General features: G+C 41.4%; 3 protein-coding genes across 3 annotated transcripts; all 3 read left to right on the top strand.

Annotated features, from left to right (window-relative positions):
- The first annotated feature begins 5,818 nt into the window (after window positions 1-5,818).
- Window positions 5,819-9,943, top strand: fgf19 (fibroblast growth factor 19). The gene is made up of 3 exons (XM_069657380.1): window positions 5,819-6,032; window positions 6,107-6,210; window positions 9,623-9,943. The coding sequence occupies exons 1-3, from the start codon at window positions 5,819-5,821 to the stop codon at window positions 9,941-9,943; spliced, it is 639 nt and encodes a 212-aa protein (XP_069513481.1).
- Window positions 9,944-36,756: 26,813 nt separating this feature from the next.
- Window positions 36,757-64,286, top strand: LOC138590656 (CD81 antigen-like). Its single transcript, XM_069661092.1, has 8 exons — window positions 36,757-36,942; window positions 47,308-47,422; window positions 58,165-58,262; window positions 58,961-59,035; window positions 60,379-60,498; window positions 60,612-60,710; window positions 61,480-61,563; window positions 62,151-64,286. The coding sequence occupies exons 1-8, from the start codon at window positions 36,877-36,879 to the stop codon at window positions 62,211-62,213; spliced, it is 720 nt and encodes a 239-aa protein (XP_069517193.1). The 5' UTR covers window positions 36,757-36,876; the 3' UTR covers window positions 62,214-64,286.
- A 368-nt stretch (window positions 64,287-64,654) lies between these two features.
- mthfs (5,10-methenyltetrahydrofolate synthetase (5-formyltetrahydrofolate cyclo-ligase)) lies at window positions 64,655-69,272 on the top strand. Its single transcript, XM_069662127.1, has 3 exons — window positions 64,655-64,965; window positions 65,771-66,035; window positions 68,267-69,272. Exons 1-3 carry the CDS (start codon window positions 64,855-64,857, stop codon window positions 68,491-68,493), a joined length of 603 nt encoding a protein of 200 aa, XP_069518228.1. The 5' UTR covers window positions 64,655-64,854; the 3' UTR covers window positions 68,494-69,272.
- The last annotated feature ends 2,817 nt before the right edge of the window (window positions 69,273-72,089 follow it).

Here is a 72,089-nt window from a genome sequence, read left to right as displayed (position 1 = left end):
ACCTGACAACAACTTCTAAGAGCTGTGGTTCTTTTGGAACATTAACACTGGATTTTATACCTTCATGTTTTTGGTCCCATTTAGACATATTTTTACCACCTCAAAAAAGCATCCTTCTCTTTAACAAAAGGGACTATCTCTGTAGGGATCCTTTCTGTCATGTTTTCAGACACTTACAAGATGCAATGATGTGTGCAAAACCAATAACCAGAGACACATCGAAATGATCACCATCATTAAAACTAACAACAAAAAACAACTTTCTAGGTTTTTTTGTACCAAAAGACGTAAAGTATTTGTTTAAGAAACCATGAATTTTTAGGAAGACAGTGCTATAATGTTAATACAGATAATCAGCCATGAATTAAAATCATGAATTAAAATGGTTTTTCTGGAGACTTGTTCATCGCCTTATTATTGAAAGATTTAAAGTAACAATCTGATGACCTTAAGAAGTATCACATTCACTTTTGTCAACAATTGGTAAGAGTCTGGAGGACATGGAGGGGAAAACATGTTAAGGTTGGGGGTGGAAAACATATATTTTAGATACATAATAAAAAAGGTCAATGTAGCCTACTACTTCTGCTACAATTTTAGCATATATTAAGCAAAGATATAAGGATTACACAGTGTTTCTAAGTGATGCGATTCGACCATTGAAGGTCTGCAAACCAAAGGTGGATTATGAGAACAAATGATTTGACAGAAATATAGCCTAACTATATTATTTAGAAATTATTTGGCAGAAATAAATAAAATAAGCTATGACTTGAGGTAACTGCTAAAATATGCTTATAAATAAATGTTTATTTGTGCACTTTTATATATTTTTTTTTATAATGTGACAAATTAAATCTCTTCAAATGGTGTTATTAAAATTCCAAATATGTGCATTTAACAAAGACCTACTTTATTCTGCAATCATTATTTTAGGCCTCATTTTTAAATCGCATTTTTCCTAATTCAGCTTATGGACCGAACACCCCACAGAAATGACTAACCACAGCAAATCAGGGGGCCACAAAGAGGCTTCATCATTCACAGTTATTATTTTCACAGTAGTTGCATAACAGAATCTCCATGCACTCTGTGAGTGCTCCTTTACCACTCAGACCTAACCTAATCCTGAGAAAACACACTAAAAGACCAAACACATGAAAATATCTATATCACACAACCAAATACAGAAAACATAACCAAACACAACCAAATACAACACACCTTGTCTTCCTCTTCTGTCTTCTGTACTTGTGTCCATACTGTGGGAGAGAGGCTTTGGGTGTGTGCTGGGCTTTTTTGCCTTTTTAGCTTGTGTGCTAGATTATTCACTTCTTTTCCACAAAGATGTTTGGATCAGTATGTTGTATTTGAGAAACAGAGAGTTGGTCCTGTTTGAAAGGATAATTGCTATTCTAGACTGCCATCTAGTGAGAGAAGCTGGAAACTATGTTAGACAAAAGAGGTGGAAATCAGTTGTCAGAGTGCCATAACTAACATTGGCAGTAACACCACCTTCCTTCAGAGAGAATCAGTTGACAAATCTGAAAAATAACCAAAAGATAAGCTTTAAATGTTGCCCTCAGGTTGAGCTTTGGTGATGTTTGCTCTCCATTACAGTTTAACCTGCTTGTATGTATTTACAAGGCTGAGCAGCGGAAACACAGGCCAGACTGCGATAAGACCGGAAAGAAGTCTGTTTTATTAGTGTGCAGTGACCCAGTCTCACAGCTCTGCTTGGATTCAGACCAATCTGTAGACTTTACCCTGTGCACAAATAAAACATGTGCAATTTGACTAAGTGTATTTGGTAGGACTTTATGTAACGTGATGATCAATATAAGACACATGCAGTCCATGGACCTGAGCCAAGGCTGCTCTTTTTCCATCCTGCGCTCCACTTACAATAACACTCAGCATTACTACTGTTACTACAACCGCTACTACATCTATTAGCACTACCGCTACTACATCTATACTACTGCTACTACAACATTAGTACCATGGCTACCAAATAAGCACTACTGCTACTACATCTATTAGCACTACTGCTATTACATTTATACTACTGCTACTACAACATTGCTCGGTCATGTCGATTTGCCCTGTACAACGTCAGGAAGATCAGACCCTACCTGTCAGAGCATGCAACACAACTGCTGTTACAGGCTCTCGTAATATCACACATCAACTACTGCAACTCCCTGGCAGGCCTTCCTGCAGGCACATTCAAACCTCTGCAGATGATCCAGAATGCAACAGCTCGACTGGTCTTCAATCAACCGAAAACAGCACATGTCACTCCACTGTTCATGTCACTCCACTGTTCATATCCCTCCACTGCTCATATCCCTCCACTGTTCATATCCCTCCACTGTTCATATCCCTCCACTGCTCATATCCCTCCACTGCTCATATCACTCCACTTTTCATATCCCTCCACTGGCTCCCAGTCGCCGCTCACATCAAATTTAAACCCTGTTGCTCGCTTACAAAACACCAACAGAAACGGCTCTTGCCTACCTGAACGTCCTCGACCAGGTCTACACTCCCTCTCGCCCACTACACTCTGCCAATGAAAGGCACCTGGTACTCCCATCACAACAGGGCCCTAAGTCTCTAACTAGACTCTTCTCCTCTGTCGCCCCCCGGTGGTGGAACGAGCTACCAAACTCCATTCGGTCCGCAGAGTCCCTTTCACCTTTAAGAAGAAGCTAAAGACCCAGCTCTTTATGAACACCTCTGACTTTAATGATATTGAACCTAATGATGACAACATTGAGGACGTTGTTAATGTTGATTAGGATATTCTTGATGATGATGAAGATATTGACCTTGTTGATGTTGTTGATTTTGATTAACAAAAAGAAAACAAAAAAATACACCCTGTGCTCTGCCTGTCAGTGCCTGTGTCTGATCGCACCTGAAGCTGTTTGTTGGCTCTCACTGACTTCGTTCCCTCCTGTCTCGATCGTTGATTGTGTTGTATTAACTCTCAGATGTACGTCGCTTTGGACTGAAGCGTCTGCTAAATGAAATTGTAACATTGTAACATTGTTTTAGTACTACTGCTACTACATCATTAGTACCACTGCTACTATATCTATTAGTAGCACTGCTACTACATCTATTACTACTACTACATTAATTACTGGTACAGCTACTACATCTAGCACTACTGCCATTACATCTATCATCTATTACTACTACTGCTACTACATTAATTACTACTACAGCTACTACATCTATTACTACTGCTACTAAATCTATTAGTACGACTGCTACTACATTAATTACTACTATGCCATCCCAGCAAGGGTGCTTAAGACCTGTTCACAGGAGCTCTCACCCATCTTCCACTCAGTACTCACCCAAATCTACCTGACTGCCACGATACCGACCATCTGGAAAACTGCCACTCTAAACCCGGTTCCTAAAAAGCCCCGGCCCACAGAACACAATCACTATTGTCCTGTTGCCCTCACCCCTATCATAATGAAATGCCTGGAGAAGTTGCTGCTCAACATCATCCTACCTATTGTCACACCACAACTGGACCCCCTCCAATTTGCTTAGAAGGCTCAAAGGGGCACGGAGGACGCTGTAGCCTGCCTGTTGCACCTCCTCCTTCAGCACTTGGGCTCCCCAGGCCACTTCATCAGGATACTCTTCGTGGACTTCAGCTCTGCCTTTAATACCATCCAGAGACATCTGATGATCCAAAAACTGCACCATCTCAACACCCCCCCTCGACTGATCCACCTCATCCATAAGTTCCTGAGCAACAGACTACAAACTGTACGGGTAGGCTCAACTACATCACCAGCATTCACCACCAACACTGGAGCCCCACAAGGCTGTGTGCTGAGTCCTTTCCTGTACACACTCTACACTAACGACTGCATCAGCCCATCTGCCAGGACCACCTACATCAAATACTCCGACGATACAGCCATCCTCGCTTTCCTCACAGACGACAACTCCATCCTGGACTACCACAACACCATCATACACTTCACTCAATGGTGTGACAGCAACCTCAACGTCACCAAAACAAAAGAATTAATAATCAGCCCTCCCACCCCCCAGCACCCCATCACCATCAATAACCAAACAGTGGAAACAGTAGACAGTTTTAAATACCTTGGAGGGACACTGGACCATAAACTTACCTTTGACCACCACATCACAGACACTTACAAACATGGTCACCAGAGACTTTCAGTCATCCGCAAACTCAGAGGACTCTATGTTGCTCCACATCTCCTTCTGCTGCTGCACAAAACCATCATCCAACCCATTTAACTGTACTGCTCCACCTGCTTTTACAACATGCTCTCTGTTAGAAACCGGACTAAATTAATAACAAACACTGCTGCAAAAATCATTGGTCTACCCACACCCAACCTCACAGACGCGATAACAGGGTCATTACACGCATTGCAAACACAATAGAACAGGACCTTACACATCCACTGCATGACCACCTCACCCCGCTGCCCTCAAGGACCAGGTACCGGACTGTTTTTTTTTTTTTTGGAGTCTATGTTTGTACAGTCTGTGAAAAAGAATTGTGTTTACTACAGCTACTACATCTATCACTACAACAGCTACTACATCTATTACTACTACATTTATTAGTACGGTTACTACATCTATACGACTGCTACTTCATCTATTAGTACTACTGCTACTTCATCTATACTACTGCTACATCTTTTAGTACTACTGCTACTTCATCTATTAGTACTACTGCTACTTCATCTATACTACTGCTACATCTTTTAGTACTACTGCTACTTCATCTATTAGTACTACTGCTACTTCATCTATACTACTGCTACATCTATTAATACTACTGCTACTTCATCTATACTACTGCTACATCTTTTAGTACTACTGCTACTTCATCTATACTACTGCTACATCTATTAATACTACTGCTACTTCATCTATACTACTGCTACATCTTTTAGTACTACTGCTACTTCATCTATACTACTGCTACATCTTTTAGTACTACTGCTACTTCATCTATACTACTGCTACATCTATTAATACTACTGCTACTTCATCTATTAATACTACTGCTACTACATCTGTAAGTACTACTGCTACTTCACGTATCTAAAAAGATTACAACTAAAAAAATGTATGTATCAAAAAAATAAATCTAAGACAAAAATGAGAATTGCAGAAGAAAAAATAGAGAAATAAGTAAATTAAATATTCAAAGGTGGGAAATGGGTAAGAAATTGAATTGAAACTAAAGTTTGAAAGCATTTTTCCCACGTGGCCCCGATTCTCTTCCGTGGGTGGTGCAGAAGGGTAATAGCTTTTGTAAATTCTTGTTTTACTTAATAAAGTGGAGGAGTGAGCCTAAGACCCTAAATGTGATGAGTGCATGTACTGGCATCCACAAAAAAGGAATAAATACACAAAATAAAAATCGCACCTATATATACACCTCATGACTTTGACTTAATTGTTACTGCCCTCTGGTTCATTCGGCATATAGGCTCAATTATTGACTGAGCACTGATTCTTATTAATTAACTTCCTGATTTTATGAATAGTAAGTGTGTGGTTCGGTGCTTTTACAGGCAGCCCGCGAGAGGCCAGCGGGTATCTCTGATTCAGTTGGATGTCGTGCAGGGGTGTGTTGTGGTGTGTTTCTCGGAACTGGGTTTGGGAAGGAGGGTTATCTGCAGCTGATAAGAGCCACATTTAAAGGGCTCGATAACGATCGGACAACCTTACTTCACACCGTCAACTGCAGGGAGTAGCAACTCAAAGCTTTCAAAGGATTTAAACAACCATGCTCCTACTCCTCGTGCTCACCGTGTGCGTTGCTAATGCCTTTTTTGCTGTTGGAGTTGTTTGCATGCCCGCATCGCTGCAGGGGCCCCATGTCGCCCACGGCTGGGGGCAGGTGGTCCGACTCAGGCACCTGTACGCCGCCAGACAGGGTCTACACCTGCTGATCGGAGGAGACGGACAGATCCAGGGCTCCGCGGACCAAACCCTGTACAGTAAGTTTCGTATTTTAGTAGCTACAGACTGTGATGTGCTGTGACAGTAGATCACACTGAGGTCTGATCCGCAGGTCTGCTGGAGATCCGTCCGGTGGATCCGGGGTGCGTGGTCATCAGAGGGGTAGCGACAGCTCGCTTTCTCTGCATAGAAGGAGACGGAAGACTCTTCTCATCGGTGAGGATTTCATCAGTTTATATTGGCGAGACAATAGTGGAAAAGTGAAAGGTTTTTTTTGACTGTCACATTGAGCTAAAAGACAGATTAATTAGTCAGTTACCGATAGGAATGATGAACAAACAGGCAAACTGAATCACATTAGGCCTATAATAATGTAATAATGTACTCAGGTAATTTTATTGTGATCTCCTTAGGTTACTCTAAAGAAACATCTCACAACAGCAAAAAAACACATTTTCAGCTAAACTAAATGTTGTAAATCAAAGCAGTAGAGTTTATTATTTTAATTCAGACAGAACCCAACAGATTGAACACACTCAGAGGAAAAGTGGGATCATAAAGAACAAAAAATGGCCACTAAGACAAATATGTTAACATGCAATAATATGTTCTAAATAGTGTAAAAACTAAGTGAAACATAAAATTGAATAATAGTTAAATAACTTAATATGTAATGATTGAATTAATAACTTATCATTTATGTGACTTAAGTATTCTGACTGTTCTGAGGGCTCTTTTCATTAAAGAAGTGCTGTACCAGATGTTTATGATAATAGATTTGGTAGGTTTAATGATAAGCTAAATATTTCTTATTTATCTAATTGTCTATTGATTTTGATATTAGCAGAGTATACTTCATACCAATGTCATGATTCATAGTTGCATTTTAATTTCAGTCACTTTTTATGGCAGAATAGTCACTCATCTCAGCCGCCTCACCTTTCAACCAATCAAATGTCCTGAACCTCTCAGTAGATTCAGTAACTTTCTGGTTCTCCTGTTCATAATCATAAAAGACGAAGAGAAAGGCTTACTGTTTTTTCTTTTTACTCATTATCACTCTTTTCCTTTTTTGATGAATGTCTTTACTGTAGAGCTCTCTCTGAAAAGAACAGGTGCTGCTGTTAGCACACGCTGTAAACATGCTAACCTATGCTAAGCTATTCTTCTTGCTAATTAGCTGACTTAACTAACTTGTAGCATCTGTGGATGTAAAGCTTTTGCACTGTATTCACATAGCACATCAGTATTTTTGCAATTTTATTGCACTACAGGTAACAGGAGCAAGATGGCAAAGTTAAACCAGCTGTTCATTCCAACCTTAGACTGTGTATAAGAAGTGGACGTCACATGTTGGTGGAGCTGTAGAGGAAAAACCCTTAGTGATCAGTTAATGCTAACAGTTGTTTGGTTAGCAAGATGCATCCTTAATTCACAGTTACTGTGATATTATTTGGAAAGCTAATTTTTGCTAGCTTAAACAGATTTTAAACATAATGTACTTACTGAAAAACAGACATTTAAGGTGCTGTGGAAGCACCTGGTTAATCACAGGTAGCCCCGCCTCAAACCCTCCCATGCTTTATGGTCTCTGTGACTCTAAATGGGAGCATCAGTGACTAAATGAACATCATGCTGTGTTGAAGAAGACTTAGAACTAGAGATTGACACCATAAACTCATTAGGGAAATGTTTACTGAGGGAATGAATCAGGAGAGAAGGAGGACCATGTTCTCATAGACTTCTATACAATCAGACTTAAGGCAGAAGCAACTTCAGCATTGACTCCTAGTTGGATCCAACAGGCTACGTCCACTTCTTTTATACAGCCTGAGTGCTTCCAGAACTTTTGTTTAGCTCATACTTGACTGTGTACACTAAGCTAAATATTTTTCACATCATTCAGTGTAAAAGTTCTGAACTTTTACCACTTCAAAGGCTGTTAGTGGGAATGAAGCCACAGGCCAACATTGATTTGTAGCGCTTTATACATAGTTTTTGAGTTGATTTCTTTACTCTTGGCTGTTTTGAGTTCTATGCGATCAAACATAAATTGATAAATTCAGTATCGGAGTATGAGTTCAGTTTGTACATTTGTTTGGCGACTGTCGCTTAAAATCCAGCATCCAGCAGGTACTTGATCAAGGCCCCAAACCCTCAAAAGCTGAAGGCGCTGTGCTGTGCAGCAGCCTTGTGCAGTTAATCCAATAATAACAACAGTGTGAATAATAACAAATACAGTACTTACATTTGTCACGCCTGGACTGATACAGTTATGTTGATGATGATTAAAGCTCCTGTGAGGTACTCTCAGTTAGATTTTGGCGCCCCCTGTGGACAAAGCTGTGCCTCTCATCTCTTTGCTGTTTTGTCCTGTACATGCTGAAGTGGTGGATCACTCAAAGGCAGCGTGCAGTTAATCGCTTCTTCTGACACCTACCCCCCCAGGCATTAAAAATAACTATAAAGAAATAATCAATGTTGTCACTGATGGTCTGTTTGCTTTTGTAGGTCATATAGAGTAATTAGAATTAATTTCAGTCTGTTTCATAACCAGAGAAGAACTCCTCACAGAAGATTCAAGCACTGTTAAAAACAGTCTATATAATGTTGTGGTGCTGTTGTCACACAATGCATCTATGAATCAAAGTTCGTGCACAAGGAGAAACATAAATTCCATAAAGAAATTGCAGACAGAGTTGTGTTGACCTCTATGTTGGTAATGTTCAGAAAACACGGCTGCCTGTCAGGCTTTCATTCAAACAGATGCTGGTTCATCAACCTTTGTCCGCTGTGTGTGTTTGCAAAGAGAAAAAGCTGAATGAAAAGAGCCAGCAGCAGCAACAACAACCTTGGCCTCTGGCTGCCTCTCTGTGGCCAAAGCAAACAGCTGTCCAAGAACCCGCAGCACCATTTACGTCTGTTTTTTTATTTGATAAAAGGGCTAAATCACCATTCATGCATTTCCCATGGAAACTGTTTGTACACTGATTGTTTCTTATATATTTAAAATAAAACGATGGTGACACCTAAGAGAACAGAAAAATGTAATCCATAAAACATTATAAAAGGGTAAAAAATAATGTCTATGTCAATTTCCTGAAGCCCAAAGCGATGTCTTGTTTGGTTCAAGAATCTGCCCAGAGACACAAAATAGTGGCCAATTAACTTTCCCATTCAGTGTAGTGCTGCTGTGGCTGTACTTACTAAAAGAACGGTGGTTCGACTTCCAGCATCAACTTGTGCAAAATACTTAACCCCACATTGCTCCAAAAGTCCTAACCAGTGTGTGTTTGTGTGTGTGTGTGTGTGTGTGTGTGTTTGTGTGTGTGTGTGTGTGTGTGTGTGTGTGTGTGTGTGTGTGTGTGTGTGTGTGTGTGAAACAGTAGGGTGTGTTAAAGGAGTGAATAATCAGCAGCAGACCAACTTCTCTTGTACATTTCTGGTGGCTTTGGACTGAGTGATGTAACAGCTGTTTCTGGTTAGACTAAAACAAACAAAAAGAAAGGACATCTACTGGAGCAATACTTTTTTTACTTTTCTTCAACTAAACCCCAAATATGTAATTCCCCTTTCATTTCCACCTCATCTCACTTTTTTACATGGGAACGTCTTCTATTGTTTGCAGCTCACCTACAGCAGAGACAACTGCACCTTCAGAGAGCATATCCTGCCGGACGGGTACAACATCTACGTGTCGGACAGACACGGAGCCCTGCTGAGTCTGGGAAACCACCAGCAGAGGCTGCAGGGTCGAGACCGGGGCGTTCCGGCTCTGGCCCAGTTCCTCCCCAGGATCAGCAGCCTGGACCTGGCCTCACCCCCTGGACCGGACGTCCCTGAGCAGCCGGGACGGAGTGTCGATCTAACAGAGGAGCCTGTGGACACGATGGACGCATTTGGAAAGCTGTCTCAGATCATCCACAGTCCCAGCTTCCATAAGAGATGAGACAGACGCTCACACACCTGGCAAAGGAAGTGACCTGGGGTGAAACTGTACACTCCAGCTGCCTGCACCCTGAAAGAAAGCATGCTGGGACATCCCTCCAGCACAGAATACTTGTGTCCTACAGAGTGGAGGGTTACACCTGGACTGAGCCAATGTTGGCCTTTAAGTTTACTGTACAGAGAGGACTCATCCCTCCTCCCAGACAAACAGCTATGGCTCACAGGGAGGGAAGTGTTTAACACTTTGGCTGACAGAAGGTGACAGAGCAGCAGCCTTAGAAGAACGCAGAGAGACTGTAAGAAGGAAAAGAGAGGCACATTATGAGACACAGCACCTTAAGTCTGATTGTATAGAAGTTCATGAGAAAATGTTCCTCCCTCTCTCCTGATTCATTCCCTCAGTAAACATTTCCCTAATGAGTTTATGGTCTCAGTCTCTAGTTCCAAGTCTTCTTCAACACAGCATGATGTTCATTTAGTCAGTTATGCTCCCATTTAGGGTCATAGAGACGATAATGCAGGGGAGGATTAAGGGCAGGGCTATAAATCGCTACCATGGCAACCTAAAAAAATGTCTCTTTCAGCGTTGGTTGTACTAAAAGACCCTCTGTTTTTTTTTTTACATTTTGTTTAAAGACTTTTTATATAAAAAAACTAGCATCTCAGTTTATATCACAGTGGATCAATAAAGCACCTAACTTAGCCAGCAATAGGGTTAACTGATAACTTAGCTATGCTAACGCTTTGGTCCTCCAGCTTGTCAAACTCCAGGCTCTAAACAAAAGTCCACAAACCTGTGAGTGATGTTACAACAGCTACGTCCTCTTGTTGTACGAAGCTTATGGATATAACTGTCTGCCTCCTTCTGAAGAAGTTTCGTTAGGTAATGACAACACGCCTTTACCCGTGTTTCAGAGCTGAGGAAGAGGAAAAGCTGGTTCTGTCTGTGATGAGGATCACGATGGAGGAGAGGGTTGCTTACCTGCAGCAGCAATTGTGTTTATTTGGTTATTTTAATGTGAACATGCTGTAGGCTTATTGAATGCTCTTCTGCTTGGTACTGTATGTGTGGATGTTTGATGTTACATGGTGGAATAAAGTGACAGAATAAAGCATCAGACTCTGTTATTTATGCTCGTAATTAAGATCAATGTCAGATTTAAAAACATTTCTTTCAGATCATATACATATGTTTTTCTCATACATTTTTGGAGCTTTATAACCACACTTGTATATGGAGGACGGAAGTTGCCAAAATTTTAAATATATAACAACTTGATTAAAAATCTAAGCGATTAAATATTCAAAATAAACATTGATATCTTGTGGTTAATAAAGTGTTACATGAATTGACGTAAAGATTTCAGTTTCTCCTTTATTTATTTACCTTCGTATAAATTCCCCCAGTTATTTAACTTACTATTTGTTTTCCCCTTTAATGTTTAATATTTTTTTTATTTATTTATTTATTTATTTTTACATACATTTTACATAAATTTGTTTTTAAACGCATTCTTATATAACTTTTAAAATATGATTAGTAGTTATTCATTCATTGGCAAATATATTTATTTATGTTTTGTATTCATTTATTTGTTATTTCCCCTTATAAACTGATGTTGTACTCCATCCAGGACTCAAGCAGTGATGACTCGGACTTGGACTCTGACTCGTGCATGGACAGCATTTGGACTCGGAAGACTGAGTGGAGGACTCAGACTTAATAATTGATCAGGACTGATTTATTGTTTTGAATAATCAATTGAGTTTTGAGCGAGGGCTGTCACGTGCGTTCATCTGCATGCACGTTCACTCGCCGTCTTGTTCAGCAGCTGTTCCGGCTCCACCAATTGTGCGTTTTGCTTTCAAAAATCTTACACCAAATGTCAGAAAGCTACCTGCATATTTTGAATCTCTGCATACTTGGATGATGTGTGATGTTAGTTAAACCAAAGTTTAATGTACCACCACGTTACTGTCACACTGTATATTTGTAGATGCAGCCTTGATGTGTCGTGGTGATGCGTGGATTACAATCATATCTCTGTGAATTAATGGGGTCTTAAAAATGTCCTGCAGTGACCCCACCACAGCAGAAACGATGAGTGCATCTCCCCAGAGGGTTGCGCAGTTACAGTACGACCGACACATGACAGGATTAGTCAGAATCTAATTCGGTTTAAATAAAGTGTATTTTCTGCACATACAGAAGGTCCTACAGTCAGTCCAGGTTCATACAGTGAAAGTACAGGTTCAGGTTCAGGTTACTTTATTGATAGGGTAAATATAGATAGGTAAACTAGTTTTGCAGTCGAGAGTCGAAACATCCAACACAGTTTGACAATCTAGACAAGACATAAACAAGAAACATAAAGTTTGGAGTGTAACAGCGGTCCTCCTTATAAATCCTGAGCTCCATCAGAGCTGTCTTCAGAATCTGATTTAAGATGCTTTTAAGATGATTAAGTTTATTCAGTTCTCTCTGCAGAGTTTCCTCTGTCCTGTCAACTCAACAGTTTAAATCAGTTTTTTGCCACACAGCAGCATATTTGCTGAGTGACATCACTGCACACGTGGAAACTTTTACTGTAAACAGCTTCTCTAACCTTTTAAAGTAAGTAGTTGAAGAAGACATGCATACACCAATACAACACAATAAAGAAATCACCTGTAAAGCTGCACTGCTGATTTATGATAATAATTGATCATTTTGTGCCGTGTTTAAACAGATCACACCCTCTAAGACCACAGTACAAACATTTTTTGGTACATCAAGTGATTTGGTTAAAAGCTCAGCACTAATCAAACCCCACAAACAAACATGGCTGACAGAAAAGCAGAGCTCTATGACTATTTAATGTAAATGAGAAGATTAAATAAAACTATTTCATGTTATAAGAAACAAGGACAAAGTATAAATAAATATAAATGCTACAGGAGAGCTCAGTGAGCAGAGGAGCCATCACACCCTGTCAGCATCATTCTACACATCATCATCATCATCATCTTGTTATTTCAGTTACACAGAGTTTTAGGCAAAATACCTGTCCACACTTCCCCTGCAGGGCTGACACCCTCACAGCCCTCTGACAGTGTGGAAAACATTACTGCCAGTTACAGCATGAAATACCAGTTAACCTCCAGTTTGTTACTGGTTTTGCTGCTTTTCACTGACTGAACAGCTGCAGACGACACAGCAGCCAGCAGACAGCTGCCCCTCAGGACGAGCTGCACTCTCCCTTTAATTGTTCTCATATAAAATCAAAGTGTAGAAACTACGGTGATGGTGATTCTTTCAGGGGACCATTTTAACAGTGATTTTGTTTGATTGTATTTAAAAGGATTTAACTCATGGGTGTACGCATGTTTAACTGAGTCTGCAGCGATGGAGAATATAAGTTGTTTTCATGAAGTGATGTACTTTAGTCTCTTTTACATATTCAAGTATCTGGATACAGTTTCTCCTTAGATGCACGAGTGACTGGACCCTACGCTCTTCAGTTAGTGGGTCAAAAAGACCCGTATTAGAATAAATGTGTTTTTAAGCCGTTTTGGTTGAGATGTATTATTTGCATTATATTGTATATTACATTTTGGTCCACATAGAGTGATTGCATGTTTGCAATATTTTTATTTTTAACATTTTGATCATTTTGATAATTGAAAAAGAAGAAAATGAAAAATGTCAACATTGTCCATTGTGTGTCTGTGTCTGTGTATGTGTGTGTGTGTGTGTGTGTGTGTGTATTTGTGTATGCGTGTAAATCTGTATTTGTGTATGCGTGTGTATGTGTGTGTGTGTGTGTGTGTGTGCATGATTGTCTGTAACTGTCCAGTCATTGAAAGTTCAAATATTTCATTATCAGACAGATTTCAGATTCTAAATCCAGCCCTGTCACTGCCTCTCCATCCTTCTACATCTGTAGGAACATTTCAACTGTATAGCGTGCAGCAATGACAGCCTTGATGAGGGAACACAAAAGGAAGAGAATGTTTTGAATGACTAGAAAACCTATCAATCAACACATAGCTATATAAATAAATGAACACATTCATGCCTACCACATGCAATACATACAGTAATGTTAGTAAGTAAGTAAAGGTTAGCTGGCTAGTGTTAGCTAACTTAAAAGTAGGCTAGTAAGTAAGTAAGTAAGTAATGTTAGCTAGCTTAGTTAGCTAGCTAGTCTTAGCTAACTATAAAAGTAAGCTAATTTGTTGTTAATGATAATACAACATGATAATAACACATACTCTTTCACACAATTGTCATAAATGACATACATGAATGTGCAAGTATATTGTTGAAATATGAATTAAATGTTCAATTGAATTTAGTGCCATAAAATATTTTCTGAGGTACAAATGAAGATAAGACTTACATGTATCAGATCTTGCCGTGTAAATGATCTTCAGGAGAGCTGACACTTCTGAAATAGTGTGTGTGGTCCACAGTAAATATATTCCTGACAGCCACAGTTGATAAGAATCAAAGGTTCCCATGAGACTCCATAGGAAATGCATGCGGGTCATTTTTGACCCACTTATGGAAGCTTGGGGTAGTTGGGGTAAACTACAATTTCTTAAATTGTATAAAAGGTAAGTTCAAAATTTAAATTGCAGGATATCAAAAACATGTTTTTTGAGGAATACCTGGAATATGAAATGTTAACTTTTCATTGCCAAGATATTGTAAGAAGACGACCTTACTGTGTCATTTTTGACCCACTTATGTATCTAAGGGTTAAGTTGGTTTTGGCATTTTTTAATGAGGACATCCACAAGCTGTATAAATGTCCTGCATTGTAAACAGTTTGCCCCGCTCCAATATGTCTGTGACAGAGAAACAGCTCACAAAAGTGGTGGATGTGCTCTCTATGACAAATGTGTCCTAGACCTCCTCCGAATTAAATCGGATCTCAATGCATACTCAATCTGTCCTTGGTGCAACTACGCCTGTACTTAAAGCTGCAGTAGGTAAGATGGAGAAGAGAGTGGACTCCACGACGCTCAGTCCTGCCTCCGAAGCCCTCCCTACTGAGTAGGTTGACATGTGCACGCAGGCTATTAACCACAGCAACTGAAGGAGCCAGATAAACAGTATGGCGGACACACCGCTAAAAACGTGAAATGACAACAACCGCAGCCGTTGTATTTCACCACCAACACTATTGAAGGAGATGCACATCAAACCAGTGTTTTTTTCTGTGAACGGTAATCTACAGCTAATTCTATTTAGCAAAACCACCAGCACTTAGTTTGCTAACAGAAACGGTGGGAAAAACAACAGAGCCAATTAAGCAATAACACACTGATGTTGTGAACATTTAGCCGTGAGAGCACAGGCACACAGAACTATCAGGAGAAAGTCTGAAACGGTCACACTGCCTGGACACTTCACAGAGATATTTTCAGCCACACTGTCATGAAACAACGCTGAACAGCAGCCACATTGAGAACAAGCTAACGTTAGCCCAAATGCAACACCAACGTAACACAGCGTCACAGTAACCGCAGACATCTTAGCAATGCAATTTTTTTCACAAATTATCTCTCTCATGTACGACTGCATGTTTAAAGTGACAGTTTGAGCAAATATGACAAAAAGTTAGTTTTAATAATGTTACCTACTGCAGCTTTAAGTCTGTGCACTTGTGATCAGATCTCACAGAACACAAGTCGATACCAAGTGTGAACGGGGTCTTTTTGTATAAATATGGGGGGAAACCTCAGGGGCCAGCCTCATGGTGACTAGAGGACTTTTATTTTTATGTATGTGAGCATGTAAAACAAACAATATTTTAGTGAGCTTTTGAGGTGCTAGTTTACAGATTTTGTTGCCTTTTGATTGATAAGGAACTCATACAACCCTACTTGAAACAAACCAAACTATCCCTTTACCTTCAAACCAGGGGCCGGCTTCACAAACATATTCTTAAGATGAAACTTAGGAAGATTCCCGAGAAAAATAATGTAGGAATTCCTTAAGAATGTTCTTAAGTGTAATTCACGATTATTTTCTCAAGAAAAGTCTTATTTCGTACAAACTTCTTTATTTTCTCACTTATGAACTTCTTAGATGAGATGAGAGATGTATGTAAATTAGGCATCATTATTGACATCAAGGAACCGAAGTGTTATTTCAATTTATTGAATCGAGCATGGGTGTCAACAATATATTACACATTATAAAAAATAATAATAATAACAATATTTATCTGTCTGTTTTATAATAGAAAAAAAAAACGTATGACCTGTAGTTTATTGATTTGATTAAATAGGTAACTTCAAGTACAGGAAAATATTTAAACATTAGTTATTGGCTTTGGTTAGGTCCTTTAAATGTTAACTGTCACATTTGCTAGCTTTTAAATGAGATGTACACCATAAACAATAGTGACATGCTAACATTCTAAATAAATGTATAATTAAATGCTAGCTATTATGCTATTGTAAGTGAACTTAGTAAAACTGAAATTCAGGGAATCGATTGTCTTAAATGAATGAATGTGGAGGCTGACCTTTTCACTGTCACAATTTTAAGACAGGGTCATCTTAAAGTTGTGAAGAAATGTAACAGGAATATCATTTTTTCTTAATTTTTTCCTTAATAGTAAAGTTAGGAAGAAAATTGCACATAAGAAGATTTTTTTTCTAAGAATGCTTTGTGAGTCCGGCCCCAGTTCTGTAACACTGAGGAGGATGAACGACACTTATTTACTTCATCACTGTAGTTTGTCGCCTTCTCATTCAACCTCTGAGACCTGAGCACAAAGCAGACATGCATGCTTTATTTTTATCTTCACGAGTAACATGACGTCCAGACGGACCAGCTGACTCTTCACCTCTAACCCTTTGGGTGTTTATTTTAGGAGACATGATGACTTGTAAAGTACTCATAAGGGCATCAAAACAGACTTGAATTAATATTTCTTTATTGACAGATTAATCTTTTTACATTTAAAAGTTGTTGATTAAGGGAAAACGTGAATAATGACACTCTAGCAGTTACTCCTTGTTTCCGGTCCTTTAAGCTAAAATGGGTCTAAAACTTAAACACCTACTGTTTGCACAAAACAAGTAGAAGACCTCAGCTGTTTCTCAATTCAAGGGCTGCATCCTTTGAAGGAAGCAGACTCCAAAAGATGAGGATGACGAACTGAAATGAGACTGAAATGAGATGAGTCTGATTTCCTGCTCGCATCACCAGCTGTCCCCACCTTTACCCTTGCGTCACCAAACACAGCTAATGTTTACCAGGGCAACAGCTTACTTATGTATGTTTATAGTCAGGTCGTGACCTCTAGTGGCGACTGTAGTTATGACATGAGAAAAAGCCAGGTGACATACAGCATTATAGACATAGACTGTATAAAATAATGAACATAGCCACCATGATGTCACCCATTTGTTTCTGGACTGTGAAAAAGAAGCCGAAACATGCCCGCCGCCATGTTGGTTTACTGGAGCCTGAAGCGACCAAATATGGATGAGGGTGGTGCTGCAGAAAAGCGAGTGGTTGAAAAACACCAAGTAATCAAAGCTGTTTAATCTGTGTCTGTGTCTGATCCATTAGCTTGTGAATGAGCTACTTTAACTTTCCCAGGAGGAGATTCTGTATGTGGTGGTGACTGGCTGCAGGTGTTTATTTATCAGACTAAACAAGTAGTGAACTTGATCAACTCGGAACAGGCTAACAAGCAGCTAAAGCGAGGACAGCATACCTGCTACGTAGTGCTCAAATATATCAATACCATAACACCAACATCTAACTCACTGAAAAGCTGGAGCTCAGACTTCTTGCACGGCCAGAAAGTTCCATTAATCCCACAGAGAGATTATTTGTCCAAACTTTGAATGAAAAAATCCCTGAAAGGTTCCAACAACACAAACAGGTGAAGTTAAGCTCAGTGTCTGTGGTCTGTGTCTGTGTCTGCCAGCAGCTCCCACCTGTCACTTGAGTGAGCCGGCTCCTATGATTTAAATGTGTGTTATAAACCCCCCCCATAACAAAACTGTTTTTTGTACCAGGCTGTAAACATGTTTATTTCTGCTGTAAAAATGGGCATTTTCCCACCTGCTGTAATGTTATTTCTTGTTTTCTGGAGCTTCAAGTGGACACTCCAGGAACTGCAGTTTTTGGCACTTCCGCATTGGCTTCTTTTCTAACACCCGAGGTTGCTGCTTGATTCTAAAATGCCAAAAAAAAGGCAATGGATGGGCCAACAAACATGCTATGTACATACTGCATTTACATTATTTAACTGATGGTTAGACGTTAGACATGACTGGCTGGCAGTATAAGAAGTGACGGCCTAGCCCCTCCCCCACATGGGATCGGCCACACAGCACTGTCACTCCAAAGTTGTAGAAAACATGGCTGCTCTAGGATCGGTTATTTTGCTTTATATGTATGAGCCAGAATCTCCAAAAGGTATTGGAATGGTACGTTGAAATGTTAACAAGGACTTGACTACAAGCTAGTGCAAGAAGCAGCCTGAGGCGAATGCCGGTAAATGAAATTCGTCGATTTCAGTGAAAGCAAGGTTCTACGGAGAAACCTGCAGCTGCTCTGAACGGCCTTTGGATGTGTGGGAGGAAACCGGAGGGTCCTGGGAAAAACCCACAAAGGCATGGGGAGAACATGCAAACTCCACACAGGAAGTCACCAGCTGGTCGGCAGGTTCTCCCTGTGAGGTGACAGTGCTCGCCACTGCACCGCCATGCCCCCCTTACATGACACCATGTTAGTTTTTTTTTTTTTTTGTTTCAAATATTTTTTATTATGAAGAGTAGCATCATGATACATGGCAGCCAGAAAAACATTTTCTCTTCCTTTTTATCACAGTATAAACAACAGTGAGGAGGGCTACTCATCATTTGTTTAAGAAAAAGTCCTCACATCATAAAGTGAACACAGAACAAAGACAGAAAGAAAATAAATAAATAAATGAATAAGTTGAATAAAACACAGAACAAACAAAGACAAAACAATCAACAAAAAAAACCCCTGGCCCTCAACCCTCCCTGGAGTGTTACCTAATGTTACGCAAAGTGTAGTTCATATACAGGATTGAATTAGTTTAGCCTTTCAAATAGGAGATTAAGGGGTGCCAAATCTTATCAAATTCCCTGAGTTTGTTTCTCAGAAAAAAACGAATTCTTTCTAAATGCAGAGTTTCTGTTATCTCAGTGAGCCAGTGTTTAACAGTGGGCACTTCTTTCTTCTTCCAAAAAAGAAGAATGAGCTTTTTAGCAGTGAGGAGTCCATGAGATAATAAGCATTGCTGAGCTACCTCTAGTCTCCTTGTGCCTACCGATACCCCTAAAGTGATTAGTACTGGGTCTGGCTCTAACCCCACCCCCAGCATCTTTGAAAATGTTCTAAATATCCCTGACCAAAAGTTATGCAGGTTGGGACACAGGACATAGCTGTGCAATAAATTTGCATCTGGTGAGCCACATTTATCGCATTGAGATGAAATTTCTGGAAATATTTTGTGTAATTTTGTCTTTGAATAATGCTATCTATGCAAAACTTTAAATTGTATTAAACGATGTCGTGCATTAACCGAGCAAGTGTGTATATATTCCAGGCATTTATCCCAGATATCTTCTGTCAACTGCTCACCCAGTTCTGCTTCCCATTCTGCTTTAATTGCATTAGTTGCAGTTGGGGCTATATTCTGGAGTGTATTGTACAGGCAAGAAATTATACTTTTAGACCACGTAGAATATTTTAGACAGTTATCCAGTTTATCTGGCCCTGCACCCTCAAAGTCAGGGAGATGTGTTCTCACATAACTCCTAATCTGCAGGTACTTAAAGAAGTCACACTGTGGGAGAGCATATTTTTCCTTGAGCTGTTGGAAGGATGCAAACACTCCTTTCAGGTATAGGTCATCAACACAACTAATTCCCAAATCCTTCCATGCAAAAAAAGAGCCATCTAAGTAAGAAGGGGCAAATGAGTCATCCAACAAATACGCAATGGAGCGGATGTTGGAGGCCCAATAGTAATGAATGAAATTTGGCAGAGCCAGCCCTCCATTTGTCTTGGGTTTACAAAGATGAGCTTTTCCTATTCTATGTGCTTTATAATCCCACACAAATGAAAGAATAATGGAATCTAAACGTTTGAAAAATGTTTTAGAGATACAGACAGGTATGTTCTGGAGGAGATATAACAGCTGTGGGAGGAATATCATTTTAACAGCATTTGTCCTTCCTAGCAAAGAAATCGGAAGCTTCCTCCAAAGTCCCGAGTTTATCCATCAGGGGATCAAAGTTGGCCTTAAACAATGAGTTAAAATTTTTAGTAATAATTATTCCCAGGTACTTAAACCTTTCTCTATTTATCCTAAAGGGAAGGTGATGGAGCCATTCATGATCTATAATACGAATTGGCATGCGCTCGCTCTTGTCCCAGTTGACCCTGTAACCCGCAAAGGATCCAAACAGATCGATCAAAGACAGAATTGGTGGTATTGAAGTTTGAGGCTGTGATATGAAGAGGAGAATATCATCCGCATAAAGAGCTATCTTACTAGCAGTGTACTTTGTATTATATCCATAAATTTCTGGGTGTGATCGGATTCTCTCTGCAAGGGGCTCTATCGCCAGCGCGAACAGCAGAGGGCTTAAAGTACAGCCCTGCCTAGTTCCCCGGCACAACTTGAAATTAGGAGAAAGTGTATGATTGGTCAATATTTTGGCACAGGGGTTATTATATAATAGTTTAATCCATGAAATAAACCTATCACCAATTCCAAATTTATTAAGGACTGCAAATAAGTAGGGCCACTCGACCTGGTCAAATGCCTTCTCGGCATCTAAAGATAGTACCAAAAGGTCCTCCTTGGAATGCCGTGAGGAATACATAACATTAAATAAACGTCGCAGATTAAAGTATGAGTATCTTTGGGGAATAAACCCGGTCTGGTCTGGGTGTACCAGCTTTCCTATCAAAAGGCTCAGTTCTTTTGGCTAATGTTTTTGTGAGAATTTTTTGATCTGTGTTTAACAAAGATATAGATCTGTAGGAGCCCGCCTCCTCCAGATCCAGATCCTTCCCTGTTTTTGGAATCAAAGTAATAATTGCCTCACTGAGGGTGTGGGGAAGCTCTCCCTTATCAAATGCCTGCCCAAACATTTTATTTAAATGGGGAACCAATAGGTCACTACATTTTTTATAAAATTCATTTCCAAATCTATCTGGTCCTGGACTTTTGCCATTTTTCAAGGATTTTATGGATTCTGTAATTTCTTCACATGTAATCTCAGCTCCTAAATAATCACGCTCAGCTTGGTTTAAAGTTGGGAGCTGACACTCATCCAGGAAAGCTTGCATATCTCCTGGTGTTGCCTTCATTTGAGATGTGTATAACCTCTCATAAAACTGTTGAAACCGTTCGTTTATATCTTAGTGTGAAGTTAAGAGTTCTCCAATATCTGATTTAATCCTGTGAATTGAACGCTCATTCTCTAGTTTGCGCAATTGTCTAGCAAGCAGCTTATGCGGTTTATCGCCAAACTCGAAATATTTCTGTTTTGTAAACATTAAGGCTTTACTAGTTCTTTCTGAGAGTATTTTATGAAGTTGGTATTTGAGTGTTAAAATCTGATTAAATGTATCTTTAGAAGGGTATCGTGCATTTTCTGCATCAAGCTTTTGTATTTGATCTTCCAACTTTAATTGTTCCTCTTTGCTACGTTTCCGCTTAGAGGCTTGAAATGAAATAATGCATCCTCTTAAGTAGGCCTTCAGCGTCTCCCACAGCAAAGAGGGAGCAGTTTCTGGCTTGTTGTTTGTCTCGAGAAATATATTAACATGTGTTTTAATGTATTCACAAAACACAGAATCAGTAAGGAGCTGTGGGTTAAACCTCCTACTTCCCTGTTGCCGAGGTGTGTCACATAGTCAAAGAAAATGTGACTGGGCAGTGATCAGAAATAATAATATTATGGTACTTAGCATTGCCAGAGTATTGAAGTAGTTTTCCATCCACCAGGAAATAATCTATTCTTGTGTAGACATTGTGTACATGGGAATGAAAAGAGTACTCCCTGCCCGTTGGTTTTGAGATCCTCCATATGTCACACAAATTCATATTTTTAATGTATGTATTGAGCAATTTACTTGAATTAGAGTGGGCTATGGTTTGTGCTGATGACCTATCCAAATATTGATCCAAAACACAATTAAAATCTGACATAATATGACATATCTCCCCTCCTTATCAGCAATGGTGGAGTGATGCCTAAAACGAACTCCCCTGCAGATTATAATGGCTACTCCTCTGGTCTTAAATGGAAAGGTGGAATGGTAAACTTGGCTTATCCATCTACATCTAAGTCTGAGATGTGAGTCCTTCTTTAAGTGTGTTTCCTGCAAAAATATAACCCCTGAATTAAGAGACTTCAAATGTGCCAACACCTTACCCCTTCTAACTGGCTCATTGATACCTTTGACATTCCAAGAGGAAAAAATTATTTCACCCGTTCTCTCCTTAGGTGCACCCGTATTATCCTGTATCATAACTGTACGCTACACTGCCATCTGCCCGGCAACACTCCACCCTCCCCCTTCGTGAAAACAAACGCACTACAAAAACTCGTCATCTAGCTGTCACTACCAGAGCGCAGCGCAACCCTACTGCAGGAGGATCGATAAGAACTACAATAAAAGAGCAAAAAGAAGAACGGAAAAGAAAAGAAAGAGGAAAAAAAATAGTATACAGATAAGACTATATAACTAAAGTCACCTCCTTGTCTAACCCCTAAGACTCTGAGTGTGGTTATTACAAAGAACAACTCGTAGCTCTCTAGCAATAATTAAGAAGTTAACCACAAAACAGGACATAAAGTCCAAGTGCATATTTTCTATAAGAGCATCAAGAAAATCCGAGTAGAAAAAATAGGAGCTTGAAATAACAACATTAACAAGTATACTGAGCGTAGTCCGCTGAGATGCCTTATACTTATAGTATAACGTGAACACATAGTAAGAACATTGATGATTAATACAGCAGTCCGGCTGAAGTGGCATTACCTGTGTCCTTTATTTGGATTATCACCTGGGCATGAAGTAATGCTACTTTACCGTTCAGTTCTGTCTACTTCTGTCCAAAATTACGTTCAGCATAACCAAGGGCTTCCAAACCTGACTTTGGGCTTATCCTGAAGCAGTCTTCTGGCTGGGGTGAAAGCCGCTCGGGCTCTAGCAACTTCTTGGGGGAGATCTCTGAATATCTGAATCCGCTGCCCTTGAAAAGATAGTTCTCTCTTGCTGGAAATCTTGCGGAAGATGTCGTCAAAAACATGGCCATGATGAATCTTTAGGCTTTTCCTCCAACTCCAGAACTTCTTTAAGTAGACCCGCTGCGAGTTCCCTGGTGGTCTGTCCATGCTCTGTCCCCTCTTTCAGGCCTTAAATCCTGAGATTCTGCCTCTTTGAGCGTCCCTCCAAGTCCAGGCATTTTCCCATTAAGTCGGTCAGACGTTTCACCTGCGCTTCCAGCTCAGCTATGATGTCCGTTGTGCGTGATGCTGACTGCTCCAGTCCGTGCAGTGCCTCAACATGTAGCTCAGCCTGAGCTTTTAGCGTTGTGATGCTAGTATCAGTTTCAGTTTTTAGATCGGCAATTTCAGCCCTCAGTGTAACTGACACGTGTGCAATCCTTTCGTCTATCTTGTCACAAATGTCAGTTTTTATCATGTGCAGCTCGGAGCGTAAGGATGCTATCGCGGCTAGCACGACATTCTCGTTCGGTTCACATGGGTTCACCTCGGTGGCCTCTCCCTCAGGTGTGGCCGCGGCTCCACCTGGGCCTTCCTCAGCAACATCGCTCTTCGGTTTATTTCCCTTTTTTGAGGTCGGCATTCTTGATTGAAGTTTTAAATCGAAATCTATGAGAGCTATTACGAGACACGTCCTATCCGCTTTTTGCTCCCCCTAGAGTCCCCCCACCATGTTAGTTTTGATGTAATGTTTTAGAATAGTCCTGCTGCTGCTGCTTCTTTTTCTGCTCCTCCGGCTGCTCCTCTCTCCTTGCTCTTTTCCTCTTAGGAGGCATGAAGTCCTCTCTGTCAGCCTGCAGTTCGTTGGAGAGCGCAACATTTTTCAGGAGCTGAACATCAAGCTGAGTTTGCAGCTCCTGCAGCTCCCTCAAAAGATGGCTCTCCTTCTCTGCGCTGTGCTGCTGCACGATGTTTACCTCCTCTGCCATATTCTGACACAGACCCTTGTGCTCAGCCTTCATGCTCCAGATGAGTTGCTGGCTCTCCGACAGCCTGTTCGAGTGAGACTTGAGTTGTGTCTCATGGTGACACTGGACTCTCGCTCGTACCTCTGGCTCAGCTGCCGGTTGGAATCTCTGCTCCTCTCCAGTTCTTCTTGGAGACTCTGTGTCAACTTCTTCTGCTCCTTGAGCTCAGCCGTGAAACGTGCCTGGCTGAGTTTGTGCTCCATTTGAAGCTCCTCATAGTCCTGTTGGATGATCTTCTGAACACGTCACAGTTTTTAGCTCCTCCAGCTCTGTCCAGAACATCCTCTCCTTCTCAAAGGCGTTCTCTTGCAGGACAGCCACCTCCTCCGCCAGCCTCTGACAGAGAGCGTCCTGCTCGGCTCTCAAGGTCACGATTACTTGCTGGTCCTGAGATGCTCTTTCAGCGTGAGCCTGCGTTTGCTTCTGCAGCTCGCACTGGAGGCTCTCGGCCTGCTGTCTGGCACCGAGGACGTCAGTTTCGTACCTGAGGCTGAGCTCATGATGACAAACTTTCATCAGGTCCAGCTCTTCTTGGAGGAGCCTGTTCTTTTCTCCCTCTCCCTGGAGCTCTGCTGCAAACTTTTCGGTGCTGATCAAGTGTGCCACTTGCAGCTCCTCATAATCGGCATGAAGGTGTTTTTTCTTCTTCTGCCTGTTGGTGTCCCTGAATTGTGTGGTGATCTTAGTTGTGCTATGAGCTGTGTCAGTGCTGTACTTTTGCAGCCTCTCCAGGTCTTTCTTGGTCTCTTTGCCTCTGTTGTTGTACATTTCTTTGAGGCTCTTTTGTTTGGCGAGCTGCTTCTTTGTCTGCTCCAACTCTGCAGCAATGAGCATCCTCTCGTTCTTCTCGTTGTTGCAGTGAGCCCTCTCTCTGTTCAACAGGTCGTTGAGCTGGCTCACATCCCGACTGAGAGTTTCCAGCTCCATCGAGGTGTTCTGCCGAGCTCTTTGCTGTCTGGAAGTGTTCTTGCTCCCTTTGGGGTTTCTTCAAAATCAACATCTGTCATTCAAATGTGAACACATGACTTAGCATCCCTCTAACTATATTCAAATCTTTTGAAACCTCGTTGATTTTAACAGAAACATTTTTGATTAGGTGTCATGAGTGGAAATGAATTTGCACCTTTAATAGATTTGTTTGAATAAATCAAACTAAATGGAGACAAAGGAGTAAAAAGCATTAAGGTTACTGTCTTTAACTCCTGTGTGTTCTTTCCATTCGGTGATTGAACGATAGCAGGCATCTCTCCTGGCTCCAGTTAAACTTGCTGTAATTGCAACCTTTGGTAAAAGAGGCTTATATGTTCTTCATAATCCTTGTATATATATATTTTTTTATAATACCCTGCGCTTTTCCTACTGTGATATGCTAAAAGTCTTCTGTGAAAAAGGCCTAAATGCCTGTCTAAAATAAAACAAAGATTGTATTAAAGGTTTTCAAAGAATTAGCTATATTAAACATAGACCTGTGGTTTAACTCCACTGTTACATCATTGGCTCACAGTTTGTATTAAAGTGATATCAAATTCAACATATTTGTGAAAGCTAAAACTGGAAGATAACCGATTAAATGCAATTTCCTTTGAATAACCTTCATCATCTTTATTTTCATCATCACTGTCTCCCTCACCTCTGTGATGATGAACACATTTATATTTTAATTCATGTTACTCTGACAGAAAGCTCGGTGCACGTCACTTTGTCCTGTCATTGGCAGGTGCCAGTGAACTTGTCAGTTTTCAGTCACTGCAGGTAAATTACATGTTTAAAGCATTTTTATACGGGTTATTAATCAACAGAGAAGTAAAACTGAACTCTGAAACTTTGTCACAGGATTAAATAATTTATCAACAAGTTAATTTTTAGTTAACACTCACGTTCGTCCTTAACTGTACCTGTAGTTATCTTTTTCAAGCCAGGACGAGCCATCTCTCCAACTCTGTCATATAGTCCCCTCAGAACACCACAACAGCACACATTATTCATGTCACAAGGCTCTTCTCATTTCTCAGTTTGTACCTCCTTAAGTCCTTTCCTCGACTCCTCTCCTCGCATCTTAGTCCCTCCCAACAGAGATGCGAGCGGAGAAGGCGAGGAAGAGACACGAGGAGAGAGGAGTCGAGGCAACAGACATTTAACAACACGAGACATCCCTGCTTCAGAGCCGTCATTTAAAAGCGACATCAATTAAATATGATGTGTGGCACAGCTGCATCATCTGTCTGTTTTGTTACAGCCTGCTGTTTTTTATGATCTCGGTCAGCACAACAGTGTTTATGACAAGTTACTTTTAATTCACTTCACAACGTGGCATAATGTCACACGAATGTACGGATGTCATACATGTTTATTTTCTGCTCGCCTCGCCTCCTCCGCTAGCATCTCTGGTGGGAGGGAATAAGACGCGAGGAGAGGAGTCGAGGAGAGGAGTCGAGGAAAGGACTCAAGGAGGTACAAACTGAGAAATGAGAAGAGCCTCAGCTGTGTTCCACGCCTCTTTTTACAGCACGGGTGCCACAAAGGATACACTGCTGTATCCTGTGCTCATAGCTCCTCTGGCAAGCTTCCTCGATCCTCAATCCTCTCTCCTCAAGATGCATTTAAATTGAGACATCCTTCAAGATGGCGTGCTGAGATCGATTGCCATGTCACAGGCAGGAGGACTGAGCAGCGAGGAGAGAGGAGACGAGGAGGCACAAAATAGAGAAATGAGAAAGGCCTACAGTGTGCATTGGTATTGTCTTTGTATGTTTGTGTAGTTCTCCTGTTCGCCTGAGGGTGGTGCTGTTCTCTCTCACAGTGGAAGCCCCGACTTTAAACTGAAACCTGCAGATGCTGGTTTCACTTCTCTTCAGCAGGTCGTTCGCTGCTGTTTCACTCAACATGAATATCATTGAATATGTTCTTCCACAGTCTCTGTGTCCTTTTTAAAAAGAGGAAGGTAAGACACCTGTGTCCCTTCACCTCTCTTGGGTTAATGCTTGGTGTGTGCGTTTGATGGATTGTTTTGTGTCGTTTCAGCTGTGCTCTTCCTGAGCTGACTGATGAAGAAATCACTTGTGTGACCATCTGCTGCAGCTCTTCTTTGGGAGTGAGGAAAGAGGGGTATCTTTATGCTTTGATCAGGATTTTATCGTTTAAGGACAATAAAGTTTTGAACGTGTACAAATCATCATTGTCAAACAGCAAGCTGTATCTGTTCATGCTGTTCAAATCCTGTATTTTTTCAATCTGCAAACACAGAAAAGGTTAGACTTGTATACTTGTTAACATGTTCCTTCACATGTTTCACTATTTAAACTGTTTGCATCTTCTTTCTCCTACTCGTATGTTCTGAATAATGTTTGCAAGATGCACTGAAAGCTGCATGTGGATGATTCTTCAACTACAGATATTTGTATGTCCTTTGCAGAAATAAGAAATTTGACATTTTTAGTTTTTGTTGCACTTACTGGACATTAAAGGGACTTTTAAAGAAAATGAATGAGATGAGTCATTATTGTTTATGTATAAAAAGTGACCATTTATGTTTGGTTTTTACTGTTACCTTCATCCCAGGCTCAAGTTTTGAATATTTAATCCTATTTAAATTAAATTTAAACCATTATCTAATATGAACTTCAAATACAAACCGCACATAAATCCCCACATTAATGAAATATATCCGCAGTTTTAAGATAAAATAGTATTTTATTTCTTCATAAAAAGAGCATCTGTCCTTAAGAGTCCCTGTCATTTCCATCACAGTGGACAAAACAAGGGTGTTTTAGGGTTTGTATTCTCAGTGACCACTGTAGTCATGTGACAGGGGAGCACACGTACTGTGTGTCTGTCACGTGGTCATTACAGTAGTAAGCTATTGAAAATCTGTTTCTGCTCAGTGCAGAGTTTTGATGGTATGTTTGCACATCAGCCACCCAACTTTAACCCCACCCCTGGGTCACTGTGGGACAGAACCAGTGACTGTATATATAGATGGATGACGCGACTCCATCTTCTCCCATTGTACAAAAGTGATGCCAAAACAGCCCCTGTGATAGGCGCTGCCATCTTGTGATGGTGATGTCATTTGGAGCCAGAGTCAGCTTCTTGTGTTGGTCTGAGGTTAAAGTTCACAGGCATGGAAACTTCAATGACTGTAGTGATTGTTTTAGTTACGTTTCCTCTCACCGTTCGTCTCCACTCTGCTCACCCAAAACTGATTGGCTGCAGGAGCCGAATTAGTCAACAGAGCTGTCAATCATCATTTTGACAGCATCAAATAACTAATTAAAAATAAACCTGGACGTAAATCAGCATGATAATAACTAGCTATAATGACAGAAACCATGTTTGAGAATCAAACCATATTTTGATAGTGTATGGACAGAACACGTGCTGGGTTGTGTTTTTTAATCCAACTTCTGGGTTGTTTATTTGATCCAACCAGGGGGTGACATTAACTCAATTTCTGGGTTAAAATAACTTTATTACAATTTTTTTTTTTCTCAATCCCAGCAACTTTAAAAAATATATTATTATTAACATTGCTATTATTATAATTATAGTATTATTAATAATATTATATATATAGCCTATATATTATTTTGTAATAATCATGATGTGTGTCATAATGGAAGATCAGAAAATGTCATGCGGCTCAGGAATATCTTGCAAATCCTTCTATTCTATACGATCTTTACAAGTTAAAAAAATATGTAACATCAACTAACAACTAAGGCTCAATATAAATGTTAAAATTAAAAGTATTGATTTTGTGTTTGGAGAAAATTAGGATTAATCATCTGTTTACTAAATTGAATGTCATGCACTGATGGCTATATTTCATTTACATTTATTATTATTATTATTACTGATACTTTGTTGTTCTGAAAATGTATCTGGAGTAGACCACAACAGAGCATACAGAGAAAGGATTAAGTCAGATCCACTGAAACACTGAGTTCCTGAGCAAAGACAGAGAGACGCTGGAGAACTTTTAGCTGTTTCACAGATAAGAAAGACTGTTAAGCTCCCTTAGGATCATTAGGGGATGACGGGAGTAACAATAAAATAAAACCCAGGGAAGAAGAAGGAACAAAGTATGAGCAAAAATAAGGGAGTTATTAACAAAGTCAAAGGTAATTTCATAACAAGTGAAAACAAGCTTCTATCACTAAAAGAACAAAAGAAAAGCTGATCTATAAGTCAAATCACGATTAACAACAACCAAGCCTCCTCTCTCATGCTCTTCATTCTCTCTCCTTGATTACTACGTGGGACAGGTGAGCTCAACAAACACGCAACAAAGGAATATCAGAAAAGTGCACTGCTTAAAGATCAGCAAGTCACTGCCACAGTTGTGTCTGGTGGGTTTGGAGTTTTAGTTCTCACATAAGCTGATGTGGGCAAATGTAGAAAGCACCCTCCAATACATCTGCCCAATGAAAAAAAAAGAAAAGGAAAAAGGTTTAAATCAGTGAGAACATGTCACTGATTTTAGAATGGAGCATCCTGAAGTGTGTTTCGCAAAAGGCAACCTTTGTGGAGTATTAAACCAACAATCAAGGACAGAGACACACCTCCAGTGTATGGCAGACTGACGGTTTTATGCTTGCCTTCCCTTAAAGAACTGACCCAAAAGCACCTACACTGCAAGTTATCAGCGACGGGCCAACTGCTCCGTACAGGTCAAAGAAGTGATATCCCCTTTCAGATGTGATTTGAGGGGGGATTTCTGGAGGCGGGACATGGGGAGGACCTGCTGATGGAATTGGTGCAGCAGTTAAACGGTAGGCTGACTGAGTAGTAGCCAGTGGCATAGATGGTGCTTTTTGAGCTACTTTCAAAGATGATGTATGTGACTGAGAAGATAGACAGTCTCCTTCTGATGGTCTGATGCAGATACATCAAGTCATTATTTTTTCACCATACGCACATAATTCTGTTATGCAAAGCTGGTTTGATGAGTGAAATATGTAACATCATACCTTTTTATCTACACAGTGAGTTATATTATAAATATTCGTGTTAGATTGTCTCTGCAGGACCAGGAGAGATTTTTCAGAGAATCCTGAGTTGCTTCTGCTCCTCAAGCTCACCCTCCATTACAGCTCAGTCCATTACAGACATTGATGAGATACCTACCCTGACATCATACAGGATGTAAGCTCTGACAGTTTTTTCTGGCCGATGAGAGAGGATATAATCTGGCATCGGCAAAGATATTCTTAGACTTGTCCCAGAGCCTTAACCAGTACCAAAGAGGCACGTGATGTTGAAGCCTGCAGTCTAGGTTGAAGTATGCTCTCCTCTTGACCTTCAAGGATAAAGGCCACCATGATTCATATGCATGTCTGACATCTGCTATTGGTTTCATTCAAAAGTTTTCTATTTTAAACGGCTGATTTCAAATTCATTTAAACTTTTATATAACTCACTTCAAAGCTGCTGTTAGGACTTATTAGCTGGTTATGAAACAAACTGTGTTTTTTTGTATGAAAGTTTTTATTTATTTAAAGGTATACAAACAGACAGTATCATTACTTTGACTTACAAAATAACCAAAGTAAACAAACGGTTACAGCCTTTCAACCAGAGTCCAGAAATCCAGGATGGAAAAGCGAGGCTTGACCAAGTCTAATCAGTGCATCCCGGCTTAAGATAAGAGATAAGACAAAACTTAAAATTAATCCCGAAGGAAATTACAGAGCCAGATAGCTCCAAAAAATACAGTACAATACAAATAATACAAAATGCAAACAACAATTCAAATATAAGTGAAAATTATGGGTATGTATGGGTTAATGCAAAAGAGACAGTGCCGAAGAGAAAAAAACAATATTACAATAGTCATCTATAAAAGTCGGCAGGAAGTAATTGTGTCAGTTAAATTGACTGTAGTATTGACAGTCAATACAAAATAAAAGCCTCTATTGCACAAGGAGAGTTATGAAGAAAAAATAATGATGATACTGCACATGGTACTAATAAATAGACGGAAGTATTGCACAAGATTATGCATTCTATAAATATCAACATGAATACAAAGAAATGTGGCTAGAAAAATGTTTTTGCACATAATGATCATAAAATAGCCAGATGTAGGAAAGTATTATTGCACATGGTAATAAATATAATATAGCCAGATGTAGCAAAGTATTATTGCACATGGTAATAAATATAATATAGCCAGATGTAGGAAAGTATTATTGTGCATGGTAATAAATATAATATAGCCAGATGTAGGAAAGTGTTATTGTGCATGGTAATAAATATAATATAGCCAGATGTAGGAAAGTGTTATTGTGCATGGTAATAAATATAATATAGCCAGATGTAGGAAAGTATTATTGTGCATGGTAATAAATATAATATAGACCGCAATCTAGGTTTTGTACAATAGCCCTCTGATCCTCACAGTGTCCCAACAACGCTTTGAGCAAGAAAGCGGTCTAATGACCTGTTCAAAGTTCTCACCTTCATCACTGATTCTAGCTAACATTTGTTCATATGATACTATTTCTAACATTAATTCCATCCATTGTTTAAGATCTGGAGAAGATGTACTCTACCATAATCTGAGGATCGCTCGGGCAGCCGCGACCACCCCTGGACAGTGGACAGTTCTGTTTGGTCTCTAAGTATGCATAGTCTTGGTGATATAGATTATAATAAATTTAAGCATTTCCCTGTGTGTTCCAATACTTTTTCCCAAAATGGGTAAACAAGTTTACACACTGCGTGTAAAAATGTTCCTGTTTCTGTCTGACATTTCCAACACAGATTATTGGTCAGTGAGCTCATCCTATGGATCTTAGAAACACTATTAAAAATAATGTCTCCAGCAAACAAGAGCATCACCAACAAGGGAGATTATTTTATTGTATATATATATATATGTTTGGTTTGAGTTTAGATTACAAAGTTGTTTGTAAGACGTAATTTCCAACACATGCAGTCATTTTGGTCACACGATGTCATCTCCATCACATTTCAGCCCCTGAAGTCCCAAAAGGTGAACTACGGAGAGCCTAATGGAGAGAACTGTGCTCATCAAGTTTTACTTTAACCTCGGAATGTCATACAGTCAGATTCTAGCAGCTCTTGCATGCAGTCACGGGATTAAAAACATTAAAAGAAAAGAAAAGCAAAATATAGCATTAACATATAAAAGAGGTCCAGTCAGAACAATGCAACAGTATACTAAATTATAGTTCCCTGAACTTTAATTATAACTCGTCAGTTATACTTTTCCTTAGGATTACGATAATTCTTTTCCTCTTGGGTCCCAGACTCCTACTGCTGCAATATTCAATCTTCCATTTTATTTTAAAGATAGGAAATAGATTAAAATCTAAGATCAATTAGAAATAATTAAATATTGATTATAAAGGTAACAGATTAAACCTCATTAAAGTCTGGTTGTCGGTCACATTTAAGCCATTCTCTGAACCAGGATTCCTTTGAATACTGTCAAGCTCATTCTCTGTTGTTTCGTTGTGCTCACTTGTAACATGTCTAATGATATAACTGCCCTAGATGGCATCAGCCTGGCATCCAGCACTACTGTTAGGAATCTGAGTCCTTCATCTCCTACATAAAACAAATATCAAGTACAGCCTTCTTTCATCTTTGCAACATTGCAAAAATCAGACACATCTTGTCTCAAAACTAGTCCGTGCATTCGTTACTTCCAGGTTGGATTATTGTAACTCGTTACTATCAGGCTGCCCTAATAAGTCACTAAAAACTCTGCAGCTGGTACAAAATGCTGCAGCACGTGTGCTGACAAGAACTAGGAAGAGAGAGCACATCTCTCCTGTATTAGCCTCTCTGCACTGGCTTCCTGTAAAATCTAGAATAGAATTTAAAATCCTTCTTCTTACTTACAAAGCTCTTAATGGTCAGGCACCATCATATCTTAAAGAGTTCATAGTGCCATATTACCCCTCTAGAACATTGCGCTCCCAGGATGCAGGCCTGCTGGTGGTACCTAAAGTCTCTAAGAGTAGTGTTGGAGGTAGAGCCTTCAATTACCAGGCCCCCCTCCTCTGGAACAATCTACCAGTCAAGGTCCGGGAGGCAGACACCCTCTCTTCTTTTAAGAGTAGACTTAAAACTTTCCTCTTTGATAAAGCTTATAGTTAGGGCTGGCTCAGGCTGGGACTAGCCCATAGTTATGCTGCTATAGGTTTAGACTGCCGAGGGGATCTGACACACCAAGCTCCTCTCTCTCCCTCTCTCCCTCTCTCCCTCTCTCGCTCTCTCTCTCTCTGTCTCCCTCTCTCTCTCTCTGTCATATTAATGCAGCTCATTAACTCTGTATCTTCTGGTCCCATTAACATTACTAACCACATATCTTCCCGGGAGTTCTCGTGCTCCCTTGTCCTGTAGGATCCTGAGGATCGTTGCTGCAGACCACCGGCTGCTGTGGACCTGCTCGACTGCAACAACTACTAACATCAGCCTTCCCCATAGTATCATTATTGTTGCTGCTAATGCTAAATAGTAGACCTGTTGACTTCAACTGTTACAATTACGATTACCTCAGCCTTTATCATTACTCTGCTTCTCTCGCTAATTTATTTTTTGCTAATCTTCACACTAGTGTACCACTATTATTGACATTGTAACCATAAGTATGTATTACCTGTTGTTGTTGTTGTAACAAGAACATATGTTGTTGTTGCTCTCTTTGCCTGTCTCTATCCTGCATCTCCTTCTATCCCATTCTCGGCCCATCCAGTCGAGGCAGATGGCTGTTCAACATGAGTCTGGTTCTGCTCGAGGTTTCTGCCTGTTCAAAGGAAGTTGTTCTGCCAATGTGCCGAATATTGCTAAGTGCTACTCATGGTGATTCATGTTGGGCCTCTCAATAACTTAACAAAGAGTCGGTCTAGACCTGCTCTTTCTGTAAAGTGTCTTGAGATAACTCTGGTTATGATTTGGCGCTATACAAATAAAATTTGATTGATTGATTGATGTAGTGTTTGGTTCATCAGGTCTTGCAGTTCTTGTACAATATTTGTGTCTGAAAAGAATGTCTCATCAAAAACCATCAGGACAGTTTGTACTAACCCTTCACTGCTCTGTTGAATGTCATGTGGAGGGGGTTGTTCATCTTCAGCAGGTGTATGTTCAGGTGACAGGATGGCTCTTCTTCATCTTCCTGCTGCAAAGGTATAGTTTCACCTTACTTTCTTCATATAACTCGTCAATGGTACGATCTTCATCAATCAGCCTGCGACCGATATCCTGCATATCAGCGTGAAGACATTTGAGCTCCAAAACTTTGAATTTCCTTCTGGGAAAAACAAGCTCTCTGCGACAGCTTTGATCTCTCCTACTTTTGTATGTCTCTCTATGCTTACAAGCCTTGTCCCTCCTCCTCCTGGAGCTCGAACCTGCTTAAACTCTCTGTTCTCTTCACCGTAGTTCATCCAGCCTAATTCAATTCTCCTGGTTTTCTTCTCAGCATAAGCGTGTCCCACGTGTTTCTCTGAAAGCTCTCCTCTGCTTTTTTTCTTTGAGGAAGGGTTGCAGAGTCTTGATCTTATTTTCTCTAACAAGTGATGTTTTCTGTCCAATTCTCCATCTGATGACTGATGTTTACGGCAAAAGGCCACAACTACTGCTCTGTCACCATAATGGGGTGATCAGATCAGACATAGTGGAATCATCGAGTATCAATCTGCAAAAAGGAAACATTGAGGGGTTAGTATTAGATATTTTTAAACGTGATAATAATTTGAATACTACAAAAGCCCCAGAAATCTATCCAGTACAATGTTAAACGATCAATTTATTATTTTTAGTCAGAAATGTTTTGGCTAGAAATACGACTATTTTCTGAGGTTTTTCAAATGTTTTCTTTACGATAGAATATACAGAGTCTATATGCTGTATATATATATAAATATATATACATACATACAGAATCTCTGTGAATCTTTGTAAACAAATACAGTTGTATGCCTCTGTTCATAACTGTGTTTAGTGGTTAACCAATTTTACTCCCTGGTGTGCAACCTTTAAATAACTTTTAAGTCCTGGCCCTATTGATATTGTCAACTGCTTTACACAACTCCATTCTACTTTTAAATGAACCTGCATAGTAGGGCCTATAGAAAACTTACATTTTCAGTTTAAATCCTCATGAAGACATGATCCTTCCACAAAAGAATAATATGCTTTTGTGATCCTAATAAATCTAATATAACACTTTTATTTTGGTAGTACAATTATTACCATTCAGAGAACAGAAAAGCTATAACATTTCATTTTAGCCACAAACCAGATGTATTAGAAATGGAACAGAAACTGAGCAATTTGTGTGGTTAGACCAAATAAATGAGTCGTGTTGTCAACAGTTAAGGGGAATAGTGAAATTTCTAAAAGTTAATCAAATTGATAAATACACATTGGCAGGACATGAAAAGTTTTCTTTATTTGTAACATTTTTTTTTAAAGTGCTGTTAGTTCTTTGTACGTTTGAAACACGATCTGCAAAGGACAAAAAGCTACTGCACCCAGAATATCAAACATCTTCGAAAAGAAAACGACCAAGATTGTTACACAAAAAGTAAGTCAGAGAAAAGATAAAGTAGCCTAACCACTCCTGACGAGACGATATTTCAGCACCAAGGACAGCGCATATTAATTTACCTGCAACGTGCCCGGTGAATGGTTCGGGACTGAAGATATCTATATCGACATAACAGACAAGAGCCTCCTGCCACAGAGATCCTAACTATAGGACATTCATCAACAGAAATGGGAAATTCCAGGACACGTGCACAGGAATGTCCGCAGGAATGCCCTTTTCAATGTTTGCTCTCACCCCAAGAGTCAGGATCAATGACTAATAGTACACGCTTTAGTAAAGCAGCCAGTGTATTCCATCTCTGCGTTGTATAGTTTACCAATAAGCTATTTCTGATTGGTGTTCTCTTAGCAGATTATAAGATAGAGGCCTAACGGATATGATCGACTTTCAACCTCGGATTTCGTAGGAATCGACTGAACGTTCAGAATGTTGTTACTGAACATAACCCAGAGTTCTGCAGAATGTCCGACAGGTTCAGACAGACATAAACACTTTGGTAACGATTGAGAGGCAGAAAGCTATCGTCAATTTGCTTTGTCACAAACACAGCAAACTGACTGCCCAAATAAAGCAAAGGACGCTGCCATATTTCAAACATATAAAGCTATAAACGCAACTTATCCTCCTGGTCTTCAAAGCACATGCCTTACTACCATCAAGATAAGGCACAAGATAATAACTTGTTCCCTCAACATAATAACTTGCTACCTCAAGATAATTTTATTGTGCGCACAAGATAACATTTTTCACCTTTTGGGACTTCAGGGGCTCCGTACAATAGTAATATTGTCACACTAACAATGTTTTGTAGTTTTGAAGATTGTGCCGTTATGGTTACATGCAATTCATAGATTTAGAAAATGTGGAGGAGTGGGTGTTTTACTTTGAAGGCCTCGACAGGAAGTCCCGTGTGCAGTTAGATTATGGCCGGGTGCTCACGCGGGGAGGAGGGAGGGAGGGACTGGGTGTTGCCTCGGTCTCGGAGCTGAAGTCTGGATTCCCAGTCGCACACAGTCCGTTACACGCTGATACCCACCGTCTGCTGTTAACTCTGCGCTGAATCCTGGCTAACGGAGCACCATGGGAGTCGAAGGCTGCACCAAATGTATCAAGTACCTGCTCTTCTTCTTCAACTTCATCTTCTGGGTGAGTAGCTCGTGTTTTACCCGCGGTGTGTCAACGCAGCGCTGCCTCCTCTCTCTCTGTAGCGGCTCTGGCAGCCCGTCATAAATGAACGGCGACATGAACCACAGCCACCCTACGGTACACACCGCAGAATACCGTTGTTTCTCGTTATAAAAGCTGCATACCCGCGCGCCACACTCTCACCGCCAGGCGAGATCATGGCGAAATCAGCGAACACACTGACAGAAAGACATGCGGTAAATTTATGTAACTGGGATACATAGCCACGATGTGAGGAGAATTATTTTTTCATCACCTCAGACTGCGAAGAGAAGCGGAGATAAAGGCGTTTTAGCTCCACAGTGATGAGTCCGCTCGATAGTTTTAGTCAGTTGAGACATAAAAACGCGGTTCAATAGTTTCACATCATGTTTAAGGCCGCTTAGAGGAGCACAACGACCCGCTGAAAACGTTACTAATGTTTAGTCTGAGGCGTGGAGGCTGGCCTGCTGGGTTTTTGATAATGGCTTTGTTTGGATTACATCTTCTACCCTGTGTGTGTGTGTGTGTGTGTGTGTGTGTGTGTGTGTGTGCGTGTGTGTGTGTGGAGGGGGGGACCCAAGGTGGTTTCCATTTGGAGAGTCAGGGCCCTGTGTTGGGTGATGGAAACATTTGTGGATGTTTAGTTTTGCTCTCGATTGGCTCCTTGGCTGCTCTCACTTTCTGTCTTTGGTTCTTTAAACTGTGGCAGCCTTAAGTCATCACCTTCAATCAAAAAGAAGAATCTTTATTTGGTTATATTTCCAAATATCAACAGTCTGTGTTGACTGATTAGTTGATCCAACTCTAGTCAGCAGACTGGTTTAAACAGACTGTAGCCTCTGAATAATATAAGTAGTCAGTTTAATGTCACATGTTGGTTTGTGGACTTGTGTTTTGCGGCCCTTAGTTTGGCGTTTTGGCAGTCTTTGGTTTGTTGGAGCCAAAAGTTACCATATGTGGACGAGAGGGCGGGGTTGGAGAGGAGCTGAGGGGTTAGAGAACACTAAGCTGCCACCTAATGCTAGCGCTAGCTTTGTAAACAGGGTTAACAGTTTGTGTGAGATCAGTTGAGGTGTTGATTTTGGCTAGCTGTTACATTAATCATCGCTGGATGAGGGCGTCTTTAATGGGCCCAGCCCGGCTGTGATTGAAGCAGGGAACAGAGATAGAAGGTGGGCGTGGAGTGGAACGGCGTGAGGCTGGGCAGCATGTCTGCAGTCTGGTGGCTGCTCCGATACTCTCTGTTCTTTGAAGATGGCTAAACATCCATTGAAGCTAAAGATGCTAACTTTAATCAACCACCTGCTTGCTGCAGTCTGACATTATTTTAAAGTCATACATAAATCAAAGGAGTCATGTAAGCTGATAAAGGACTAATAAGAAAAACTATAATTTAGAATAGTCAGGAGAGCGTTCTTGTCTTATAAATCCCTGTGTTATGAGGGAGCCACACCGTGGTCGATGTTTGTCAGCCATAAGCAATGGAAGATGGTATTTTCAGTCAGCCCAACTGTACAGCTTCACTATCCAGAATATTTAAAGTTTTTGCCTTGCTTCGAACTGAACTAAACATCGGTGTTATGCAGCTCCTTCAAACGAGGAGACAACATGATCTGGATAAAGTAAAGCTGATGGTTTTGAGGTCCTCCCATTCAGTCAGACTGATTGTTTCTTTGCTGTGCTGTCCATCAGTCTGTTGTCCGTCTAAATCCATGTCAGTCAAGCAGTTTGGGCTTTTAATGAGGATTGAAAGTGAACACCTGTAAAGTTCTACCTGTATCGTTTTATACCCTGTACCTGTATGGTCGCCTCTGATATTGCAAAAAATGTGGCATCAGGTATCGGTGAGTATGCCTAATGATCCAATACCTAACGAAATAAGTGGAAAAAATCAACTGGTTTTAGTAAATTATTGTGTGACAATAACAACAAACAACGATGCTAGCAGAGAGAAATAGCCAAATCAAAGCATCGGTGTTTTTCAACCAATATTGTGAACACTTCTTTTTTGGAGGGGTACTCATTATTATACTCAAGTCAGAATGCTGCACAACAATCATTCTATCTTGATTAACTTGTTTTCATAATCTTTGGAAGCCAAATTATGAATAAAAACAAAATATGGTTAATCGCTCAACCCTTGATCCCTGTCATAGGTTTAGTAGTGTTAGATTTTAAGTGTCCTTATTGAGTGTTCAGGGGTAAATGTTTTATTCACCTGAACTGATTGTAGCTGCTGAGAGAGTCTTTTGCCTCAGGCTGCTACTACACGAAGGAAACCCCAGCTCTGGAGCTGATTCACAGATCTTTGTTTTTTTCAGCCTTGGTGTACCTCAGACAGGTGAGACTGCTGACTTTGTCTGGACAAAGCGAATTCTGCATACATTATTTTTTCTGCATTTAATAAGCTGATTTCAGATTTACTGTTTGAATTACAAACACATCTAGTCCAATTAAGTAGGCGAAAGCCTTTTATGCAATGTCAGATTATGGCCGGGTGATAAAGTGTTCTGGGTTTGTGACTGTAATGAACTTAATGTTGATAACAATGATAAAACAACATGTCTGTGGAGGTTCTCAGTCATCCAGGTCAGGGTCAGTTTAATCCAAAGGGCCTTTCGGATGAGAGAAGAAGTCCAGTTGCCTTTTGGATTAAACATTTAAACAAGGATAAACTTATCAGATATTTTTAATCTGCATGGATCAAACAGCCTGTCGCACAGCATAGTAGTGACAGCAGATTTAGCGCACATCCTGAGATTAAAACATTTCCAGACGACAAGTTTCTGTTCAAGTCATGTAACCTTCAAGTTTTAGATCTTTAGTTTTTGACTGGATGGAGAATTTTAGTCATCAGGTTTGGACCTTAAATTATCAGTAGGGATGCACCGATCCGTTTTAATTATCTTTACTAATAAATAGAAAAATAATAAATGTAATAATAACAATGTAGTAAATGCCCAGCCCCTCTGTCAGATACATGCATCTTCATCTTTGAATAAAATATCAGATCTGCTCATGTGTTTAGTAAATCCTCTGCTGTCCAGTAAAAAATTGTTTGAATCAATTGTAGTGTGAAAGAACCAAATGACTTCCTGTGGGGTGTGTGCTCGCTGAAAGAAATGTTGGTAATCCTGCTGAAAGTGACTTTAATGTGATTGTTGGTGCTCTAACATCAGTGTTTCTCTGGCCCCGCCCTCCTTTTTAACACAAAGTCCACTTTGGCCCTTTTAGTTTTTTACGGTCACTCTGAATATCTCAGTGAAAGGACAAGTCCGCTCCATCTGCAGCAGGCCGGGGGGGGGGCTTTAACACGGAGACCTCCTGTTTCCATAAATCACACTGGACACTGAGAGGGTCGGGGGGGAGGGTGGGGACTGCAGACAACACCCCGCCACCCAGGCCCCCTCCCCAGCATGCCCAGCATTCTGGAGCCCCCGTCCTCTGGGCAACAGGCAGAAATAGACCGTGCAGGGGGAGCGGCTGCTGATCTCACTCTGCATCACATTTAAAACATTTTCACAGTTTGGCCTCAGACTCAGTCAAAGTTGTTAGAGCGTGTGTTTGTCCACTCTTAACATGTATTTGATATGATCCTGGGCCTGCTCAGGCCCGCACTGTCTGTCAGCCACCGGGACGGCTGCAGTAAATGTGTTTACACAGTTCGCTCTGTGTGGAGTGTGTGACAACCAATGCTGAAAGAGCAACAGATGGTGACAACGTATTTGGCTTCTGAGAACAAAAATACTAACCCTGAAAAAGGTGCAGTAGACTTTTAAGCCTTCATTTAAACCAATGAATTGCTTTCCAAATACAGCTTTTAGTGTATTTTGACAATGCAGCATCTGTCAGAGAATCCCATTCTACTAAAATGCTTGAATCCATAAACTTAGATATTAGAGCTGCTCAATTACTATGCATTTTCATTGACATTGTCAGCACATAGCATAAGGGTGGCTGAAACGCAGTGAATAAGAAATGTGTCATGTATTCGATCAGGTGGAGCCCAGCGATCCTTCAGCTAACCTCAGATCAGCTGTTTTCATGTTGGTGACAGCTGTGAGGTTAGCTGACGTGACTGAGGAAGGGGAGAGTGAGGAAAATGTGCTTAATGAAGAACATCTCTGCTGTTTGGTGTGATGTTCTTTCATTGTATGGATCCTTTCAAAGTGCTTCACTTCACATCATAAGAACTTTATTAACACTGAAGTCTCTGCTCATTAATACTCTGATTTATACTTCTTGCACAAATAGACTTGAGATGTCTAATAACCGTTCTTTATTCTTTCTCATTGTTTATCCAAAGCTGTGGCTGCTGCTTGACTGACTTTGTGTTTGTGGGATTATTTAGGAACATACATTTAAAGTGCTTTAACCTGCTGCTAACTTGGCCCTTAGCGAGGTGGATCACTGTACCTCTGTTAGTAGCTGTGTCATTGCTCAAAGGTCACTGCAGAAGCAATTGTCATGGTCGGCTCAGAACCGATGACAAATAACGGGAGGTAAACAGGAGTTTCTTCAAAACAATAATTAATTTATTGTGACTTAACACAAAAATGATCAAATGAACCAACAATAAGAGGTGTGGGAGTCAGTAAGTCAGTGGTGCTAGTGTGTGTGCATGAGTGAGGTAATGCCATGTGGGGTGTTGTGTGGAAACATGACAAAACATAAGACAGATTGAGGGACGCCGGGCCCAGGTGTTCCCAATCTTGATGACACGACCACACCCACTGGCATCTGAAACACAAACTGGAAAGAGCTACCAAGCAACCACAAGATGGGGTCGTCACACAATGCTAAGACAGGCTGTGAACTTTACAAACACTCTCTAAATGACCACAAAGCAGAGCAGGTGATACAAACAGAGCGCAGAGTGAGGAAGAGCAGGTGATACAAACAGAGCGCAGAGTGAGGAAGAGCAGGTGACACAAACAGAGCGCAGAGTGAGGAAGAGCAGGTGATACAAACAGAGCGCAGAGTGAGACTCTGCCCTGCCTCACGCTGCCTCACGCTACGCTGCCCTGTCTCACGCTGACCTGCCCTGCTTACGCTGCCCTGCCTCACCCTGCCATGCTTTGGCTGCCCTGCCTTACGCTGCCCTGCTTACGCTACCCTGCCTCACACTGCCCTGCCCATTGCAGCATGTTACTTTGGGCCCTGGCTAATGTCATATTACCTCTACAGCTTCAAACATTAACAATAAAGCTTGTAAATGATCATTAAATCCACCTCCAGGCCAACAAACCTTATCTACTTAAAGAACCACAAAGGTGTACATTGCCCTGCAATAATTAAAACCAGAGTAGGTCACAGACACGGCAACAAGTATCAGTCTGCACAGAGTGAAAGTAAGAGACCTGCGCCGGGGGGGCCTTTGACCTGCTTTATACGTGTCACTGCACCTGCATACACAGTACGGAGGGACAGCCTGAAGTATCATGGTAACATTGATGAACACTCAGTAACAGTGGATCACGGTTGTCATTGATCATTTGTTTCATATAATATCTGTATAAATGCCGAAGTGGGTGATGTTCTGGTATTTCAATCACTTGCCTCAACCTATATATATTATATATATACAGTATATTATGGACCTATATTATTTTCTTTTATATATCAGGTCAGTGAACAGCCCACATATGTTACATGTTACAGAAAAACAAGATAAAAATCCTAAATTACAAGTGAAATATTCGTTGAAGTGTTATCTGAACTGTATGACTATGGCGTCCAGCCCAACAACGTTCAATACAGACCAGACGCTTAAACCATCACTACCTACCAATGAGGTGATACACATCGAATTGACTCCCCAAACTGAGAATATACCTGCGTATGGCCCGTGGTGGGTGTGACTCTGGTACCCTGTGCTCAGTGATGGCATCGGTTGAGTTGTTCCACAGCTGACAGCCTTTCGGAAATGATGGAAAAACTTATCATTGGCAGATATTTTCTCCCATGACTGCTCGACAGTTCACTTGACGTCTGCGGAGGACACATTCCTCATTTTCCAGAAAGGAAAGGTTTTGATTTGCGGCAAGGGGAAAGATTGCCTGCTGCATTTTTTTCTTTCTTCTTGTAAAACCTGAACCAGGTCCTTAAAACAAATCTGCTGCCTAAAAGGAGATGATCCGACTTCTCGGGTGAGAAGACCCTAAGTGGACCCGCATTGTGTCTGATACATTTATTCTGTTTATTCACGGGGGCTTTCCTTCTAGATTATTTCAAATGCAGCTTGCTTAAATCCGGAGTAATCCAATACTACCAAAGTTAAAGTGATTCTCTGAAACACTTCCAATAATAATATTAATATGTATTATAATATATTGTACTTTATTATTCCAGGAAGTGTAAATGTATTTGTAACAGTGTTGAGGCTTCTCCTTCTCAGATTAAATCATATCTGACCTCCATGTTTCAGTGACTCATCTCAGCGGCTCATGTGGTGACTGAGGAGGAGTTCGCTCATGGTTAAGTCACTCTGTGGTGCTGTGTGTGTGTGTGTGTGTGTGTGTGTGTGTGTGTGTGTGTGTGTGTGTGTGTGTGTGTGTGTGTGTGTGTGTGTGTGTGTGTGTGTGTGTGTGTGTTGAATTTCGGCACTCTGGCCAGTTGTGTTGTTGATCTGGTTGCTAGGTTGCAGCTGGCCTCAACTCTGGAATGAACCTCAGTAAGAGAGGGGGAGGAGGGGGGAGAGCAGAAAGTAAAGTGAGCCAGGTTCATGTGTTCACCTCTTTCTGTTTCTGTTATGAATGTAATGAATCATTTATAGACAAGTTATCTTAAGTCCATGTGTGGTATAGGGTCCAGTGTTTCCTCTAGGATTCCTTTCATTAATTACATTACATTAATTAATCGCAATTAATTGCATAAATCAATGATTTCAGCTGCTGGCCCCGCCCCCTCTTTCTGTCTGTCTCTCTGTCTGCTGTGTTGACTGTATTCATCAGCAGTCTGTTTAATTAAGTCACAAAAGTTAAATATTTTCTCTCTCAATTCAGTTCTCACAGCACGTGAGCCGCGTGTGCACAAGAGATGTTATTAATGACGTAGCGATCGTTACCAAATGACATCCGACAACAGCGACAATCAATGCATTTACAATAGGGACATACGGAGATACACAATCGGATTGTTTAGATTGCGTAACAGAACTGCATATGGTTGTGTGCGGACAGAGAGTGTCCGATGTCGCCCTGCTGATTTTTATAATAAACTAATGTGTCCAAGGGGCTTACACATGCATCCTATGCTACCTATGATGTTATTCTCAAATCAGGGTCCTATGTTTACATGTTTCTGTGTCAAAATTACAAGAGATGGAACTTTTGTCAAAGAGTAAGATCCTTAGTTTGACCAGAAACAGCAGTTATGTAGCTCTCTTTATAGCCACCAGACTCCACTGACAAAAACAATAATTTTAGCTTGCAGAACAGAGAGTTGGTCTGATGGTCTACCCCTGCCTCGGTCGGTTACTTTCTTTGTGTTGTTGTGTGGTGTTTAAAGGGTTAATTTGGTTCTGAAGTAACGAGTGTTACGACATGTAACAAGGCAGTGGTAGACCAGAAAGTCCTGTGTTCTGTGAGGTAAAACTACTGTTTTTGTTAATGGAGTCTGGTGGCTTTGAAGAACGCGATCTAACGGCTGTTTCTGGTTAAACAATAAACTTTGTCTGTGTTGAAGGTGGTGTTTCCTCCGAACTCTCTTCTGTCCCACTCATGGTTCACTCATGTTATGCGTTGGTTTAGTAGTTGCAGTCCGGCTCTCCTTTTTTGCTTTGGACTCAGTGAAAATCATCAGGCACCGCTGTTTTGATGCATTGAATGACACTTTGATCTGATTGGCCTGTTTTTGATGTGATGCATTTGATCGGTGTCTGGTCCACGTCAGTTTTCTTTCTAGCTCGCAATATACCTACATATACTACTCAGTAACGGATGGATGTAGAAATGTAGCAAATTACTTTACGTCATTTAAAACATGCTTCAGTAAAACACGGGAGTGTTGTTAAGATGGTACAGGGCTCGACTGTTGATGACTGGCAGCCAGATTATCGATCCTCCATTGTCCCTGGATTTATTCAATTAATGGATAAGTTTGATTTATCAGCCAGCTCTACTAAAACCTGCTCCCCCCTTCCTCCACCTCGAAGTGTGTAGGCTGTGAATCTCCAAAAACCCTCTAAAGCTCTGCTCTTGACAGAAGTTTGTCCATACTGGGCTACTGTAGAAACACGTTGGACTCTGTTAAAGAGCACCCACTGTATTTATAGAAACTCATTCCAAGTGAACGAAGACACAATGATTCTTTAAATGTAGGTCTGCTGAAATATCCTCGGATTCTACACAGCAGACTGTGGGATCAGGCATGAGAAAGAGGGATGATGACATGTTGAGAATAAGGTGAACATGTTAAGTATGAAGTCGCACATTTCCAAAAATATCGTTCAACATCACAAATACATAAATGAAAAAAGGTATTGAATAACGACAAAAATGTAAGATAACATTTTAAGAATGGAAGTAATGTAGTCGAAATGTAACAAGGTACAATTGTCAAGAATAAGGTCAAATGGTTGAGAATAGTTGTTCTGGATAAGATCAAAAAGTATAAAAAGAAGAAGTATTGAGAATAATGTAGAAAATAAAGTCCAAAATAAGGTAGAAAAGAGATTGAAGTTATTTTGCAACTCGACTTTATTCCTAAAAATGACAAAAATAAATCCTCTTTTACCTCCTCCAGACTCGAACGATGTTATTCTATGGATCATTTTCTATGATATATTTAGTTTATAGCTCATCGTGTTGTGTGCAGGTCTACAGGTGGAGGTTACTGTTTTAAAGGGTGGTAGTGGCAGCACTGGGGTGAGACGGAGAGTCAATGGTAAAGAAGCTGGAGGTTTTTCCATCCGACGTTTATTTAACTTCTGCTGTGAGCGATGAAGCTTGTTCCTGTGTGGCTCAGGTTTATGCTAACTCGGGTTATATTTAGGATTTCTTTGTCCTGGACTAAACAAAAGGTTCTCAGGAAGGCTAATGTCAATGTAAAACATGCAGAGGAACAATCCCCTGCAGTAACACAGTCACACATCGCTGTGTGTGCAGGGTTTCCCCCAGGAAGTCGACCAGCAGAGGAAGTTAGGAAAAGCATCAGCTGCTTCACCTTTCACCTGAAAAATACTATCCAAACTGTATAACACTTCTATTAACAACTTGGCGGGATACATTTTCACTGCTGTCTGAAAAATACCAACCATCTGAGCTCTTTCAGCTCGCCCTCTTAGCGCAAATCATGATGTAGAAATACAACAGGAACAAGTGAACAAGTCATCATGTCATCAGTAAGCTCATCCCATGTGTCAAATTAACCTCATATCTTTTCCTCTTAAGCTCTGTAGGTAGACACGTGCTTTTCTTAACTGTGGCTCAGAGGTGGATTGTTGGATTATTGTAGAGAGCACAATCTCTATTTACAGATTCTACATAGAAATGTAGAATAAGGACGGGGATATCCGGGACAGCAAGTGTTCTGGTTTCCCTTTGTAGTACGCTTGTAGTCCGAGTCATATTGACCAATCATGTATCAGCAGGCTGCGGCGTATGCAGGAAAAACAGTCCGTGTGGAGAGCAAAAGCAGGCGGAACGTAATCCGCCGTGATGACACCCCGGCTCCCATCACCGTGATCTGACGACGATTTAGCTTCTGATTAATCTCTATAAACAGACAGGGGCGGCTGTGGCTCAGTCCTTGGGCAAGTGTCCTTGGGCAAGACACTGAACCCACAATTGCTCCCGGTGGCATAGCCAACGGATGTCATAACTGATTGAGTTGGGCATGCCATCAGTGTGTGAATGGGTGAATGTGACATGTAGTGTAAAAGCAGCTTTGAGTGGTCGAAAGACTAGCAAAGCAAGTACAGTCCATTTACCATTTACATCTGCATGCTAACAGCTAACAATCTGTTCTAGATCAAAAATTCAACTTGAGATAAATTCCCTGAGGCGGTGTCACGAAAACTGTTCAGCACTCAGATTTCCCGACTTCCTCAAATGCATCATAAATGTTGAAATTTCAGCACACTTTCAAACTAAATTTCAACAAACCTGTTATTTAAAGTTAGTCACAAGAAAATCTGGTTCTTTTTTTGCAAACAAAGCAGCACGCGGAAAATGAAGTCTTTTATCGCTAACCACCGGTTACAAGCCCCGGCATGTTCACTGTTGTGCCTTGTGCTTGTGACTATAGCTGATGACATCTGAGATTGTAGAGAGCACGATGTTGTGAATAAGAAAAAATGCACTGAAGGACGTGTGTGTGTGTGTGTGTGTGTGTGTGTTGCAGCTTGCAGGAGGTGTCATCCTGGGCGTGGCCCTGTGGCTCAGACACGACCCTAAGACCAGCAACCTGCTGGTGCTGGAGTTAGATGGAGCCCACGCCCCCAGCACCTTCTACATCAGTGAGTAGCTCACCTGTAACACCTGTGTATTTCTGTGTCTGTATCCAACCTCACACTGTGTCCAACCTGCAGAAACAGTTGAGTGAGGGAGAACCACAGTGAAATAAGGGAAATGTGTCATTACACCAGTCTTATGTTGAAACCAGCTCTGACCTCTGACTTCCTCTGATGTATCACAGTGATGACTGACAGGTGATGAAAGGACGTAAGTGGATCTCTTCAGATGAGCTGCAGCTCTATTGATGAAGCTTCATGTGATATTCATTATTGATAAGTTTAACTTTATAAGACCTCATTAATAGTTTATTATCATTACATATAAAGATGGATTATTACAGCAGACTGTCTTTGTTTCCTCTTTAAAATATTGACAGGCTGGAGTTTTATTTAACTCTTCACACTCTGCAGAGAGGTGGTCCACTAGTCTGGTGTGTTTGAAGAGAGCGACGTAACGTCTGTTCTGTCGGGATCTTTTCTGTAATGCTGTCAGACACTTAGAATGACAATCTGAAGAACTTTTACGTACTTACTTTGATTGGGATGCCAACTGGAGCAATCCACCGGAGCAAGTCCAAAACATTTTGTGAAAAGGAGTTAGGGATGGGGCCGAATAATGGAGTACTCGAGTACTCGTTGTTGGCGTCATTATTCGAGTAATGTTACACTACTCGCGCACTCGCATTTAAATCAGTTAGCTTACATGCACCATGTCAGCCGTGAGCAGGAAAGTGATGTCTGGAGGTACTTTTTTGAGTACATAAAAGACGACGATAACGTGCTGTGAGATATGTGGTGTTAAACTGGTATATCATAGAAATACTAGTTCGATGCTTACAGCACAAGGAGAAGCCAGCAGAGACGGACAGTCAGATAGTCTTGCATCACATCATTTGCTAACCCTGTTAGCACACGTTCTTGTGATGATACCAGAGCAGAGACGATTAGCATGCTAATAACGAGCATGGTGAGTGGAGATACGCTCCCGTTAAGTGTTGTGGAAGGAGAGGGCTTCTGTGAGCTGATGGCGTTTGTTGAGCCAGAGGACAAGCCACCATCACGCCGGACAACAGCTAAAGGAGTGGAAAACATGCGAGTTACGTGTTAAGCAACACAGCACAAGTCCAAACAGTCCGCTACCGCTGTGACGTTTGACAACAGGATGTTACAACGTTAACTGAAGGGCCTGTTAAAGGTTGTGCAATGCATTTGAAATTTCACTTGCTTTCTATTGTTGGGTATTTATTTACATTAATGTGGAATTGTTAGATAGTAATGTTCCTCGTACAGGCATGTAGCCTATTATTTCCGGGCCGGGAGGTCCGTGTCTGTGCGAGTACTCGATTAGTCGTTCATGACGTAATCAGATTACTGGAATATTGAGCACCCTAAAAGGAGCCCAGACAACTAGAGTTCCTCTTGTGATGAAAGTGTTCCTGCTTTTACTGCTTATGTCAGTAGCTCTACGCAGCAGTTCGAGTACAGTTTGGTTTTAACTATTAACACTAACACACACAGTACAGGACAGTACAGGTGGTCCAGAGGAGGACCCCCCCCAACCACCACCACCCTGGATGTGAAAATGTTAAAGTGATGTGAAGCGGGCGTCCCCACATCATCAGCTTCTTGTGACCACCACTAAAAGAGGACACACAGCTCATCATGTGACTCAACAACAACAACGACAACGTGAAGTTCACTGCTGTCACCTCCTACCAGCCTGTCAGAGAGGAGTCATCTGCCTGAGAGAAGGAGAAGAAGCGACAAAGGGGAGAAGAGAGGAGAAGGAGAAGAGGAGCGACAAAGGGGAGAAGAGAGGAGAAGGAGAAGAGGAGCGATGAAGTGGAGAAGAGAGGAGAAGGAAAAGAGGAGCGACGAAGGGGAGAAGAGAGGAGAAGGAGAAGAGGAGCGACGAAGGGGAGAAGAGAGGAGAAGGAGAAGAGGAGCGACAAAGGGGAGAAGAGAGGAGAAGGAGAAGAGGAGCGACAAAGGGGAGAAGAGAGGAGAAGGAGAAGAGGAGCGACGAAGGGGAGAAGAGAGGAGAAGGAGAAGAGGAGCGACAAAGGGGAGAAGAGAGGAGAAGGAGAAGAGGAGCGACGAAGGGGAGAAGAGAGGAGAAGGAGAAGAGGAGCGACAAAGGGGAGAAGAGAGGAGAAGGAGAAGAGGAGCGACGAAGGGGAGAAGAGAGGAGAAGGAGAAGAGGAGCGACAAAGGGGAGAAGAGAGGAGAAGGAGAAGAGGAGCGACAAAGGGGAGAAGAGAGGAGAAGGAGAAGAGGAGCGACGAAGGGGAGAAGAGAGGAGAAGGAGAAGAGGAGCGACAAAGGGGAGAAGAGAGGAGAAGGAGAAGAGGAGCGATGAAGTGGAGAGGAGAGGAACGTAGACTAACAGAGGCAGAGGAGCGTTGAAGGGGAGATGAGAGGAAACGTTGAATAACAGAGGGAGGAGAGGAGGAGTTGTGGAGTAACAGAAGGAGCAAAGGAGGAGTCATTGTGTTTGTACATAGCTGTGGTCGATCAGAGAGGAGCCCCGCCTCCATGACTGCATCGTCCCGTTACACAAACCTCCCTCCTCTCCGCACGGCGGAGAAAAAGGCTCGTCGGTTTAGGAAAAAATTCCTCACTGACCCTCCCCCCTCCTCCTCCTCCTCCTCCTCAGCGGCCCCACCCCTCCTCCTCCCTCCCTGTGAAAGTTTCCCTCTCCTTCTTTCCACTGTCCCTCCCCCTCACTTCCCCATCTGGTTGTGGTTAGTGTTCCCGTCGCGCTGTCTCACTCACCCTTATTTTTCCTCCAGTCCTCCCCTCCCTCCCTTTTTTTCCTCTCCTCCTCCTTCCAGGAACATTTCAGACCTCTACATCTGCTCCTTTCTCTAAGCTGTCAGCCCGCTCATAGACACAGTTACCTATCATGCCACAGGTTAAAAAAACAGCAAGTTTGTCCTTTAAAAACTTGAGACCTCCAGGGGTTAGATGATCTAAATCTGAATAATCAGCTCAAAGTGTGCTCCGGTGTTATCGTTTATTGATTTTAAACTTGACTTCCTGTTGTTTTGTCACGTTGCATCAGTTTTCTCAGTAGTGAGAGTTACAGTCAGTTCCTTCCATCTTTACGTAATCCTGACAGCTCTTCTGGCGAAGTGAGCAAACTTGAGCAGAACGGTGGTCACACAGAGAGGACACTATGAGTCAGTTTGAGTCTCAAAGCAAGCCTGTGTCACTTTTCCAATCATTTCATTCCACCACAGAGCACGCTGAAGGAAAACTCCACTTTGTCACATCTTGAGGTTTAAATGTTTTCCTTCTGTCAGTTTGGATGAGATCGTACTAAACAAAATCATTTGCTGAGGACACTGAAACAAAGTCTGATGTGGAAAGACCCAAGCATGTCCAAGAAAGTAATGGCATCCTGGCTAATAGGTGAACTGAAGGGGATCTAAGTGGGGCCTGACCCTGGGCCGGAGCTGCTCCAGGACAAGTCTCTCCAGGGTCTTCCTGATGTGGGACGTCAATGCCACCGGTCTGTAGTCCACAGAGGGACGCAGTGTATAAGGTACAGGAGCCGGGCAGGATGTCTTCAACAGCACAGGGACCCCGTGAAGGCTCATGTTGAAGACTCGGTGAAGCACTCCACAAAGCTGAGGGGCACAGGCTTTGAGCACCCTCGGGCTGACACCATCAGGGCCTGCAGCCTTGCCTGCGTGGAGTCTCGTCAGCTGTCTTACAACATGGTCTGCTGTGACGCGCCCTGGGGTGGGGGAGTTTTCGCTCCAGCTTCCTCCTGTTTTTGTCTTAAACCTCCCTGATCTTCACTTTAAGCTCCCCTTGAACTGACCTCACCTTTCCATCTCTAAAAGCCCTCTTCTTGGTATTCAGGATGCCCTTTGTTACCCACGGCTTGTTATTTGAATAACAAAGGATAGTCTTCGCTGAGACAGTGCAGTCCACACAGAAGTTGATGTAAGCCCCATGGAGAAGACATCGATGGGCTCACAGAGTGCCTACCAGTCCGTCACCTCAGAACAGCCTGCAGAGTGTCATAGGTTACAACACATGGTGTAAACACAGGCAGCAGGACGTCGCTAACTGGCTATTAGAGATTGTTGCTAGCATAATCTAAAACAAAAACCATACAAGCTAAAGCACAACCTACATAACTGACAAAACCTTTAGGTTGTATGGATTTCATTGACATGAAGCATCTAAAGGTTCTCCAAGAAATGACATCACATTAAACAAAATGAACAATGTAATGTTTTAATGAGCAGAATTAACTTCTGTTAAGAAACATTTTGTTCTTTCAGAATTGTTGTGATCCATATGTTTTGTGAGTTTTTCTTGCAAAATTTGATGATCACATTTTTGTATTTTGTAATAAATTATATAATTTAAAACTTTCATCACTTATAATTATTTGATTGACTTGCATAATGTTCACATTAAGAACAGATACCAGTGTAGGCACAGGCGGACCGTTTCTTTTGTAGAGTTAAATAGACCTCCAGTCCATCAACGTTGTTTTGAAGTGAAAACAAAGACGACTGTCAAACTGTCTGCTGTAATAATCCATTGTTATAAGTAACATAATGAACAAAGTGAGGTAGCCCAGTGATGTTGCTGGGTACGCGTCCTGCAGCTCTGACGCATTAAAGTCTAAAAGGACGCAGTAAATTCACTATCCGTGCGTCCCAGGGACTCGCCTCATCTTTCCCATACAGAACGATACTTTGTCAACAACAAACTTGTGTTAAAATCAAGAGCAAAAGAAACATGGCTGTCAGAGCATCACTGTTTCAACCCTCTGCACATCTAATCAGAGCAGACGAGATCCCATGTGCACAGTCATCACTTTTATGTTCGATAGCACCAAAAGGTACCGAAGCTTTAAAGAAACAACAGATCGATGATCAGTTTTCAACCCAAAGCTGCCGCGGGCATAAAAGAGAGAGCAGCTGTGGTCGAGCGACATAGACAGTAAGTGAAGAAAGCGAGCGTCGTTACTGTAAATAAAGCAGTGAAACAGAGAAAAAAGACGTTATATGTTATATGTACATAAGTCGAGTGTGTGTGTGTGTCTGTCCGCTCCGCCCTATGTCCCACCTGGAGCGACACAGCGGACTGTTCTCATACACAGAACAGCAGATGAAGACGTTTTGTAAAGCCTCTTTAAGAAGTTGAAGTCCCTTTTCTGCAGCAGCTTTGTGTGAAGGAGGGAAATTAAAAACAAGAAAATGGCCTCATTTTTTGTCCCTAGCAATTTTATTTTTGTTGCCATGGTAACAAAACAGGTACCGAGTATTGATTTTTTAAAATTAGTATCATATCAAAGTTTGAAACGATGGTATTGTGACAACCCAACCAACATCAAACACGAGTTCAACGCTACAATGTCTCGAGAAACAAACCTATCAAATTTCTCAGGGACCCACTCAAATCATCCCCCGTGGGTTCTAGGGACTCACATCATTAAAAACCTCAACATCACTGGCAACTGTTAATGTTCAGAGAGATTAAAGGTGATCAGAACCAATAATAACAGTTGTAGGTTTGTATTTCACTCACTAAGAACATTTCAGCTGTGGGACAGACGAGTGCACCTGAAACCTCCATGACTCTGTGTAGTGTTTGCTGCAGACCTACATGTGTATCACAGACCTCCTCAGAGGCAGAGGTACATCACAGCTCCTGAAAACAGGACGGTGTGTAATAGACATTTTGTGTGATCAGAGGTGTCGTGTCAACAACTGGCGACTCCCAATAAATAAGCAGACAGTGAATTCACAGATGTAATACACAGCTAGCAGGTTAAAATATAAGAAGTGCCCTTTAAGGTGTTGGTGGTCATATACTGTATGGGGAATTCTTAATATTTGTAGAAAAATGACACAAACTCAAAAAGTCAAGGTATTTATTGTTTTTTGATTAGATTTAAAGGATTCATCTAAACTTTTTACTGAGCATAAACGTAATTGTAATGTGTTGATTGTCTCCCTGCTGTATAAAACACACAGTTCAGGTGACAGATGTAACTACTGTAATAGTGAACCTCTGAATCTTTAATCCAGATGTGTTTGGTTGCGTTGATGAAGACATCCGACTGTTGTGTATTCAGTAAAGAGCGCCTTCCTCTCTGCTGCTTCCTGTTCCCTCTCTTATTTAGCTGTGTATTTTTAATATCCATTAATATCTTGACAATTAAAACATGAGACGAACTGAGGTGAAAGCAGTGGAGAAGAGCTTTAAGGTGGAACTTCATTGACGACAGCGGACAGACAGCGTGTCTAAACTAAACTACAGCTGAACCATAGTTTGTTTTTGATCACCGCCGTAATGTGCACGTGTGCAGTAAGACCTGTGATGTCATGTAACACATTGGACAGAAACACGTCACTGCTTCTTTTTAGCTGCTTGATATGAAAGAAAAACTCACAGTTTTCATTTTCCATGACTAATCTAAAGACACATGCAGAGTCTGAGTGTCGCCTGCCTGTAACTGTAGATACACATATATCCGTCAACTGAAGAGTTTTAGTGAGATCCAGAGGCCATGTGTGCGCTCAGTGTTAGTGTTTGGCACCAAAATTTTGGCTTCGATACCAATACCAAGTTCAGTATCACGATACTCGAGACTGAAATGATACTCGATACCTAATAGATCAGAAATAGGATGTCCACAAGGGCTGGTCACATTTTGGAATTCACAGTTTATTAACAACTTGTAACACTTTGAGATTACTGGACAAGTCCCAAACAAACTAGTTTTTAGCTGGATCTACAGGTCAGACAAATGTCAGACTTGTAACTGCAGTTTCAATCACCACAACTCAACACAACACTTAGAATTCATTTTTAACTGTTTAATATTAATTTCAAACATATCAGGTCAAATTGGTCATTTATATAAATACAGTATATATTTCTGTATTCTGTCTGTTTGCTCAAATTCAGTGCCCTTTTGCAAAACATGACACCCACAGAGTGTCATGGAAAAAACATTTTCACTGATATCTTAACGATGTCGTTTGAGTTTCATTCATATCAGGGCATATGCTAGTTCCAAAAGGACAGACCATGATTCTACCAACAGGCCATTTCCACTTTAAAGATACACCAGCAGCCCAAGCACATGGTTTTGAAATGATCGAGGAGCATTCTGTTTGTACTGTGATATGTTCGCTAAGTTTACGGTGGGGGTGTGCCTCTTTTGCTGGCCGTTCTGTTTGACGCTTCAGTTCCACCATAGTAGAAGTGACATGTAGCGTAAGCTCAACACTCACCCCTCGCTCTCTGTCTCTTACATACCTGAAGCAGCAGAGCTGTCAATCATCCTTTTTACAGCATCAAATAACTAATAACTAATTAAAGGTACATTTGTCAGAAAAAGGAAAACGTGGACATAAATCAGCATGATAAGAACTAACTATAGTGACAGAAACCATGTTTTAGAAATATGTATCTGGCATGTATTTAGATTTTATAGTTTGACTCATGTCCCATCTGTTAACATGGAGGAGGCGGTTTTTATGACCTATACTGCAGCCAGTCAGCAGGGGGCGATAGAGAGGGTTTGGCTTCACTTTTAGGGAGCTGTCATGTCGGCCATCTTTTTATACAGTCTATGGTTTGAAGTAGATAAACTTTCACCCAAACAAAAAAAAAGATTTTTAATTGTATATCCGCACATGAATAAGACACTGCATGGGTCTGGTGATATCCCCAGTATTTTTCATATCATCCTGCACATACACTCAAAACTTATTTTACCTGTTCGACCCCACAAGAAGTAAAAATAGGGATTTACAAAAACAAAAAAACTTTATGAAATTACAAGAGGAATTTAAATGAATTTAAAGCAGAGCCAGGGAACCATCCCCTGTTATTGCTAATCAGCGCTTGATAGGGGAAGGCTGCAGCATGTGACCCCTCAGCTCCTCTTCAGACTGTACGAGGGGGGAGGAAGGAGGCCTGCAGGGTGGAGAGTCACAGAGAGCGTGGAAGAGGATCCATGAGAAGATTAAATCAGGAGAGACAGGAAGAGACTTTTAACTAAATAGAATTATTGAGAACATAATGTGGATGGCATTAAATAGAGAGAGCAGAGGAGGGGAGGAGAAAGGAGGAGGAGGTAGAGAAAAGAGGAGGGAGGGATTGTGTCAGACTGTGGAGCCACAATCTCAGAGATGGAGGAGCACTTGGTCGGTCTCCAAGATATCGATTTATAAATTAGCCTCTACTGTGTGTGTGTGTGTGTGTGTGTGTGTGTGTGTGTGTGTGTGTGTGTGTGTGTGTGTGTGTGTGTGTGTGTGTGTGTGTGTGTGTGTGTGTGTGTGTGTGTGTGTGTGTGTGTGTGTGTGCAGCAGAATTGTTAGTGGTCTGTAATGGAGTTATGTGTGCGCTCTGACAGCAGGAGTGATGAGGCTGAAACCACGACAACTCTCACAGTATGACATCACTGTCTGTGCTTCAGCTAACGTACGAAAATGATTCAGTGTGACAGAATGCAACGATTGATGGAGCCCAAATTGTTCAGTATTAACTGAATAAAAAGGTAGGGATGTGATTTTTAATAGTGAAGGCCGAACTCTCAGGAAAATCAGAAAGAAAAAACCTGTTGAGACAGACGACACGCCCCAGTCCAAGCTTCCCTGAGGATGTTTGTTTCCTTCATCTCGAGCTGCACTTTTTAAAAGACGACACACTTTTGTGTGAAAGATCAGGTTTTTAAGAGCGCCTTGTTTCTATAATGTTGTGTCTTAGTTACCATGACGATGTCCAGCTATGATGTTAGCTTGGTAATTATTTCCTAAATAAGAATCTGAGCTATCTAACTAACTAAAATAAAGTCACCTCTTTGTTTCTACAATTTTTCTACCTCAAAGTTTTCCTGACAGAAATTAATCAGAATTATTTTTTGTATTTTCACAAAATAAAACTTGAATAACAACAGTGATGTAACACAGAGCTACATATTCACAGTACATAGTTGTACACAGTTACAGATACAGACACAGCGCTAAACTCCTGCAGAAACGCGTATAAACTGTTCCTGTCTGGGTTTTATCTTTGATGTGAACAGGTGCATGGTGCTCATTTAAAGTTCTTATTTCTCCTAACTAGGGATGGGCATTTCAACATTCACTGGAAACTATTCGATCATTATTCTCACAGCGCCACACCCGTTTCACCGGCACCTGGCACGAATACTTTCTTCTTTTGTTATTTAGTGGAGGTGGCAAACAGCTTTCAGGAGCACTACAGCCACCGTCTGACGGTAGTTTTGCAGGCGTCGGTAAATACCTTGGAAAAAATATATTTTTTAGATGAGATATGTCGTAACCCGGCCCGTAAGGCCATGACAAACAACTTGGAGAGACACGAGTTGCCAAAAGTAAATGAATTAATTTATTACAAAAAGAACGTAAGTTAATTAAGGAGTTAACAAATTCTATGAGGTGTGTGAAATCTGTATTATCAGTAGTGTACATGTGGGTGTGTGAGTATGGTGTGGTGAGATGTTTGAAGAGTGCACTAACAGAAAGAACCAAACTAGAAATGGTGCTGGCGTTGAGTCCAGAGAGCGAGAGCGAGAGCGAGAGAGAGCGCCGGAAGCTGCTGTATTTATACTCTGAGGCATGGGCCCAGGTGCTCCGTATAGCAGCATTGACCAGCTCCTCTGCAAAACAAACACATGCATTAATACAATTGATTTATACTATGCAGGGGCCATCACAGATAACAGTCGCATGAACTTTTTGATTTATTCTAAATGAATGATTATTTGTGACCATGCCTACTCCAAAGTAAAGACACAGAAGACAGAAGAGTGAATAAGCAGCAGAAAAGGCACAACATTTCACAAGATAGTCTTTGAAGTTGTCTTGACTTTGGCAGTTAAACCAGATATTATCATCATGATCATGATGCAGTGATAAACGGTAGAAACTACTGTTTGGAAAATGTAATATAATGTATTATTTAACTGGAAAGGCTTAAAAATGTTAAAAACCAGCATGTTCACTTCCTGTGGAGTAAAGCGACAGTTTATCACCAAAAAGAATACATATGTTTGTCTGAACTTCTTTGGAGTTGCTTTGCTGAATTTTTTTTTTAAATCACACGGCAGTGTTAGTATGTTCCTCCTGTGCAGTCCCCTCTCCCCCCAGCCCAGCTGACCCTAACACCCCTGACCTTTGACCTGACTTTTAATGAGCCTGATTCTCACTTCCCTCTGTCAGCTGTTGACTGAACACCACCGTCCTCAGAGTAATACAGCTGAAAGCAAGATATGAAGCAGAGAAAGGACACGCCGCTGCTCTCCCTCCATCAACCTACAGACGTCATACTGCCAGTGTGTGTGGGTGTGTGTGTGTGTGGGTGGGTGTGAGAGAGAGAGAGAGAGAAAAAAACAAGAGCAGGGCCTGTTTCGTGTGATGAATTATGGAGCAGGCTCTTTGTGTTAGAAACCACCAAACAACTTCCTGTGAACATAACTGGAACATGACTCACTTTCTTCTGCTGGCATCAAAGCAGCACCGCGCCCTCTGCTGGCCAGCAGGTGGGATTACACGTGTGTGTCAATGTGGAGGGAAATGCTTTGAAAGGTTCAGACCGCAGTGTGTTTAGAGCCTTTTAGTGGTTTGTGTTCTTGTAACACACTGACAGGTGCATCACTACTGCCATCTTAATTAATACCTTTTAATGTACCTGCGTTTCTATGAATATTAATCAATAATGTCTGTCTCTCTGTCCAGGTGTCCACATCCTGATCGCTGTGGGCGCAGTGATGATGGTGGTCGGTTTCCTCGGGTGTTATGGCGCCATCCAGGAGTCCCAGTGCCTTCTGGGAACTGTGAGTCACATTTGAAGCTTTAAGAGTAGAGTAACTTTAAGAGTACCCAAGAGTAAGATGCTTTTCAGAAGCAGACACAGCCTTTACATTGCTCTGTTCAAAACTCCCAGACTCCATTCACAAAAATACTAATGTAACCTCACAGAACACAAGAGTTGTTCAAAGTCACACAGTAACACAAACAAACTCACTGATGGAGGCAGCTGTAGACCAGCAGCTCCTGTGTTCTGTGAGGTAAAATGACATGGTGTGTTTGCAGAGAGCGATGTAACGTCTTTTTGTGGTTATAAAAATCATCTTCATCTCTGTAACTAAAAGGTCTATCTCTGCAGGGATCCTTTCTCTGATGTTGTCACACACTTAGAATAACAACCTGAGCCTGTCAGTGGAAACAACAAGGAGAGGACTGTTTACTGATCTGGCCCCAAATCTAACATTGCAGCCATTACAGCCTGTTTCTCTGCTGCAGGCTGAAGCAATCTAATGAGATATTTCCGAAACTTTTAGTATCTATTACTCATTTATAGAAAAAGGACCAAGGTTTTACACTACAAGAATTCCCCTTTAAGAATACACACTGAAGAGGCGAGTAACACTGATGGTATCTCCACAGGGCCCCTTTAACTTCATCCACTGTTTGATGTTGTCTCATGAAGTGTTGAAGTGAACCTCAGTGATGTTTCTGTTGTGTGCTGCAGTTCTTCGCCTGCCTCGTCCTCCTCTTCGCCTGTGAAGTAGTCGCTGGAATCTTGGGCTTCATGCACAGAGACACTGTAAGACCACCCCCCCCCCCCCCCCCCCCCCACACACACACACACATTAGAGGTTTAAATAAACATCAAACATCCTGACAAGTACAGTTCATTACTCTACTGGCTGTAATTTAATATTATTAATCAAAAGGTGCTTCCTTCTGTGATCCCCTGTATGTCCCTGTGTACTCTGAGCCAGTTCTTACCTCTTATGTTTCACCATCACAGAGCGTCTGCTGTTTTGATCTTTGAAAAACTTTAAAGAACAAAAATCAGTCCACCATCAGAGACACGTCCAACACTGTGAATGAATAAATATCACCTCTGCTGCACAACAAACTCCTCCTCCCCTCATTCTGACAGGCGTGTGTTTGTTTGCTAATCCAGCAAACATGGTAGCAGGAAATGACTCCGTTTGTATGACATGAAACAAGATGAGAGGCTTTTATTTGAATGATGTAACACTGTACCATTTTATAATATCATACACAACAAATTGTAGTATTGTGTTGTACAAAGAGCAAGGGGGTCATTTCAGTTAGAAACAGATTAGAGGTTTTTGAACTTAAAGTAGAGGCTCTTTTTGATTCGAGGATCCTGAACGTATCTTAAAGTCAGAGCTGAGTGTGTTTAAACCAACATTTCCCACCTCGGTACAACAACTACACGTTTCTCTTTTTGAATGTCATGTATGGTTGTAACAAACTCACGGTTTGGATCGCTTCGCGGTTTTGAGTCACGGATCGGATCATTTTTCGGATCAGCAAAAAGTTGATGATAGATGCATCTCCATACAAACTATACAACGTATCAGACCCTCAGTTTTCTCTATTACTTGACATTGCTAATATTAAAATAATGAATTCAAGTGGAGAAGAACTCCCATATAATTAAAGTGTTTTTTACGAAAATCAAGAGTTCATAATAATAATAATAATAATAACCTATATAGAGCACTTACAGGCAGCAACATAAAATGGGCAAGTGTTGTGTGAGTCACAACGAAACAACAAACGGTGAGCTTTCATTTTGGGATCAGGTCTTCAGCTTTTGGACCCAGCGCTGCGCTATGATACAGTGTTTGTGTAATACTGGTGGGTTAACAAATACAACATCTTAAACAATCAGTCCACAATTATACTATATACTGCAAATGCAAAGGCTTTCATCAGTGGGCCAGAGGCTCAATCACCATTGTGTTACCTCATTCGGTGATAGAGACCTAACAGACATTTATTGACATGAAAATCTTCGAGCTTATATCTTAAACACTTAAACTGGCTGATGGATCTGACATCTCCAGGAACAGGTGACAGTTCGGACTTTGATCTGATCTAAGAGAAGTGTTCGTGTTCCTGTTTCAGGTGTCGACGGAGATGATAAACTACTACGACTCCGTGTACGACAAGGCCATGACACAAAGCCTGACCGACAAGGACAAGAAGCAGGCGGCCGCCTCCGTGCTCAAGGTCTTCCACGAGACGGTGAGAATAAACACTGACACATATTGATCCATTGGTTATGGTCAGTGTATAAACTCCAGAGCGTGTTTCTGTGTACAGGACGAGACGATCATCTCTGTGTTTGTGTGTTTCAGCTGATCTGCTGCGGGAAAGGACAGGGGTCGACTATCCTGACACAGATCACAGACATGTTCAGCATGACCGACCTGTGCCCCTCCTCTGGAACTACAGTGGTCAGTAACACCATCACTTCTGTTTATACTGTCAGCAGGTTAAAGCTAATATAAAACACACCATGTAACATATGTAAATATATGAATCATTATTCAGGAGGTAGCACAGTCGCAGGTCATCACATGTTTGTCTCAGCCTCTCTGTCACCTCGAAGAGTGACTCACCTCTACAGCTCTAGTAGAGCTGGCGGCCATCTTGTCTTTTCAAAGCGCAGCTGGAAACAAAGACTGACAGACAGACAGCTTCACTCTGTGTTGGCATTTAAATACTTGATTAATTGTTTTGAGTCGTCAATCATCCAGACAATCACAAGTTAATGCTGTGCTGGATCTGGATGGTGCAGCTCTGGTTTGGAGTTTCCTCAGGGACAACTTGACCCTCCCACAGCTCCTCTTTTGTTACCTCGGTCATAATTTACCTTACCCCTTCATGAAACAGACGTCTCTTATGACCTGACAGGTTTGAAGGTAAAGACCTGAATGAGTACATGATCTGATGCGTGAGATTTGTCCCTTGTGGGCCAGTCTTCCTCGTGCTGTGGGAAAATGCTAAAATTCATGTGAACACACCTTTTCTTTAATGTGAAACGTTCCACCTGCTCGAGGTCTGAATGGCTGCTGTGAGGAAGGTGTTTTGCCTCTGGTGTCTGACTGATGTAAACAAAAGCCTGGTCTTCATCCCGACCTAAAAACCAGCTAACACAGCGCTCTAGTCGTAGTTACTGAGCTGAAGTCGTCAGTGACATGTTTTGCTGTTTTTTCTCTGCAGAGCTGCCACAGCAGGATCAATGACCTGTTCACAGATAAGATTTATCTGATCGGTATCGCCGCCCTGGTGGTCGCTGTCATCATGGTGAGAACAGGAAGCCGCATATCAACTCTTCAAACCCTTAAATGACATCATGTATTTCTTCTTTAAATGTCTGACAGTAAATAAACAATAATATCAGTTTAGATGTAATTATATGTAAGTTAAAAAGATGCTTAGTCAGTGGTCATCAAAATGTTCCTCTCTCCTCTTTGGACACAACAGAAAACATCGAACAGTGAACGATCACTGCAGGCAGAGTGACAGCACAGGTTTCAGTAATACCTTACACAGGTCTGACTTGATGAACAGCAGAAGACGCTTTATGTGTAACTTTATTTATTACATGATTTCTGCTGAGCTGATTCATGCTCCTGTTTGCCTCTATCCAAACACTTTAGTTTCTAGTCATTGTTTCACATGTTTTAGTACTTTAGGATTGACTGAAGCAGGCTTGTTGTGCTGCTTGTTTTTGGACAACCTTTAACAGGTTTATATGCGGCTGGCTGCAGTACTTACCCTTTCACACACAGCTATTAAACTGTAAATCTTCTTATCTCACTATTGAAACAAGGTGAATTCAGTTGAACAAGCATAAGCGTGTCTGATCCTGTGTTTGACTCCTCCTGCAGATCTTTGAGATGATCTTCAGCATGGTGTTGTGCTGCGGGATCCGTAACAGTCCGGTGTACTGAAGTGTCGGGCGTCCAGTGTCCGCTCGCCGCTGAAGGAGGGACAACCTCGCCATCTGTCCCCGTCTCTTTGTTTTCTTTTATAAGCAGGAAATGTCACATATATTGCTTGCTGGATTTAGTTAGCTCTGTGAGAGGAACATGTAAACCTTCCTCATGGGGCCTTTAATGACACTGTCGATGAAGTTTTTGTTAGTCACACATGCTGTTCTGCATATATAACCCATGCTATCCTAACCTGATAGACATTATATGACACGGTCACACCTGAGTTACACCCACCTGTCCTGGTGCTCTAATCCCTTACTATGAACATGCTTTATATTCTGGTTTTATGGATGTTTTTTCACTGTTTTATGTATAAACTGTATATAAATATATATATTAACAGTGCTTTATGACTGCCTGAGCATGGATGTTGTACTCTTCCTACACTCTCTGCTTGTTTGTGTTGCTCCAGACTGAACCAGATGAAGAGTGTTAGCATCACCACCTTGTCTCTGTCACCGCTGTGTGACATCGGCAGGAGCTCACTACAGAAGGAGGTTATCTTAGAGGCAGTTGATAGATAGCTTTAGATAAAAGGAAGTTGCATCAAGTTACATTAAGTCATTTACACTCTCTACATTTGCATCTTAGCTCTCAATCAGCCAACCTAAATCTGAATTTGTTCCTCAGTAAAAAAGGCAGAAAGAACAAATCCTATTTAACCAGCTCAGGATCGTGTTTCCTCTTTGGTGTGGCCTTTCTGAGAGTAGAAAGAAGAAAAGCGTCGAAAGAAATGAGAAATGTAAAAAAGCTTTTATAACACTGTGCTTTGAATTGTAGAGGCTGTCCCTGCTGCCTGTAGAGGACACGCAGTGAAACTCCAGCCTGGGTGTCCACAGACGGAGGCCCTGTCTGGTTCAGTCTGGTCCTGTCTCATTGTTGTGTCTCTTCAGCTTCACAGCGTACTAACCCTCCGCATCGTCACCTTTCATGTAACAACTGTTGGCAGTGCAGGGGGTTTGACCTCGGTGCTTTACTGTCCTGCTAACATTACTAAGCTTCAGAAACATGATGAGCGAGTGTAGTAGTGAGTATGAACAGAGCAGAAACAGGTGGACACATCATCATGAACACTAAACAACAGGAGTGAACACTTCAGGAGTCCTGTCACAGTGAGAGTGTTCAGACCAAAAGCAGAGGGAAGTTTTGCTTTGACAAATGACTTACAGAGTCATTGTAAAGACACAAATTACACAATGAATTAGTGTGAATTGGCAAATTTCAATTTAGCTGATTAGTTCTTGGTCCGAAGACAGCTTGGCGGAAACTCCTGGAGGTCACGACCCCTTGATAAGAAACAGTTCCAGCATGTATCTCACTTTATGCATCCACAGCTTGTACTATCACATAATTAATGTCAATGAGATGTCAAGGTGTTCTTGATTTTGTGTCTGCTCCCTTTGAGTCCATTTTAACCTTCTCAGGCTGATTGTTAGTATTCTCCTTGTCTAGTGTCAGGCAGCACGGTCATGTTAACAGCTCGGCCTCACCTGCCTGCTGCAGCTCAGCCAGGCAGGAGGACCCCCACCCCACCTGAACATGCTGTTTATTTCCTCCCCTCACAAGTCGGAAGATATTTGTCCTGAGGTCTGTTCCTGCTCGTCTCAGCTGCCTTACATTTTAACACTCAGACCCTCAGTCATATCATCCTGTGTAAGCCTCCATATTATCACAGCCATCTAAACCTTGTCTTGTTAACATGTCATACTTAAACTGAGAACCAGTAAAAGTGTCTTGTAATATTTACAGCTCTGATGTATTGTACTAATGAAAATCATGAAGGCTGTAGAAAGACAATGTATGCCTTTTTCTCTAGTATTGTGATAACTTGTCTGGTACGTCATCAGGGGAGTCTGCACAGAGGGGGAGGGGGGGGATTATGTGGCAGGAAGTCAAACCTTCAACCCGTCAGTTTCTCTGACATACCTGTCCATGATGCTGCCGCTTCAATCTCACCCCTTTCTGCTGATGTGGACTTAGGTTTGCCCAGATATAAAGGGATTAAATGTTCTTAAATGTTCAAGTAAAGTTGGAGGTTTGTGTCTCTTTCTTTGGGAATCTGAGATAAAAAGTGAGAATGAGTATGATAACAAACTGCAAACCTGCAGCCAGTGATATCCCAGGGCTGGGTCAGTGACTTCTTCCATTTAAATATTATAAATTATTATTTGTAATCATCTTTAAATACGTATGGTTAATTAGCAGACAGGTGTACCTTTAAGATTTCTACATTTTGTTTGTCTAGTCCAAATAGTTTCAGAGTAACAGAAATACAAACAACCCTCCCGGTCTCCTCTAGTTCTCAAAGTGCGCGCTCCCGCGAGGAGCACGCAACTCGGTACGTCACCAGCACGCCGCGGTGACGTCACAGACATGCGGCGCGGTGCGGTGTCCACGTTAGCTGTAATTTCTGAAGTTTAACGTTGAAGTCTGAGCTGACATTAGTTTGTGAGGGCACTCAGCGCCTGTCACGTGTTCGTACCTGTTAATGTGTAACTCATGAAGTTAGAAAAACCGACATAGATGTCGAAATCAGTGAGAGCAGGACGTTACAGAGCAGTCTGCAGAGATAGTTTCATCACCGTGTAGTGACAGGATGTCCGCTCTGCGAGCAACGAAACAGGCTCTGAGGAGAGAGATCAAGCGGCGGGTCGCAACGTTGAGCGAGGAGGAGAAACTGCGACAGTCTCTGGTCGTTTCACAGAAGGTACGAGACACACTAACTTCTACATTTAAAATTACTCATTGACATGCAGTTAAAGATGAGCTATCAGCTTTGATATATCAGCCAATAATACAAAAAACAAAAACAATGTTTATTTGGCCTAGCGCTACTTTCCATAGTTGTTCTTGCATGCACTGAAGGAAACTCTTATTCAGATGAATGTTGATTTCATTCAGTCTTCATAAACAAAGCCGATGTTCTAAGTTAGTCTAGCTCCCCATGCTGAAGTTTTCCGTTATGTAACCACTGATAATCAGATTAATTATTAAGTTGTCCTGTTTGGAATTGAGTCTGGCCTTGGTAACCCCCTATCAACACCAGAAATGGTAAACACTCACTTCGAGGGGATTTTATTCACTTAAAGGACATTTTTACATCCAAACAGTTCCTCAGTTATTGTCATTTGCCATTTCAATGTAGTCAGACCTACATGCAGATATGTCCCCTTCCCCACATCCAGCTGACTCTGCAGGAGGAAAGATTTGTTTCTCACTGCGTCAGTGTAAAAACGGTCTTGAAGCTTCCTTATGAATACCTGGTTGTCAGAAATTTAAAAGGGCTGTAAACACAAAGATCTCTCTCTGTGATGAACATGCAGAAACACATTTGTCAGAAAACACTTGGAAAGACATTATGGGAAAAAAGATTGGTTTTATCAAGAAAAACTCTTTTAAAAACGTTTAAAAATTCATTTTATAATATGTAAATCCTGTTATTTAGTTATATTGATCTCTCTTCCGGGGCTCTGATAATCATTTATATGTATCTTCCTCTGCTCTTCTTCTAGCTGTTCAAACACCCCAAGTACGTGTCGTGTCAGCGGATAGCCGTGTTTCTCAGCATGCACGATGAAGTGCGCACTGAGGAAATCATCAAAGATGTGTTTAAATGGGGCAAAAGCTGCTTCATTCCCAGGTATGAGAGCAGCAGCAGCTACATGGACATGCTGCAGCTCCGCAGTGTGGACGACATGAAGACGCTGCCTCTGACGTCCTGGAACATCCAACAGCCTGCAGAGGACGATCACAGCAGAGAGGAGGCGCTATCTGCAGGTGGGCCTGAGGGTTACTGCTCCTCTGTGTTTGAGAGGAAGGGAATCGCCGCATCAACTCATATTAGTATCAATTATAGAATATTTTTCTCTCTACAGCAAAACTTTAACAAAGCCACAGCGACACCTGCAGGTCAGACAGAACAATGCTTGGTCCTGTCAATATCATAAAGAGTTCAGTCTAGACCTGCTCCATGTGTAAAGTGTACTCAGATAACCTTTATATAAACTCATTGATTGATTGGCCCAGGTAAAATAATGATCCAAGGAGGACGGAATACAATACTGACATTACATTGGCACAATAAAAATCTCTACCTCTGCTTTGTGGGCTGTGTGAATTCGTCAGTACTAAACACATCAGGGCTTACAATGCAATAGATAGAGATATATTAAGCAAGTAGATATACTGTATATTTTACACTCAAAGTAACTTAAACGCATCATATGCATCATATCAGAGTAAAAAAGAGGCAGACTTGTCTGAACAGTGAGCTCTGCATTTGATCTCCTCTATATGAAAGAAATAAAATCTCTGCCTGTAAACTGTTCATGAAACACTCAAACAGTGTTTCTTAGAGTCAGTACAGGAGACAAAATATCACAATACTCAAGTGTATTCATTTTGTATTCCACCTAAGTGTCAAAAACAGGCCGTAAAGTGATTTTTATAAATATGAAGATATTTATTAATTCATGTTAGAAAAGAAATACGCGTAGAAATGTTTCCTTATAGAAACACACTCAACAAAATAAGATCAGGATCATTTATGATGAGTCAGCTTCACTTCTGTTCCATTTATGAGGCATTTATTATTTTTTATTCTTAACATGAACTAAAGACAACACTTACCCTCAGGACTGTGCACAGACATTTTTGGGGGCAGGGGCTCAAGCACAAAAAAATGATGTTGATAACATGCCAACAGTTTATATTGTAGTGAACAACATTATTCCATAAACAAACCACAGATTTGACATGTTTACATACAAGTAATGCTGTCCGTCAGTGTTCACTGCAAAGTACTTCCTAAATTGATGAGGCATACTTTTCGTGAATACTACTTTACATTTCTGTCTTCGATATATATATTTGATTTGCTATTGATACATTTGAAAAAAAAAAAGTTTTGGGGTCTTTTTGACTCACAAGGCACAAGGGCAGGGGCTAGAGCTCACACACACACACACACACACACACACACACACACACACACACACACACAAAGATTGTGATTTCTGATGTGTTGGTCTCCTTGTGGAACTGTATCAAAGATTGACCAGCAGGGGGAGCTGTTGTTTCTTTAAAGTGTATTTACTGTGCGCACAGTGTGTTTATTTGACCTCTGTGTGAACATGGGCATCACAAATCTAATGACTGACTACAGCTTGACTTACGCTCAACCTATCCAAGACTGAGCTCCTTGTCATCCCAGCCGCTTTCCCACTGCTGGTTAAAAAACCCACTAACACCCGCTGACCCGCGGCTTTTTTGCTTAGTGGGAAAGGTTACAATCATCATTCAGACCCGGGTCACATGACTCTGCAGTAGCCCCGGGTAATTATCACCTCGGCAATGATGGGAACACAAAACCTGTGTCGTCACGCTAATCTCCGCCCTCTTCCCGGCGCAATGCTATGCTCCGCTGCTAACTTCTGCGACTCCTTGTCATCTCAGCTACAAATTCCCATCTCCATCCGAGCAGCGCTCGGACATCGTTCCAGATTTGTCGGCGCCGAGTTTGATAAACAGGCTGAATGAGGAATAGATCCAATAAAGACCTAACCACCGTAACATCTTCACTGTTTACTAACCCTGTTAGTAAACCATGCACGTTTGAGACGGTGACGCAGCAGAAAAGAGACCGGCAAAAGTATACTTCACTGGCAATGGGAAAAGAGACAATCGGCATCAGCTGATCAATAATGGTTGAGGGAGCTCTTCTAAAGGAAATTAAATTCAGAAGACAAATGATTATGTGGTCTTGAGCCCAAAATAATGACTTTCAACTCTACCTGAAACTAAACCCCACAGTATGACTCATCACATTATAATCATATAGTATGTGGCATAAAGGTTATTAATTCATTGTGTGGCTGAATTATGGGATTCAGGATCATGTGTGACATTGATGGCAAACACAAGCAGTATTTTCTCAGATATCTGAGGAACACCACAGCTGACACTCTCAGCCCTTCGTAACTCCTGACACCCTCTGCTCTTGTTTCCAGGAGGTCTGGACCTGATCTTGATGCCAGGTCTGGGTTTTGACCGCTCGGGGAATCGTCTGGGCCGAGGGAAGGGCTTCTATGACACGTACCTGGAGCGCTGCATCAGACACCCCCGGGGAAAGCCTTACACCATCGCCCTGGCCTTCAGAGAGCAGCTGTGTCAGGAGATCCCTGTGGACGCCAACGATGTGCTCATAGACGAAGTCCTGTCTGTGGACGACGAGTAGCTCTTCATCACCAGCGGTGTTCAGCAAACTCAAGCTGACTCTTTACTGCCTGTTTAAAAGTTTAGGTCAGCCAGTGTTTCACCTGTCCTCTAAAGTCAGCGCTCAGACTCATTCACTGCATGTTCACCTGTTACGGCAGAAATAGCTCAGGTGAAATTATTAACACGAGCGGTGTGTTCAAACCAAGGGAGAAGCACATTTTCAGCATGGCACGATTACATGCAAAGTCAGACATGTATCTCACACATACGTGAACTCGTCATCTGTATTTATGAGTTGATTTTTACAATCGTGAGAAAAATCAGTCAGCGTCTTGAAACCATGATGTCTGGACGCTGCATCAGAAGTGGTTGGTCCAAACTCTCAAGGAGCTGGAAGCAGCTGGAAAGTTCATCCAGACAGTTCCTGGAGAGGGAGGGGAGATTCACTTAGCTGGAAGGGAAATATTCTCAGGTTGTGTTTGTCCAACGCAAATTACCAAAAATGTCGCTGTCACCTTGAACCCGTACCACAGGCAAGAATGTGCTTCACTTTTGGTCTGAATGCAGCTCAAGTATCGCTCATCAGACTCAGCTGTCATCGATTCCCCCTGTTATAGTACCATACAGGTTCGTCACTGTTCCAAGGGCTGTACTGATGTTTCCACTGAAGGTGCTTAAAGCTGACATGCTGTGCAGGTGTTCTGCTCTTTGTCAGGCTGATGTTGCTATAAAGGTGTGAACAGGCAGGTTAATCTAAGACCATACACCACAAACATTAATGAACAATGATATGTGTAAATCAAGCTGTGTTTTAAAAAATAAACAGTTTTAAGGTACTTCTTAGTAGCTGATGAACTCTGTGGTCGACCTCTGTTATCACATGACTGAAGTGTCATGTCACATGATGACACTGAGCCGCCTGACATTAGAGCAAACTGTTCAGACAGTAGCGTGCAGCTCGAAGCGTGAAAAACACAGGACACTGACCCTGTGTCAAAAGGATTTAGTCAAACTAGCCTAGTGCTTTGTTCCATTCAGCGAACAATGTAAATAGAAAATGTACTAGGCTGTTTGTCCTTCATGCAGGAGGAGGAATGACCTATACTGCAGCCAGTCAGCAGGGGGCGATAGAGAGGGTTTGGCTTCACTTTGAGGGAGCTGTCATGTCGGCCATCTTTTTATACAGTCTATGGGTATGACAGGTATGCCCTCTCCTGGCACACAATGTCTCCTCCTAGTGGTGGCTGTATTTTTACACTCATTGCATGTCTGAGTTTGAGTTTCGACCATTTGAGGTTGCTGTAGCTGGTCTGTGTGCAGTATTGAAGCAGCAGATTGTTAGCAATGTTAAGTCAGCAGCTAATAGTTCGCTAATAGACCTGCAGTATATTCCTGTTAGTATGAGCACATATGTCATTTTATGTTGAGCATGTTAGGTAAAATTGATTGTTTGTCAAGATGATATTATCGCGATGCTAATTTCCGTTAGCGCGCAACTAAAACACCAGAACACCGAATCTTTTAGATTAAAATGTTTCAATGACATATTCTGATGTCAGCTAGCCGCTAGCACAAGTTAGAGTTTCAGTCGCAGCTGTTAAAGACACAATCGAGTCCTGCAAGCCATCTAAGATTGCTGCCTTGAGACCCTTTCTACGGTGGCCCTGAGAGCTCAACGCACAGCAACTTAAGAAAACACATGCAAATACACAAAACACAAGCAAATTAAGAAAACATCTTCATCAATTTGACAACACATGCGCAGCATTTAGAAAACGAGCAGCAAATAGAAAAACGCTGCACGTAACGTTCTCAGAAAGTTCTTAGAACTAAACATTTAATGCTGGGTGAACATTACAGGCAACATGAAAGCAAATCTTATGGCTGAGCTGGTGTATTGGATTACATTAGGTTTTTCAGGTGTACCTAATGAAGTGGCCGGTGAGTGTATGTGAAACTTTGCTAAGGCAATAAATGTATTACAGAATATATGATATCATAATGGTAAATTCAGATTCATTTATAATTACAGAAATGAGTGAGGCAGGGCAGAATGTCGAGAACGCCTTAGATTAAAGCTGTTATCTTGAAGATCTCAGTTTCGTTCTCTTTGGCGGCACCTGTGGCGATAAAGTGAGGGAGCACACTTCCAGATATCCAGACAGTGCTGCATGTGTGACGTCCACGGTTGGCTCCGGTTGTAACTCTTGATTTTCCTGGCTGACGGTCGCTTTCCTTTTCAGACTGTTTGCTTCATCTGAGCGTCGAGTTTGTTTCTTTTTCTTTGGATTTTCACTTCTTGTTGAAGTTGTATCTGTAGTCATCCATCTTTTCTTTGTTTGTTCAGCCATAGTAGATTACTGTTTACTCGCAACACTTGCAGAGAGCAGAAAAGCATCAGCAAATGACTGATTTCGGAGGAATAAAACTGGGGTTAAATGTGTCATTACTAGGCCTACCGGTAGATTATATGACTGTTTGTGAACAACTGCCTTTCTGTATTGTCAAGAAAAACTCCTGGAAAATGTCCTGAAAAATGAATTCTTGAAAAGAGTGGGAACCCTGATTACAGCACATGAAATTTAAACATTTGACCCAGGAACAAGTTGTCCCCATACAGCCAGACGCTGCATCTCTGAGTGCTTTTGGTTGTCCATCTGTATACAGTTAAGTCCTTCAAAGCTCTGTTAAGTTCTTTTAGGTGTGTTGTGTGTAACTGTTGTATTTGCTGTAGCTGTTACTACCCGGGTAGTGCGTTTGTCTTTTTCTTATGAGAGCTCATTTGCTGAATTGTCCAGAAGTCAGGTTGTTTCCAGGAATCTTTCAGTAAGCCGGACTCTCGTTAGGATCCTGGCTCCCAAACAGATCACCTTGTGTCAGTAACAGTCTGCAACTCAGAGAATATGCAACTTGCACATCACAGGCAAATATCATATTACTATTGTACAATCTGTTTTATCACCATTAGTGACAATATTTCTCTAACTTGTATCTATATAGGTAACTTAAGACAATTTAACCTGTAAAATTAATTAAAATGCAGTTACCACTTACATCTAAACAATCCAGCAAAAGAGAAGTTAATCAGTGTCTGTTGACATCAAACTTCCGGCACATTGTCAATACAAACTGAGTCTCTGTCGTTCAGAGGCTTCTTTCTACGGAAGAGGGTTAGGGCCACTGAAAAACAAATAGAGATTCTGAGATTAAAGTCAGAATTCGGAGAGAAATAATCCTAATCCTCATCCATTTCTTTTCTTTTCTTACACTCTGGAAACACTGTGTGAATATTCTGGGAACACTGGGTGAATATCCTGGAAACACTGGGCAAATGCTCTGGAAACACTGGATGAATATTCTGGGAACACTGGGTCAACACTCTGGAAACACTGTGTGAATATTCTGGAAACACTGGGTCAACCCTCTGGAAACACTGTGTGAATATTCTGGAAACACTGGGTGAATATTCTGCAAACACTGTGTGAATATTCTGGAAACACTGTGTGAATATTCTGGAAACACTGGGTCAACCCTCTGGAAACACTGGGTGAATATTCTGGAAACACTGGGTGAATATTCTGGAAACACTGGGTCAACCCTCTGGAAACACTGTGT

The sequence above is a fragment of the Semicossyphus pulcher genome, unplaced genomic scaffold (genome assembly GCF_022749685.1).
Source record: "Semicossyphus pulcher isolate SPU_LCO1_2020_fin unplaced genomic scaffold, fSemPul1.0.p SCAF_1, whole genome shotgun sequence".
NCBI lineage: Eukaryota > Metazoa > Chordata > Actinopteri > Labriformes > Labridae > Semicossyphus > Semicossyphus pulcher.
The sequence above is the reverse complement of the archived record's forward strand: the minus strand, read 5'-3'. Positions and strand labels throughout refer to the sequence as shown.

Bases quoted from the DNA above. Each gene is read 5' to 3' on its own strand.
- fgf19 (XM_069657380.1), top strand. From the start codon at position 5,819: ATGCTCCTACTCCTCGTGCTCACCGTGTGCGTTGCTAATGCCTTTTTT. The intron at 6,033-6,106 runs GTAAGTTTCGTA...TCTGATCCGCAG, and splicing joins CGCGGACCAAACCCTGTACA to GTCTGCTGGAGATCCGTCCG. The intron at 6,211-9,622 runs GTGAGGATTTCA...TATTGTTTGCAG, and splicing joins ACGGAAGACTCTTCTCATCG to CTCACCTACAGCAGAGACAA.
- mthfs (XM_069662127.1), top strand. From the start codon at position 64,855: ATGTCCGCTCTGCGAGCAACGAAACAGGCTCTGAGGAGAGAGATCAAG. The intron at 64,966-65,770 runs GTACGAGACACA...CTCTTCTTCTAG, and splicing joins CTCTGGTCGTTTCACAGAAG to CTGTTCAAACACCCCAAGTA. The intron at 66,036-68,266 runs GTGGGCCTGAGG...TCTTGTTTCCAG, and splicing joins AGAGGAGGCGCTATCTGCAG to GAGGTCTGGACCTGATCTTG.
- LOC138590656 (XM_069661092.1), top strand. From the start codon at position 36,877: ATGGGAGTCGAAGGCTGCACCAAATGTATCAAGTACCTGCTCTTCTTC. The intron at 36,943-47,307 runs GTGAGTAGCTCG...TGTGTGTTGCAG, and splicing joins TCTTCAACTTCATCTTCTGG to CTTGCAGGAGGTGTCATCCT. The intron at 60,499-60,611 runs GTGAGAATAAAC...TGTGTGTTTCAG, and splicing joins TCAAGGTCTTCCACGAGACG to CTGATCTGCTGCGGGAAAGG.